General features: G+C 34.2%; 9 protein-coding genes and 2 non-coding genes across 23 annotated transcripts; 7 read left to right on the top strand and 4 right to left on the bottom strand.

Moving 5' to 3' along the window:
• Window positions 1-6,892: 6,892 nt before the first annotated feature.
• LOC118059824 (ACT domain-containing protein ACR10) lies at window positions 6,893-10,388 on the bottom strand. The gene is made up of 6 exons (XM_035072788.2): window positions 9,969-10,388; window positions 9,130-9,351; window positions 8,497-8,602; window positions 7,844-8,174; window positions 7,337-7,621; window positions 6,893-7,251 (listed from the first exon to the last, which is right to left on the bottom strand). Exons 1-6 carry the CDS (start codon window positions 10,120-10,122, stop codon window positions 7,114-7,116), a joined length of 1,236 nt encoding a protein of 411 aa, XP_034928679.1. The 5' UTR covers window positions 10,123-10,388; the 3' UTR covers window positions 6,893-7,113.
• A 9,030-nt stretch (window positions 10,389-19,418) lies between these two features.
• On the top strand, window positions 19,419-21,312 carry LOC118059823 (probable cysteine protease RD19D). Its single transcript, XM_035072787.2, has 4 exons — window positions 19,419-20,013; window positions 20,139-20,258; window positions 20,436-20,679; window positions 20,841-21,312. Exons 1-4 carry the CDS (start codon window positions 19,507-19,509, stop codon window positions 21,110-21,112), a joined length of 1,143 nt encoding a protein of 380 aa, XP_034928678.1. The 5' UTR covers window positions 19,419-19,506; the 3' UTR covers window positions 21,113-21,312.
• A 1,944-nt stretch (window positions 21,313-23,256) lies between these two features.
• Window positions 23,257-27,180, top strand: LOC118059822 (LRR receptor-like serine/threonine-protein kinase EFR). Of its 2 annotated transcripts, XM_035072786.2 has the most exons (3): window positions 23,257-26,054; window positions 26,293-26,709; window positions 26,817-27,180. In XM_035072786.2, the coding sequence occupies exons 1-2, from the start codon at window positions 23,387-23,389 to the stop codon at window positions 26,682-26,684; spliced, it is 3,060 nt and encodes a 1,019-aa protein (XP_034928677.1). In that variant the 5' UTR covers window positions 23,257-23,386; the 3' UTR covers window positions 26,685-26,709; window positions 26,817-27,180. The 2 variants fall into 2 exon arrangements, with proteins under 2 accessions (XP_034928677.1, XP_073267947.1); XM_073411846.1 differs by lacking the exon at window positions 26,817-27,180 and having other exon boundaries at window positions 26,339-26,541.
• A 1,232-nt stretch (window positions 27,181-28,412) lies between these two features.
• On the bottom strand, window positions 28,413-28,485 carry TRNAK-CUU (transfer RNA lysine (anticodon CUU)). The gene has a single exon. It is a non-coding gene; the product is annotated as a tRNA-Lys (tRNA).
• Window positions 28,486-32,313: 3,828 nt separating this feature from the next.
• On the top strand, window positions 32,314-37,583 carry LOC118059821 (uncharacterized). Of its 2 annotated transcripts, none has more exons than XM_073412187.1 (14): window positions 32,314-32,768; window positions 33,152-33,227; window positions 33,312-33,401; window positions 33,490-33,534; window positions 33,662-33,742; window positions 34,279-34,372; window positions 35,049-35,107; window positions 35,419-35,529; window positions 35,639-35,775; window positions 35,864-35,903; window positions 35,982-36,044; window positions 36,343-36,533; window positions 36,607-37,108; window positions 37,213-37,583. In XM_073412187.1, the coding sequence occupies exons 1-14, from the start codon at window positions 32,356-32,358 to the stop codon at window positions 37,258-37,260; spliced, it is 1,950 nt and encodes a 649-aa protein (XP_073268288.1). In that variant the 5' UTR covers window positions 32,314-32,355; the 3' UTR covers window positions 37,261-37,583. The 2 variants fall into 2 exon arrangements, with proteins under 2 accessions (XP_073268288.1, XP_034928676.1); XM_035072785.2 differs by having other exon boundaries at window positions 32,315-32,768; window positions 36,607-37,104; window positions 37,209-37,583.
• A 2,684-nt stretch (window positions 37,584-40,267) lies between these two features.
• TRNAY-GUA (transfer RNA tyrosine (anticodon GUA)) lies at window positions 40,268-40,351 on the bottom strand. The gene is given in 2 exon segments: window positions 40,268-40,303; window positions 40,315-40,351. It is a non-coding gene; the product is annotated as a tRNA-Tyr (tRNA).
• Window positions 40,352-41,947: 1,596 nt separating this feature from the next.
• On the top strand, window positions 41,948-45,480 carry LOC118060036 (uncharacterized). Of its 6 annotated transcripts, none has more exons than XM_073411752.1 (6): window positions 41,962-42,104; window positions 42,829-43,168; window positions 43,263-43,519; window positions 44,044-44,131; window positions 44,902-44,968; window positions 45,194-45,480. In XM_073411752.1, the coding sequence occupies exons 3-6, from the start codon at window positions 43,396-43,398 to the stop codon at window positions 45,245-45,247; spliced, it is 333 nt and encodes a 110-aa protein (XP_073267853.1). In that variant the 5' UTR covers window positions 41,962-42,104; window positions 42,829-43,168; window positions 43,263-43,395; the 3' UTR covers window positions 45,248-45,480. The 6 variants fall into 6 exon arrangements, with proteins under 6 accessions (XP_034929016.1, XP_073267853.1, XP_034929018.1 ...); XM_035073126.2 differs by having other exon boundaries at window positions 41,963-42,104; window positions 43,074-43,168; XM_073411751.1 differs by having other exon boundaries at window positions 41,963-42,104; window positions 42,582-43,168.
• Window positions 45,481-48,368: 2,888 nt separating this feature from the next.
• On the top strand, window positions 48,369-52,900 carry LOC118060035 (serine carboxypeptidase-like). Its single transcript, XM_035073124.2, has 9 exons — window positions 48,369-48,766; window positions 49,262-49,430; window positions 50,777-50,896; window positions 51,159-51,302; window positions 51,384-51,534; window positions 51,734-51,822; window positions 51,959-52,217; window positions 52,302-52,435; window positions 52,544-52,900. The coding sequence occupies exons 1-9, from the start codon at window positions 48,420-48,422 to the stop codon at window positions 52,670-52,672; spliced, it is 1,542 nt and encodes a 513-aa protein (XP_034929015.1). The 5' UTR covers window positions 48,369-48,419; the 3' UTR covers window positions 52,673-52,900.
• A 1,831-nt stretch (window positions 52,901-54,731) lies between these two features.
• LOC118060034 (U11/U12 small nuclear ribonucleoprotein 31 kDa protein) lies at window positions 54,732-61,493 on the bottom strand. Of its 5 annotated transcripts, none has more exons than XM_035073121.2 (3): window positions 61,165-61,493; window positions 57,176-58,073; window positions 54,732-55,044 (listed from the first exon to the last, which is right to left on the bottom strand). In XM_035073121.2, exon 2 carries the CDS (start codon window positions 57,914-57,916, stop codon window positions 57,197-57,199), a length of 720 nt encoding a protein of 239 aa, XP_034929012.1. In that variant the 5' UTR covers window positions 57,917-58,073; window positions 61,165-61,493; the 3' UTR covers window positions 54,732-55,044; window positions 57,176-57,196. The 5 variants fall into 5 exon arrangements, with proteins under 5 accessions (XP_034929012.1, XP_034929014.1, XP_034929010.1 ...); XM_035073123.2 differs by lacking the exon at window positions 61,165-61,493 and adding an exon at window positions 60,342-60,718 and having other exon boundaries at window positions 54,732-55,039; XM_035073119.2 differs by lacking the exon at window positions 61,165-61,493 and adding an exon at window positions 60,342-60,716.
• Window positions 61,494-61,597: 104 nt separating this feature from the next.
• LOC118060033 (uncharacterized) lies at window positions 61,598-62,653 on the top strand. Its single transcript, XM_035073118.2, has one exon. It carries the CDS (start codon window positions 61,718-61,720, stop codon window positions 62,522-62,524), a length of 807 nt encoding a protein of 268 aa, XP_034929009.1. The 5' UTR covers window positions 61,598-61,717; the 3' UTR covers window positions 62,525-62,653.
• Window positions 62,654-64,405: 1,752 nt separating this feature from the next.
• On the top strand, window positions 64,406-68,392 carry LOC118060031 (uncharacterized). 2 transcript variants are annotated; one of them, XM_035073117.2, is made up of 3 exons: window positions 64,406-64,676; window positions 66,369-66,498; window positions 67,420-68,392. In XM_035073117.2, the coding sequence occupies exons 2-3, from the start codon at window positions 66,457-66,459 to the stop codon at window positions 68,224-68,226; spliced, it is 849 nt and encodes a 282-aa protein (XP_034929008.1). In that variant the 5' UTR covers window positions 64,406-64,676; window positions 66,369-66,456; the 3' UTR covers window positions 68,227-68,392. The 2 variants fall into 2 exon arrangements, with proteins under 2 accessions (XP_034929008.1, XP_073268095.1); XM_073411994.1 differs by having other exon boundaries at window positions 64,408-64,676; window positions 67,392-68,392.
• The last annotated feature ends 404 nt before the right edge of the window (window positions 68,393-68,796 follow it).

Here is a 68,796-nt window from a genome sequence, read left to right as displayed (position 1 = left end):
AGCGGTCACGAGTTCGAATCCCACCATCCCTATTTATTTGATAAAAATCAAGCACAATATTAGAAAATAATATAAATCATATCTCAGGATCTTATCTAACAGTTTAAGTTGTTGGGTTAAGATGATTATGACATGATATCAGAGCCTTACCACCTCTATTTATTTATTTGATAAAAATTAAGCACAACATAATATAGGTATGTGCAAGTTTCAAACCCAAAATGTTTTCACTTAAGGGGATGTGTTAGAGAATAATATAAATCATATATTGGGACCTCACCTAATAGTTTAAACTTTAGGTTGAATTGGTTCTTTGATATGGTATCAAAGTCTTGATGACCAAGTAGTCGCGAGTTTGAATCTCACCATCCTCATTTATTTGATAAAAATTAAACACAAGGTAACCCTAAAAGGTGTAGCTGAACTGATCAGACACTGAGTTTACTCCTCAGAGGTCACCAGTTCGAGTGCCACAAATCTCAGAGCCACTAGAGACTTACATGGTCGTTAACTTCAGTGTCTTGGGGGATTAATCGAGTGCACGTAAGCTGGCCTGGACACCTACACGGCTACACCTTGTGCTTGATATTTTATCAAAGTAAATGGGGATGATGAAATTCAAACTTGTGATCACTTAGTCATCAAGGCTTTGACACCATGTCAAAGAACCGTCTTAACCCAAAAGCTTAAGTTTTTGACTTGAATTAGTTCTTTGACAGTATCAATAATTTTTTTAATAGTATTTATATTAATTAAAGGACGAAATCAACCCCTCCAGACTTATTTACTAAAAAAAAATAAAATAAAAAGATGAAAAAACTTGGATTAACAATTTTTTTTTAAAAAAAGTGATATATTTTCTACAAGTGCCTTTAAAATGTAAAAGAAAAACTGTATTGCCTCCATGCAACCATTTAAATTTTTTTTGCTTTTCAAAGCAATACACTTATTACACTCCGCATTTGAACAGTTAAAAAATCAAATTGCCATGATTAATTTTATAATAACTAGTGGATACTTATAAAAAAACCGTTCTACCCTCAACACTAAGAAGATTTTTTTTTAAGTGTAAAATGGTAATTACACTTTTATGGTGAACTCTCCGGTGTAATATCTTTGGAATCAAGGTCCAAAGCACTCATATAGTCTGGCGCCCTAAGTGAGTGGGGAAATTCTGGTCATTTAACAATTATGACTGAAGAACACCGATCGAGTTCGCCCTAAGTGCGCTAGCCACGTGAAGCAACTCCATGGGCTGGAAATTATATACTCGAGTTGATCTCGGAAAAAGAAAACAATAAGTAAGCTGCTTCTGAAAATTTTAGCCATGTTTAATTTTTTAATTTAAACGTCAATTTTAATTGGCACAATTATCACGGCAAAGAGAAATTGAAGGGACTGAATCACCGTTGTTACTATTACTACAATAATGGTATTTTTCAATTAGTTTGTGTTTTCACTAAAACAATTTTTTTCATTTTTTTTTATATAAGGATGGCATATTTAGAAAAATTAATAAATTTTTCTCAATATTAATTTAAAGTTTTAATCTAAAAGATCAAATAATAAAACAAACATTTTTAACCATTAAACTAACCTTTATATCTAATCCCCACCACTTAGTAGTGCGGATATCAAGAAAGCATGCATTGTATATTGCTTACCATGTGTCCCCATTTTCTAGTGGATTCCTTCCGTTGAAAAATTGTTTTTTTTTTTTAATAATTTTTTATTTGATATTTTTAGATTGTTTTGATATGAAAATAAATATTTTAAAATAAATAAATATTATTTTAATATATTTTAAAATAAAAAATATTTTAAAAAACAATCTCTATAATCGATTCAAATTATTGCATGCTAACATTCACCCTATTACCAAAACAATAATCACCCCATATTTTTTTTGTGGTGTTTGAGATTGTAATGTATAGTATTTTTTTTTTTAAAAAAAAATTCTAAATATATCAAAATAAATCTTTTTATATTTTTTTAATGTCTGCACATAAAAAACATTAATTTAATATTTAAAAAAATACTTTTAAAAAACATTTAAAAACATAAATAAGTTGTGTCAAGCTCTCTCTTAGTATGGTTCTTTTTTTTTAACATGTTTCATAAGCACCTTAGCATCTCTTTATTTTTTATTTTTGTCCTGATATTTTAATTGATATTTATTTTATTTTAAATAACTTATAAAAATTAAAATTTATTTCAATTTCATTCTCATTTGATTTTTTTTACTTCTCTTTGTTTTTAATTTAGTCCTTGAGTTTTTTGTTAATATTTCTTTCATTTGAAATAACTTATAAAAATTGATTTTTTTTTTCAATTTCATCCTCATTTGATTTTTAAAATTTATCTTATTTAGTCCTTTTAATTGTTATTTATGCTATTTGAGATAAATTTTTATAGCGTAATTTTTTTGGCAATTTCACCCTCTATTATTTTTTTTTCTATCAGATTTTATTCTTATTCTTTTGATTGTTTTTTTTTCTTTGCTAAATTTTCTAGTTTGTTTTTTTTTTACATTCAATTTCATCCTTCAACACTAAAAGATTTAGATTTGAGCTTCTTAATTTACTTTATTTTAGAATTTCATGAATTCCAATTTAAAAAATTAATCCACTTTAGGACATTCACTAGAGGTTACTTTTTTTTTTCAATTCTTTTAAGCTATATATTTTTTAGATTTATCCTTTGATTTTTATTTTATTAAAGATTAAGCTCATTTTTTTCATATGTTTTTCACATCTTTTGTTTTTCTTTTTATTTGGTTGGGTCTAGGGTCTTTTTATGTTTTTTCCTTAGATATATTTTTCTCAAAATATTTTTTTTTCTTTAATTAAATATAATTAATTGATTAAATATAGATGAATACTTAATTCATTGTGTTTTGTTTGGTTTGGTTTTATATATTATTACTCTAATGAACCTTGCGATTTTTTTTTGATGTCGTCTTGTATTTTTTTATAGTTAAATTTAAACTAATACAATTAGTTCTTTTGTTATGAGCAATGTTCATAGTCAAGTGGTGGTAGGACTCTAATGATTTTTTTTTTCCATGTATGATATTAATAGTTTATTTTTTTTATTTAGTGACCATTCCTTTTCTTTTAGCTAGTATAAATACACATCTGTTCCTTGGTTACGATCATAATAGATTGGCAGAGAGCCAACCCTAGTATTCATCTCCAGTGCCTCCCATCTTGCTACCTAGCTACCTCTTTACACAAACCTAAAACATTTTATTCCCTGAAAATCCCAGATTTTGTCTTGCCAGAAATGGGGACTCAAAGAAATAATCAATACATGACAATAATACTGTTGGTGGCAATTATTTTTGTATCATTTTCTAGACATGCTTTGGCAGCGAGGCCATTAGATCAAGGAGCTGAACAGTGGTTAGTGAAAAATCTTACACTTCAATCTCTTCAAAGGGGTCCAGTTCCACCTACAGGGGGTTCTCCATGCTCATATATTTCCGGCAGAGGGTGCTTAGGTCAACCCAGTGGCAGAGGTTGAAGATTTTTTTTTGGAGGTCTGCTCCTGTCAACAATTTCATCTACTAAATTTTCAAGTCAAAGTTAGAATAAGTAATCCAGCGAGTTCTGGGCTTTACGCTCGGGAGAATTTCCTTAATTTCACTGCTTTTGGTTTTGGAAATATATCTGTGTGCTTGAACATCTGTGAGCTGCAATAATATCTTACGTGATTATCAATCTAATATGTAGTTTTGAGCATTTTTATGAATTCTGGCGATTTCTGCAAATATCACTGATGAACTGAAGGAAATCCGATTGAAAATTAACATTTCCAATGCTTGATGCCTCGTCCATTGAGCATAGGAGATCAAGAATATTTCAACATTATTCGTTCACATATAAAATTGTTTGTTTTCAAGCTCCGTGCCTTTGATTTGGATTCTCTGCATTCAAACTTCTAATCTGCTCTTCAATTATCATTTATTTATTTATTTTGTAAGCAATAATTATTTGATTGGGATTCAAGAAAGCTGATAAATACTTTAAAATATCTAAAACATTTTATTCACTAGAATTGTCAGATTTTTTCTTGCCACAAATGGGATCTCAAAGAAACAATCAATACTTGACAATAATTCTTTTGGTTGCAATTATTTTTGTGTCGACTTCCAAGAACATATTGGCAGCACAACACAGTTGCAGTTGATCCGATCTCTAATTGATTCCCACATTTACACAGTTGCAGAGAAACGAATGTCTGTTACATCTGTAGGTCTCTTTCCTGTTATCATCTCCAACATCCCCGGAAGTTGACACCTCAGTTCCCGTACTATACTCTGCAGTTTGTCAGCGTGATCAATCACAGTTTTTTATGACATTTAAAATTAGTAGTAAACGGAAATAGAGTCGATCTTAAAAATATAAATTTAATCAGATGAAATTATTCAATATTGTAGTTTTACTACATTCATAGGTATTTCAGGACATGGATTTGTGCCTTTTGTTGGAAGCAACATTGATCAAGTGAATAAATATGTATGCAAGTTTTAAAAAATAATATAAATTATATTTTGAGTTTTATTATGAAAAAGTTTTTTTATATGGTATAAAAACTTTTAGAAACAAGGTATGTTATCATACTCAAATATATAGCTAGGAAATAGGGAAGGAATGGGTGGGCTTCAAAAATGAACGCAGACAAATTATACCATAAATGAAAAGCTAGTGTAAGTTTTGGCCCAGAAACTGTCAACTTTGCGTGAAAATAGAGGGCCCTTGAAGTCGTTTTCTTCAGTATGAACTAAACAAGACACCCTGCGTTTCCCTCATGGAAAGGGACCTCCTCAGAGTTGAGTTCAAAGTCCACGAGATTCCAAAATTCAATTAAGATTGTTGTTGGGATATTAAAAAAATATAAGTCTTAATTTCCAATTCTTCAATTCACTTATAGAATAGTTTTTTTAGAACTGGATTCTAGATCTTAATTTGTTTTTTTTTTTTAAAGATTCAACTTTGATCATACGAGAAAGACTTCTACATCTAAATTTAAAATAAATCAGAATATAATAAATATTTCATTATAAAAAGAATATTCACAAGCTTATAAACCATTGTTTTTATAATGAAAAAATGTCATCAGTGTTTTTTAAAGTGGATGACTGAGTTGATGATGCAGATGCTGATGAACAGGTGTATGAAGCGGGCCACGTCAATCTTCCTTTCGAAACATTGAAGAATATTTCTTATGATGCTGTCGATTTGCTTAAGCTACGGGAAGAACAGATTTGATTCCTATGAACTATGAAGCTGATTGCTGCTGGGATTCTGGAGAAGGAAATGGCAGAGGCTGGAGATTTGATTTTTTTATAATTACAGTCTTGTGTTTTCCCGGGCCATCTCTTGGTGTCTGGGTCCCTTCTTTTCTTCTGATGTATCTGTCTTTTGGTGGTCCTTTGGGCTGCTTGTTTTCCCGGGCCATCTCGTGATAAGATTAGCATTGTAAATAGAACCTGAAAGGAGCCGATCGCCGGTACTACTGCTGTCACTACCAGAAAGAAAATTGATAAATGAAAACAGAAATATCAACGCTATTGAGCACTTTCGCCATTTATCCTGTGATAGCGACGGTTGTGATGAACTGGTGATGACCGTAGTGTGACGGTGGCAATGATAACACTTCACGGCTTTTTATCGAAACAAAAACCAAGAACACGAAGTCGTAAAGAAGATCTTAGCTTTTTTGAACGGAAAAACAATGCACCTGCATTGTGTCCTTTTACATTTCGACAGAGAAGATGAGAGAATTTGTCGTTTCTCTTAAAGAAACTTCTTGATCTGAGTTTAGCATGCGGGTAGCGCCTAGCTGTACTAGAGAATCGGAAGGATAAGATATGCTGTCCAGAAATGGCGAGGGCCCTAGCTGAAGTTAGGATCTCAATCCATTCCAACTCGTCCATGTAATTTTAATCTCAAGAAGAATTCTAGCTAAATTAATTAGATTATAAATTTATTTTATATATATATATATAAAATATGTTTGATTTTTACGAAAATTAGTTAAAGTATATACAAGTTGACTACGAACGTCTATATTGATAAAAAAAAAAAAAAAACACTTAAAAAAGAGACCAAATTGAATCAATGTTAAAATAGTGGAGTAATAGAAAGCAGCACTTGAAAAGGTTAATCATATTTGAATTTAAGGACCAAAGATTACCTTCGTTAAGGAAACTTGGAAGAAGCGGGTCTTTAAGAGCAAATTTATTAAACCCGATTTGATCCATTTCTCAACTTAATCCCTGGTCATGGATGAGTGGGTGGATCCAGAGCAATTTAAAATAATTTCATTTCATTATTATTATTTTTTTTAAAAAAAAAGTTAAACCTTGTTTTAAAAAACTTGAATTAGATTTCACAAACAATTAGTTAACTCATGATCTTATTATCCAATATATATATATATATATATATAATTGTGTATTGATTACATGTATCCACGTTAAAATATTTATTTAAATTTAAATTTTTTAAAACTATAAAAATACATTAAAAAACTTATATATATATATATATATATATATATAATTTGTTATAAAAAATTAAAATATCTCATCCGCGGCTGTAATTTCTGGTGACCGGATCGCTGTAATATTACAGCGCACTGTGAGAATAACCTTGCTGGCATCATTATTCTGGGACACATTCTTGTCAACAACCGCCTAGCGTCATCAACAAGATTCCTAACATCAACCATTGGTCAGTGTCCTGAGAAATGGCAGTGTAATGTCATTTAGCATTTTCGTCAAAAATCTTGTGATAGTAATGGTTGTGGTGAGCTAGTGATGTCCGTACGGTAAAGGCGGCCATGATAGCATGGCTTTCATCAAACAAAGACCAAAAACAAGAAGTCATGAAAAAGATACTAGCTTTCTTAAAAGAAAAAATAATGCACCTGCATCATTTTTATTTTTTTTACATTTCAACAGAGATAAAAGAACTTGTCATTACTCCTGAGAAATTTCTTGATCTGTATTTAGCATGCGGTTAGCGGCTAGCTGTACTAGAGACTCGAAAGGATAAACTGTACGGAGACGGTGAGGGGCCCTAACTGAAGTTTTAACATCTCAATCTATTCCCAGCCCATCAATACTTTTCTAACACCCTCCTCGATCTTGTTCCGGGACACAGGTAAACCATCCCCTTCATCGAGTAGTATTCTGTAGACCTCCCATTCCCGATCGTGAATCATGTGTCTCCCTATCTCTACCTGAGAAAATAAAAGATTGCATAAACTGTGAGATAATCTTGGATAGAATCATGTGTGCACTCAAAGAAAGGAAGAAGAATGGTACCGAGAAGATGCGGGTGTTTAGGGTCTTCAGAGCCAGAGTAATGTCGTGGAAGACGAGAGGCCGGCCTCGGCCAGACAGCTCAACAGGGTTTGCAACGAGCAGCTCAGTATCAGGACCTCGACTAACCACAGCAAGTCTTACAGGACGCAGAAGCTCCATTCTCAGACGAGAACACAAGGCATTCTGTTTGTTGGGGTCAACTATCTTCTTGCCATCTGCTTGCATTAAGAACAAGTCCACCTCACAGTTTCCTTTTCGGTTCGCAAAGAAACGCCCATAAGAAATCTGAGATAAATTCATGTTTCACATATAAATATTATTGGTAACCAATGGGAGACTCACCAGGAAAGAGAAGCATTAGGGAACTTCCATTGCTCAATGAAACCCAGAACCTTTTTTAAGAGTTCTGCACCAGGTTCCATGAGCAAAACCATGATGATTTTTTAGTATAAATAAAGGCTATCATCATCAAGTACATATAAATAGTTCATGCTTCGAATTACTTACCTGGATATGATAATCCTTCAGTGTTCTCATTATATCGTAACTGAGACCCTTGTGATCCTTGCAGAGAAGTTGAATGAGAGTGTGCGCAGGGCTGAGGGTGTTGTCCACTGTAACAGAGACAGGATTGGGAACGAGAAAGCCACTCCGGTGTTTATTGGGAAGCTCCAAATTAAACATGTCTTCTGTGATTGCAGGAGGAAGAAATGATTGAGAACATGCAGTAACTTCTGCCCCAGCTAATTCGATCTCACAACTAATCAAGGCCTTCCCTAACACATTCTTCAGATAATGAATTGTTTCCTCCTGTCTCATTTTTGTGCGAAGAAGTTCCCTGATAACAAATGGTCAAATTCCATAGATTAGCAAGTGAAAAGAAAGAAAACCATCAGATTCTCTCTCTCCAAACACACAAATCCATTACTTATAAGTGCACATTCAGAGTGGATAGCATTTTTGCAGCTACCGAAGACAATTTCTGGACTCAGAAGTTATAGCAGTGTGGTTTTCATATTGCAAGTAGCCTTGTTTTTCCTTAGGGAAAGCATCCATAAGGACATATAATTACAATAATTACACTTTCAAAAGCAGATATGGAATAAAGAGAAACAGAAATGTATAACCATAGTTGAGTAAAGTTTCAGAGAATGACCAACCTATTATCTGTGATGAAAAAGAGGTCCAGCACTCTCCCATCTGGAGCAGTGGACACCTTCACTCTTTTTATAGTTAGCTCCAGCTCCCATAGAACCTCAGTTACATCTAAAAAGGGAAAAAAAATAAAAAACACACCTAGTTAGCAAAGATTAGTAAAAGGAGATTGTTCTACATCCTGTGATCCTATATTAAAACACAAATAATGGATAAGAATGCTCATTTATAGAAGATAGGGGTAAAAGGAACAAACATAATTACAGTACAGCGCAACGTCGACGTCATTTTCCTTTATAAGGCAAATTAAGAGAAAGATCAGTGCTTTCCTATATTTCCAATAGCAAAAAATTTCTGGCCGAAGGAATTCATTAAGTCATTCCCTTTCCATCCAATTCAAAGTCATCCTATCAGAACAGAGTAACTACGCTATGAATCTCAATGCTTCCCGGTGTCAATCAGGCATACATATAGAGAAACAATATACTTCACGTAGCAAGACTCCTTCTCCCAAGTTCTCAAAAGATTTCAACAGGCATACATTTTTAGAAATAATATACTCATAAAGCAAAGCTCCCATGTAGGCAGAGCCGATTTAAAAGTTGGCACAATTTCTCCAGAAAGAAATTTTGGGTTACCATGTAAAAGGCCCTCACGGTCATAAGAGCACCAGAACTTCAACAGAAATACATCCGGCGGCTTTGGCTGTTGGTTCTCAGGCTTGTAGTAGTCAAATTCTGAGGTTGAAAAATATGACGGGCACACCTCCAATAGCCTCTTCTTCAACAAATCCCACCTTGTGTTAGGCTTCCCCGCCACCCAAAACACTAAATAGCACCACTTCCCGTCCGTTTGTGCATCTTCACCATACAAAATCAATTCAAAAAAACTAATCAACTACGGATTAGGAGAGATTAAGGAAAAAGTGTACAAACAATAAAACTCCAGGAGCAATCTCATGTTTCATTAACTATCTCAAATAATGATATGAAATTGGAAAAACAGGAAGGAAAAAACAGTTAGATGCATGTATAATTTACCATGAACCTTATCTTTGATATCAGAGAAAACATCAGCAACCTAAATATGCACAATTTATGTTTCAGTATGACAGAAAATGTAAGATTAACTACCTACTTTTTCAACTGCAAATCCCAACTACCTCCTTCAAAGCAGAGATAAAGGGGCAGGGTGCCAACAAGAAATATATTATTTCCCTTTTATTTAGTTCTCCTTCAGATATTCGATCAAAACACCAAATTGATCATTCAGCTACAGAAAATTTACAAAAACATAAGAGCCATCGTTATTTATTTTCTCATTAATAATATTAGATCCCGACAGTAAAATAAATCCAACCAATAAAATCTAGAAAAAAAGAAAACACTCAGCAATCTTTTTCCTACAAATCACAGTCCCCAACTAAAGTAACTCAAAATTAATGATTTCAAAAACATTAAAAAAAAAAAAAACTTACCTTCTCTACAAATGCTTAGTCCAAAAAGCAAGATAACCCTGCACAAATCACAACCAAGTCCAGTTTTATCAGGACAGTTCACAGTAATCACAGCCGGCTCTCCAGGCTTCTCCGCTTGACTTATCACAACAACATCCTCGTGCAATATCCCCATTCTCACTACTTTCTCTCTCTATTCTCCCTCTCTTCTCTCTCTCTCTCTCTCTCTCTGCCTTCAAGGAAAAAAAAAGCAAGATTTAACAAGAAGGGTTGCTTTTGTTTTTGTTTTTTTTACATTTTGGAGTTTCCCTCATCCTTTTCGGTATTTGTTTCTAGATACTGTGTTTTCTCTTTTTTGCTGCGATAATTCAAGACTTTTGAGACCCAAAAAAGTTAGCAGAAACCAGAGTACTTTAACAACAAGAGAACTGATGAATGTATGTTGGTTTCTAGTGCGGAAACATAAATATATCAAAATAAATAAATATATATATATATAATAATAATTTAAAAAAAAATATTAAACTTTAGTCAATCTTGTTTAAACCGCAATTCAAAATAATATCTCAACTGTCTTTTCACAGGGTTTCAATTTCTCGTCCCTTTTCGTAACGTCGAATACAACGATATTATAACTTAACTCTATGTTTTTAGTCCTTGTACTTATCAAATATATTATTTCAGCTCTTATACTTTCACAATTTTCAATAATAACTATAATTTTTAGAAGTTTTTATTGTCACTCTCAAATCTGGCATCTATAAACTAATTGATGGCATTATTATTATTATTATTATTGAAGACTGAAGAGTTAATATTGAAAAACTTACTGTAGTCAGAGTTGGGTATTTCTGAACATTAGATACTGAAATAGAGTTTTTCTTTTTTTTTCATTTTATCTGCTGCTACCCGTTGAAACTGCGGATCTGTTTGAAAGTGTGGTTGTGATTGATTTTTAAAGTGTTTTTTACACTGAAATGCATTAAAATGATATTTAAAAAAAAAAAATTATTTTTAAAATCAACACATCAAAACAATCCAAAATATATAAAAATAAATAAATTTTTCATTAAACTAAATAATATTTTTTGAAAATATTGGTTGGCCCGCTTTTCCAAACATTTATTTAATGAAGATGCAGCCTATTTTTAGGGTTATAGCTAAATAGCGCTTAGTTAAAAAAAATAATTTTTTATATACTTTTGATAATTTTGAGCTACTCATATTTAAAATAATTTTTTAAAATAAAAAATATTATTTTAATATATTTATAAATAAAAAATATACCAGAACATTCTCAAATACCCCATCATATGTTGGAGATTATTATTATGTTTGCAACAGAAGAGTCAAACCCGCCAGTGACGTGTGGGTGTCCGAGAATTTCGATACCATTGGTAATTAGCGAGTTGCTTTGATTAGCATTGCCTAAAAAACGGAAATTTAAATTACATTGCTTAGAATATTCTTTTCTATATCTGAAAAACGATTCAGTCCGTTTTTTATTTTTTAAATAGAGAAAAACACTGTCCTTTTATATCTGGTTTAAATTTGCACGTTTTTTTTATTTCTTACCAACAAATTTATTAGGAAAATGAGAATTCAACACGTGTCCTGACAAATATTATCCAATTCAGGATGCCATTGAAATATTTCACAAGACTATGTCGTTTTAAAACCATGAAAATCCTTTTTTATGATCTTAAAATAAAAGAAAAAAAAAAGTTAAAAGGAGGGTATTTAACATTAAGGAATGTACTAATGTCCAATAAACGTGCCGATTCAAGCGGAGATTTTTTTTTTTGGATCCAGTTGAGATTTTTTGCCCTAATTTACCTCACTTATTGCACGTTCTTTATAGGTCTTGCTTGCAAAGTCTTCGAATTTTTTTCCAAATCTGCGTGTTTTGAGTAAGGTTGTCACTTACGTTTTGTTTCGTCTAAAATAGCTAAAATATTTTATATTTTTCAAAAAAATAAAACAAAATAAAATATGTTTTATTTTATTTTAAATCTCAATCTGTTTCGGATTTTTCGGTTAAATTTTAGCCGGGGCATTCCGATTTCATTATACATGTTCCGTTTCATTCTTAAAAAACCATTGAATTAAATTAAACCTTGTTCAATTTAATTAATTAAACCACCCAAATATAAAAAAATCTTTTTCATTACTATTTTCAATAATAATAATATTAATAATAATAATATGGAAAAATTATTATTAATATTTTCATTAATAATGATATTAATTTTTTAAAATTAGATTTATCACTGATATATATAATTTATATTCATGTTGTTTTTTCATGTTTATACTTTTTAGAATTTAAGCAAAATAAATGATGCTTTAGATTTCATTAGCCTTGATAATATTGACCTAACTTTATATTTAAAATATTTGTATTAAAACATTTTACTTTCATAATATTTTAATATTTTATTTAAGTTGAATTACTTTAAGTTAAATATTTATTTAATCTTGACTATTTAGAAATATTTTAAATTTTAAAATTATATTTGTTTGGCATTGTGTTTGTATTGCATAATTTATAATTAAAAAAAAAATTATACAATCTCAAAACGGTATGCCGAAACACTTAAAAACTAAAATAATTTTAATTGAAAAAATAAAATATGTATCAAAACGGAATTGACAGCATTTTGAGGTAATTGAATCTTTCCTCTTAATATCCACGAATCAACGTGTTTGTTTTGCTGGATTTAAAAGGCAGTAAAAAGTCTTTACAGGGTTATGTAGAGAGATTGAATTTAATTTATTGTTTGCTTGGTAGAAACTCAGCCCATCACGCTAGCATAATAGCATTGTTTGAATTTAATGCTGGGACTGTGGCGTTGATTGTTTTTACATTTTCTATAACGGGGATCGGTGCGAATAATATAATGATTTTACAGTTTTTTACTTTTTATGATGCATTTCACACGCACGAGTAAAGTAAGCAGTCATCTCATTCTTGAGCAGGTGCGCTGTTATTATTTCCATGGAATTTCAATGCTATAATAATAGTTTTTTAATCCCAAATAACTAAATTGTCGATATACTAGTTCACATGTTATTTTAAAAGCAATAGTTTTATATGTATATATATCCCTATTATTTAAATTTCCATTTTTTAGGCAATACTTGTCAAAGCAACTAACTAATTACCAATGGTCTCAGATTTCTCGAACAACTGCATTTTGGTGACTGGTCTGACTCTTTTATTGCAAACATAATACATATCCGGCACATGACCGGGTGTTTAAGAATGTTATAGTAATTTTTAAAAAGAAATATTTTTTATTTATAAATATATTTAAATAATATTTTTTATTTTATTTATTTAAGTTTAGAACTAACATCTTAAAATAATCTATATATATACATATATATATATTAATGTTAAGATTAAATTACATATTTCCCTGTGAATTTATATAACTATTCCTTTTTAAATAATATGTGAATTCACTATACTAACAATTTAGTTAATTGAACAGTTAAAAATATATTACTACAGCATTGAATTATATAAAACATACTGACAATCTTTTACCTTTCTTTTGGCGGTGGAGAGCTTTTTCCATTGAATTTATTAGTCATCGCAAAAATGAATGGGTTAAATAATTTTTTTATATTTTTATTTCACAGTGTAAGTTATTTTAATAATCTTAACAACAACAAAAGGAGACTTAAAATTTAGTCAAGGAACTTTTTATTCTTTAACTTGATTTTAAAACAATTAAATTATGTCATTACCATCGGAATTTAAAGAGTTTTGCATTTAATTTAGGGTTTCTTTTATCCTTTATATTTGATTTTTTTTTATATAGTTATTGGATGTCATTAGGACAACAGCAATATAATTTTTGCAAATAAAAAAATTTGAAAGCACACGAATCCACTAGGTTTGGACGGTGTGTGTTGCACCATCCAATAGCCAAAACCTTGCTTTTAATATGATGGTTGAAGCATCTCGGTATTCTCTCCATGTATAAGGGAGCACGCGTGTTTTAATTGTTAATGATTTGGTGTTTGTGATCTTTTTTTTTTTTTTTTCCATTTTCCATCTCTTGTACTCATGCTAAATTTTTTTTAAAAAAATGAATGAATCTAAAGTTTGTTGTCCTCAAGATTTTGTCTCTATTCTCTTTATTGTAATTTTTTTATTTATAATATTTTACGAGATTAATGGTTTTTTTCAATCTCATTCTTAATATATTTTTTAAAATGTCAAATTTATTTGTTTTATTTCATATGTTTTATGAAATTTCTTTTATATATATATAATTTCATCATTCTCAAGTTTTTTCTTTCCCAGACAAATCTTTTTTTTTACATGTATATTGCTTCTATTTTATTTTTTTTTACATTGTCAGATTTTTTTGGATTATTTTTTTTTATATTGTTTTCATCCACTAATATTTAATTGACGGGGTATTTAACTGCCTAGTCAAGTCCGATTCTAGAATTTAACAAGTTACAGATTTAAGAGATTAATTAAGATTTACAAAATTGACACGGGCTTTCTGGTTTTTTTTTTTCTTTTTTAAAGTTTTTTTTTCATCTTCCAGTATATATATTTTTTCATTTTCCACAGGATTCTTTAGTTGTTTTGAAAATAAAACAGATTATCTTTTTATGATTTTTGTTGAATTTAGTTTTTTTAAAGAATTTTTATTTTTAAATTAAATAAATCAATTAATTTAATCCTCAAGCATCTAATTCTTCAGAAGTTGAGCTTTTAGGTTGAGTCTGGGTCAAGAATTTAATTATTATTTTTTATCATTGTTAAATTTAGCTTTTTTAAAAAGGAATTTTGTTTTTAAATAAAATTAATTTTTTTGATTTCATCCCCTGGCATTTAATTTGATGAGTGTTGAGTTTCTTGAATTAACTTGGATCTATAATTTAACGAGTTATGAGTTTGATATATTAATCTAAGTTTATAAAGTTTCATCCAGACTTATTTGGTTTTTTTTCTCATTCCATTCACCTATATTTTCTTATTTTTTTATTAACTTCTTAAGAGATTTCTTGTGGTTTTGAAACTTATTATAGTTGACTCTAGTTTTTTAAAAAGGATATTTACTTTTTAATTAAATTAAGTCAACTGTGTGGAAGTAAACATGAGAAACTCGGCTCATTATATTTTATTTTACCTTGGTTACTATTTTATAGTGCAGGCTACCTCTTTAAATTATCAAATTCTTAGATTTTATTTATTTATTTTAAAATATTCATATCGCATGAATATAATTTTTTATGCTTACAAGCAAATTAACCTGCCCGTATTGTGACGCTGGCCAATTATCTATTTGTGTGCGTGGTCAGCAGGAAGAAGTGGTTGAACAACCAGTAGTAATTTCCTTTTTCTAGTTTTAATGCTTATTCTTGAATAAATTCACATGCAACTAAAAAAAATATTATGCTGGTTGAATTTTAAACAAATAAACTAAATTTAACAATAGCGAGTTTAAATATATCATTTATATCAAAATAGTATATTTGTAAAAAAGTTATCTCTTTACCAAATTATATCGACAATAAAAAATAAATTAAGGAAGTAAATGGTAATATCAGTAAGTATACGTGACTGGTACTGTGATGTAAAGTATTTTTTGAAAATATATGTTTGGTATTTTTTAAAAGTATATTGTACTTTAAAGTATATTAATATCTTTTTTAGATTTTTTTATTTTTAATATTAATATGTTAAAATCATAAAAATATATTTTTTTAAAAAAAATAAAATACACCCAATAAAAACAAAGGTTGTCATGCTTCCAAATACTCACTCACTATCAGAACAGAACCACCACCAGCAGACGAAGCTTAAAAAAACAAAGCTTTGTATTTTGATTTTTGACTCAAGTTTCTTTGCTGGAGCCCACTGGTTCCCGTAAGGCAATGCTCGGCCAGTTCTTGGCTTTATCTCCTTTAAAACCAATGTGAATATTCCAGGCAGATTCCAAAACTTCATTACATTCTCGTTTCCGGGGATCCTGGAACACGATATTTACAATCGAGAAACGAATCGTATCACGATATATTTGGTGGGTCTTTGGTCACCTACCACCCATCCGTTTTCTTACGCTACAAGGTTTCTGCCACGTGGATGCTTTCTGTATTGCCCACGCACGTGCTGGATTAAAATATCCTGTAACCTGTTAACTGCCCCCGTTTTGCTAGGTAATTGATTTACCAATCAGATAGCGACATGTCACTCCTTTCTTTGATTTTGGGGCAAAATAAAGCATGACCCCCACGGTCAACCTGTCGAGGAGGTTTCATCTGGTCCTTCGGCTGCTAATAGTTGATTCAATGTTACCCTATTTTTTCAAGCGAGCCTGAGTATTTTAAAAAATATACATGAATGACGTGTGAATTGACTTGCAATTAATGGAACAACTTTTTAGTTAATGGTATTTATCAGATTTAAAATTCTATTTTTTATTTTATAACCTATGATTTATAATGATTTAATTCAAACCGACCACATAAATAATCGTGAATTACGCAATTCCACAGCCTGACAAGTCATTTTGACTGATTTGCCATGTTGTTATTTTAAAATCGACCACGGTGGAACAAGTCCAAAGCACTCAATGAAATTGTTAGCTAGAATGACATCTTCAAGCTGTTAGCTATCTTTTGATTGGTTCCTAGAAGTCCAAATTAAAAGTAATTTCAACAGTTGTGTGATATATTTCTCATATTTTATTATAATAATAACAGTATTTTAATAAGTATTTCAAAAGCAAAGGAGAAGAAAATGAAAAAAAGAAAGAAGTCCGCATGCTTGCACACACAAGCATTTTTCAAGGAGCATGCTCTTGCATGCATGATTTAATTATATCCGTGTTTATAAGATTTGATTGGATTAAGGTTTCGAGTTGGCTTAGTAAAAAATAACATAGTATCAATATTTTTTTGATAAAAGAATAAAATTAACCTAGTTAAATATTATCCAAATCATTGATTTTGACTGGTCAATGTTTAAGATGGTTTGATAGAAAAAAAACCTAACGCGTACAAGGTTCTATATAAGTATATCACTGAATCCATTTATAGACCATGCTAGATGTAATAACTACGTCCATGCCATTTTCGTCGCAAGCTATTGAATGAAAAAAAACTATGACCTGGCAAAATAAAATTGTTTTGGAAATATTGAGGGTTCAGCTCATAAATTTATTATTTTTTTAGAAGATATTAGCTTAAATTCACAAATTTTAGTACCATTAAAAATTTATATAATAATTAATTTTATGACCTGTAGAATTAATTGAGATACGAGTAAGCTGGTTTGGATATCTATGTTAATAAAAAGAAAGTTATTTGAGATAAACTTTAAGAGGTAACTTAATTGATTAAATTTCAAATTTGTTTTTTAATAATTATGAGTTTGAGTGCTCTTAGTTTATTGAAAATTTATATAATTATTAATTTTAAAATTGATAAAGTTAATCTAGATATATACAAATTAATATGAATAACCACCTTAATAATAAAAATAAATGGCAAGAAAAGGCAAAATTAATTAAACCACATGATCCAACTTTCAGAAACCAAATCAACCGGCATTTGCGAGGGAATCTTGCGATCACCAAATTTCCATATACGTTTTTGTCTTTAAGCCTCGTTCCTGACATGGTGTGCAGCAATATCCCTTTAAATTAAATATTAACGATAATAAATCTACTAACAATTCGAGCCACACAACCGCTAGAGTGAGGTGCTAGGTTTACTGTTCATATGAACAGTAAACACGCACCTCATGTATTTCTGTTTTTAGTACAATAAAATAATGATCAAGCATAGATTTATAATCAAACATTCATTCATTGTTTTTTTTTTTTAAAAGGAGTATGTAGTCAAACAAATCCAGAAGGTGCTACTTTCAAAGGGGGACAATCAATCAGACAACCTTTTTTTTATGTATTAGCTTAACAGAGAGAGAGAGAGGAGTTGGTTGCCTGGTATCTTATAATATAAGCCGAACCTACGAGGTGGACCGTTGGATCATGGCTTCCTCACCAAGAACAGAAAACACACTCTAACAGTCAACGTCGGCAATATTATTTTTCTCACACGGAACGGGCTGCTACTCCTTGACCAGTTCAGGTTTCTTGCTGCAGAGGCAAGAATGATTCCCACCCCAACAAGTTGCTGACAAAAGCATCTCCTTAATTAGTCAACAGAGAAATTCCTAGTTGCTACTGCTGAAGTGAACAGCTTGACATCCTACCTTAACCGATCCACTCCTCGTACTGGGCTTTGAAACTTTCACAAAGCCGAGTCTACAGAGATGAACAGAAGAACTAAATAAGGCCCTTCTTTATTGATGGATCAGGCCAGAAGGCTGAATTTGCCTGCAGCCCATAATACCATGGATAGACCTTTTGTTTCAAAATATATTAATATTTAATTTATTTAAAAATATATTAAAATAATATAATTTTTATTTTTTAAAAATTATTTTTAAAATAACATATCAAAACAATCTAAATATAAAAAAAATTAAAATAATTTTTTAAAAAAATATAATTTCAATCATATTTCCAAACATTATAGAATTTCTTAATACGTGAGTGTTCTTTTTTTTTTTTTTTCCAAGTATGCTGTAATAAGTTAACATTGAAGATATTTTAATTAAAATTTATTTTTCTGAATTTCTTGACATTGAACTAGATAATCTGATTATTATTAACTTCAGATGGAATTCCGAGCGACAGTGAAACAACATATAAAACCAAATTTAACAGCGATCCTTAAAAGCGGGTGCACTTGTTCGAGATAAGCTCTCACTCGGCACCTCCAAGGTTCAGCGGCCATTCAAGCCACTGACGTAGCAAAGCTGATGCCATCCTAAATAGGACACGCGCCCCATTACGTGTCTTCCATCGAAAACATAACCTTTGCATGCACCAACGTTTTCACTTAATTCCTCAAACACCCTTGCTCCTTTCCCATTATTTCCATCAAGCCAGAATAAATTCACCACCTTATTTAGAAATTACCATCACATGGATCAAGTCATAAAAGCAAAAACGGGTTTCTGTTGATTCAAGTATTGGTATAATCTAACATAGTTAATCTTCAATTATAAATAATTAATTGTGAAAAACCCAATAAAAAAAACTCATAAATATATTATCTAAGAACTATTTTATATAAATCAAATTATAAAAATATGATGGAAATAAATTTATTGATTCAAAAATCAATATAAACCTGATATAATTAATCTTAAATTGTAAATAATTAGTTATACGAGAAATCAATACAATTCACAATCATTGATTGTAACAATGTACCTGAATGGATTACTTACTGAATTATTTGATTTATTTTTATTTTTAGATCTTATTGTACCTGTCATATTATTATTATTGGCTGCTCATTTATATCACATGATTAACTTCATTTCTCTATACAAGGATAAGACAGTAATTAGATTAGCCACATCTAGAAAACTGAAAAAGAAACGTCAAATTTCTTTGCACTGCCATTTCCCTTACACCAGAGCCCTCCAAGAGCAAGAAATCAACAAGAAGATATGATCCATAAAACCCCAGCTCTAACATGCACTGCAATCCTTGCAGTACTCCTAACCTTTTCACCAGTAACAGTTGCTGTAACTGATCTCTATGACAACCCACAGGACCCAACAATCCTCCAAGTCACAGGCAATCCTGCCCTTGACAACAGGAAGTTCATGAAAAATGGTCTTAACCTTCTGGGAACTGAAGAGAAGTTCAAGATGTTTATAAAAGAGCACAACAAAGAATATGCAACTAGAGAAGAGTACGTGCACCGCTTTGGGATCTTCGGCAAGAACTTGATCAGAGCTGTTGAGCACCAGGCACTGGACCCCACTGCAATTCATGGGGTCACTCCGTTTATGGACTTGACCGAGGAGGAATTCGAGAGAATGTATGCTGGTGTTTTGGGTGGTGGTACTTTACCAGTGGAGAAAGGTTCTGTTTCTTTCATGGATGCAAGTGGTTTGCCTGATAGTTTTGATTGGAGAGAGAAAGGAGCTGTCACTGATGTCGAGACTCAGGTACAGTTTCTACTATATTGGAGGGCTAATTTTCTAAATTTTATTCAGCAGCGCTGAAAAGGGCTGGGGAGATGTGCAAATTCATAGTTTCTACATTTGTTTATGTGCTTGTGGGTCTAATGCAGGGTTCCTGTGGATCATGCTGGGCTTTTAGTACCACTGGATCTGTTGAAGGAGCAAATTTTATTGCAACAGGGAAGCTTCTCAATCTCAGTGAACAACAGCTTGTTGATTGTGACAGGGTGGTTAGTTTCCGATTCGCCCTTTCAATCTCTTATTCTGATCACCTAGGTACCATCACAGCTAGCACCAATAATTTTGGTCTCCATACATCACCTCAATTTGGAGAGGTTTTATCATATAGATCAAGGCCTGAAAGCTCTATTATATATGTTTGGTCATTTCCTCGGATTTTTGCGCAGTGTGACAAGACAGACAAGGCTTCATGCGACGATGGTTGCGGCGGAGGACTCATGACCAATGCCTACAGGTATTTGATTGAAGCAGGGGGGTTACAAGAGGAGAGTTCATACCCTTATACAGGTAAAAGTGGCGAATGCAAGTTTGATCCTGAGAAGATAGCTGTAAAGGTTGCTAATTTCACCAATATCGCTGTTGACGAGAACCAAATTGCGGCAAATTTAGTTCACCATGGACCTCTTGCAAGTGAGTTGCCTTCTATCATGAAGAGTAGCATTTATGGATACATATGGTTTCGTCTTCCATTACATTATATCATCGGTTGCGATATTACATCGTATTTGTCATTTGCATGTCGTAGTCAGCGATAGCCGATACTGATAAACATTTTATCTGGGAAAATGCAGTTGGATTGAATGCAATATTCATGCAAACTTACATCGGAGGAGTCTCCTGCCCACTTATCTGCGGCAAGAAATTGCTCAACCATGGTGTTCTTCTTGTCGGGTATGGTGCAAGAGGGTACTCCATTCTTAGATTTGGATACAAGCCGTATTGGATCATCAAGAACTCATGGGGAAAGCATTGGGGAGAGAAGGGATATTACCGGCTTTGCAGGGGACATGGTGTGTGTGGCATGAACAAGATGGTCTCTGCAGTGGTAACCAAGGTTGCCTAAATATACCCATGCAAACCGAACCAAAGGGTCGAGAGAAGAAGAATAAAGATTAAACTTGGTGTGTCAAATCTAGTTAAAGTCTAGCTAGCTACTTGTTACTAATTTGCTCCTTAAAAAGGATAGCCATGAGTGTAAACAGGTTATGGATTATGCACTACGTAATCAAAATACCATGCTTTGCCCTTTGGTTTCCTCACCAAGCTTGAGTAGTTTTGGACCTACCAAGAAACTGTTGAAAAATATATTATTTCATTTCAGAAATGCAGAGGAAAGGTAAAGTTTGGATAAAAAACCCATTGTCTAAGCGCAGTTGCCAACATTTGTTCAGTAAACGTGATCCTGTGGGCAAATGGCCAAGCAATGAATTATCTCGCCATCAGCTTGAACTGAAAGCAATGTTATAAATTCATTTTGGGAAACAAAAGAGAATGTAGTTTACTGTAGAATAAAAGTAAGAAATTAATTAGTCAGATCCCTGTCCTATGGTTTTAGAGTGCAGGAGTATCTTGTTCCCTCTTTCTCTCTCTAGGTTTTTTACTTGCTCTTTTTTCACGCTTCTCCTTGTCCAGAACCATCTTCTTGGTGGCCAGACAGAGGATCATTTTCTTTGATTCAATCATAAAATTTGATCCTCTGAGACTTCAAGTTGTTTTCGATGTTTGACTACAAGGAAGAAAATATTACCCGTCATCTTCAAGTCTTTGCACCTTGGAAAAAAACGTCTTGGCCACCATCATTTCATGGAAACTGTACTATATATTACATCCTGGTGCCATTCAAATTGAGTACGACTTACAGCATTACGGGCTGAAACAACAAAACAACTTTACAGATTTAAAAATAACTTTAGTAAAAAGATTATTTAACTAATTTTATTTTTTAATATGATATATTTTTTAAAAAATATTAAAATAATAATATATTGGATTGACTTAGATTGATATGTTAAATCCATGACCCGAATTATAAAAATATGATAACTTTATAGAAAATAAATCAAAATAAATTATAAATTTTAATTTTCAACACTATAATATTAAAAAATAAAATTAAAAAAAATTAATTAAAAAAATAATTTGAATTCACATGTAACTCGAGTCATAAAAATTTCCTATCAGTTAAATATTCGTTATTCTAGATTTTTTTTTTAAAATGGGATATGCTGTAAGTTATACACGGAGCAAGAATCTAATCCAACATGCTGCTTCTATTTCTGTGGTCACATAATATCGCATTTCCAGTGCGGAAAACGTCTCCATGTTTCAATTTAATTTTTTGTGTATTTGGTGGTGGCTGCATCCGTCCCTGCTGCTGTGCCCCCGGTTCCCAGCTGCCTTGAACGTTGTTACTACGAGTCCGCTTACAAAACTTGATTATATTTTTTCATCAGCTTAAATTAAAGTTCGAAATGATTTAAAGTCAAATTTAAAACAAAAGAAGTAAATGATGACACCTGTCATTTTCCACACTAATCACTCTAGTAGTGGAGGACCTTGACCTGTGTTTTTTATTTTTGGTTTTGTGGGGGATTACCTAAACCTTTTCTTTTATTTGTAATCCACAAGTAACTATTAGAGTTAGTAAACGCATCCATCCTGGAGGGTCGAGCCCATGCAAGCCGAACCAAAGGGAAGGAAGAAGAAGAAAATAAAGATTAAACTTGGTCTGCTAAATTTGGTCAAGTCTAGCTAGCTATTAGAGTGTGGATTTACATCGTATGGTGTGTTTGGATGGAAGATGTGACGGTTTTTTTTAATAAATAATATGTATTTTTTGTTTTTAGAAGATATATTTTTTATTTTTAAAAAATGTAATATATACTTTTAAAAAATTATATCTTAAAAAAAAACCCACACACCTCCCATCCATCCAAACAGACATGTAGTGGTGCCAACTATGGAAGTTGCTTTAAAGTTGGTTCATGATCATAAATAGTGAGGTCCGTGCAATAATTTCTCCTTTATTATTATTATTATTTGACTAATACAATTGTCTTACTCAGTTTTCTAATTTATATTTACAATACAATCCATGTCTTACCATACAACACCTGTCACAAGTCACAAGACGAGTAACTTGCACTACTTTTGTTGACTCGTAAGTCTACTTGCTCATGACTTTGAACATTCGTAATTGAACAATGTTTTCTGTCTGAACAAACCCTAAGCCTCCATCTATCCTTTTTCCTACGTATTTGTATCAACAGAGGAGCTCTGCAAACCACATCCTCATCACTAAAATCTCTAGATCAAATTAAAATTGGAGTTACCAAGCATGAGTCCGTGCATGTTTTGGCTTCTTTTCCTGCAAATAATGCATCTGATCTCTTCTTCCTTCTCATTATCTGGAGGAGGAACAGACAAGCTCTCCCTGTTAGCTTTTAAGGCTCAAGTTACTGATGATCCCCTCGGTGCACTCAGCTCGTGGAACGAATCCTTGCATTTCTGTGAGTGGTCAGGCGCTAAATGTGGACGCCGGCATCAGAGAGTTGTAGAACTTGACCTCCACTCTTGCAAGCTGGCGGGTTCCCTCTCCCCTCACATTGGCAACCTGAGTTTTCTCAGGATACTAGACCTGAGCAACAACAGCTTCAGCCAAAATATTCCACAGGAGTTGGGTCGTCTGTTTCGTCTACAGCAGTTGAACCTCGAAACCAACACATTCAGCGGTGAAATCCCTGCCAATATCTCGAATTGCTCTAATCTTCAGTTGATTGATTTACAGGAAAACAACTTGATTGGCAAAATTCCTGCAGAACTGGGGTCGTTATTAAATCTGCAAGCATGCCTTTTAGCAACTAATCATCTAGTTGGCGAGATACCGCTTTCTTTCGAAAATCTCTCATCTGTTGAGATTATTGGCGTGGGGGACAATCATTTGCAAGGAAGCATTCCCTATGGTATCGGGAAATTGAAAAGGTTAAGAAAATTGTCTGTTCCCTTAAATAATCTGAGTGGTACAATTCCCCCGTCCATATACAATTCCTCTTCTCTTACACTTTTCTCTGTGGGGATTAACCAGTTTCATGGGAGTCTTCCTTCTGACTTAGGCCAAAAGCTTCCAAGCCTTGAAGTGCTTGTATTCTATGCCAACCGATTCAACGGACCGATACCCGTTACTATCTCCAATGCCTCAACTCTTTCTGTTATTGATTTCGGAAACAACAGCTTTACCGGGAAAGTTCCCCCATTTGCAAACCTGCCTAATCTACAGTATCTTGGTATTGATTCCAATGAACTTGGAAATGGGGAGGAAGGTGATCTCAGTTTTCTCCAGAGCCTTGCAAACTACACCAATTTGGAAGAATTGGGTATGGGTGATAACAATTTAGGAGGAATGTTGCCAGAAATAATCAGCAACTTCTCATCACAGATCACAACATTGTCCATGGGAAGAAATCAAGTGCGGGGAAGCATTCCAGTTGATATTGGAAACCTCATCAGCCTGGATACTTTGATGTTGGAAACAAATCAATTGACTGGCGTTATACCAACTTCCATTGGTAAATTAAAAAATTTGCACGGTCTAAAACTCATTGAAAACAAAATCTCTGGAGATATCCCTTCATCTTTGGGCAATGTTACTTCATTGTTCGAACTTTATTTATCTGCGAATAATTTGCAAGGAGGCATCCCATCAAGTCTTGCAAACTGCCATAATTTGATGTCTTTAAAGCTTGCTCAAAACAATTTGAGCGGTCCATTAACCAAAGAAGTAATTGGTATGGCTTCTTTATCCGTGAGCTTAGACCTATCTCATAATCAGTTGATAGGTCCCCTTCCCTCTGAAGTGGGCAGGTTAGTGAACCTAGGATATCTAGATGTTTCACATAACAGGTTATCAGGTGAAATTCCTGGAAGTCTTGGAAGCTGCATTATGCTAGAATATCTGCATCTGGAGGGGAACTTTTTGCGAGGGTCTATTCCGGAGCTTTTGAGTTCTTTGAGAGCACTTCAATATCTTAATCTCTCTTACAACAACTTGACTGGCCAAATTCCAAGGTTTTTGGCAGACTTCCAGTTGTTGCAGCGTTTGGATCTTTCATTTAATCACCTCGAAGGTGAGATGCCTACACAAAGAGTTTTCGGGAATGTAAGCGCAGTCTCAGTTTTGGGAAACGATAAGCTTTGTGGAGGAATATCTCAGTTGAATTTGTCCAGATGCACGTCCAATGAGTTGAGAAAACCAAAATTTTCTACCAAGTTGAAGCTGGTAATTTCAATTCCATGTGGCTTTATCATTGCACTCTTGCTGATCTCTTCTCTACTTATCTATTCCTGGAGAAAAACAAAAAATGAGCCTGCTTCTGGAGCTTCGTGGGAGGTCTCATTTCGGAGAGTGACTTATGAAGAACTCTATCAAGCAACTGGTGGCTTTTCCTCATCCAATTTTATTGGTCGAGGTAGTTTCGGGTCTGTGTACAAAGCAATTCTCGCACCTGATGGAATGATTGTCGCAGTGAAAGTATTCAACCTGCTACGTAAAGGAGCTTCCAAAAGCTATATGGCAGAGTGTGCTGCCTTGATAAACATCAGGCACCGAAACCTTGTCAAAGTTTTAACTGCATGTTCTAGCCTTGATTTTCAAGGCAATGATTTTAAAGCTCTGGTTTATGAATTCATGGTCAATGGGAGCCTGGAAGAGTGGCTGCATCCAGTCCATACATCAGACGAGGAACGCGAGCAAGGAAACCTGAATCTGATTCAGAGGTTAAACATTGCAATTGATGTAGCTAATGCCCTTGATTATTTGCACTACCACTGTCAAATGGCTGTTGTTCACTGTGATTTGAAGCCTAGCAATGTTCTTCTTGATGGTGATATGACTGCTCATGTTGGAGACTTTGGATTGGCAAGATTCCGTCCAGAAGCTTCAGTTCAATTGTCATCAAATCAGAACAGCTCTATTGGTTTAAAAGGCACTGTTGGCTATGCTGCCCCAGGTAATGCCAGACAGATTTTACATGATTTATTTTAGTTTCAAGTGATTAGAATAATATTCCATTGGCTTGCATTGACGAATTGATATAACTATTTTCCCCATGATAACAATTATTTCTTCCAAAGTCATAAACATCCCTGCACATTTCAGCGTCCTGAAATGCTTAAAGAAGCAATAAAATTAGTGTCGTTTTATTACTAGTTTCCAGGGTTGTTAACAACCATGCATATAAATTTTAGAGTACGGTATCGGAAACGAGGTGTCAACTTATGGGGATGTGTACAGCTACGGCATCCTGTTGCTGGAGATACTTACCGGAAAGACGCCAACTGATGGCTCGTTCAAAGAGGGGCTGAACCTGCACAAGTATGTTAAAATGGCGTTGCCTGACCGTGTGGTGGAGGTTGTTGATCCCATACTTCTGAGAGAAATCGAGCAAACAAGCGCTAATGCCTCTGATGGGATGAAGCGTATTGGAAATGACAAAGTTCTGGAGTGCTTGGTTTCAATTATGGAGGTAGGAGTTTCTTGCTCGGTAGATTTGCCAAGAGAGAGGACAAACATCAGCAATGCCGTGGCTGAACTGCACCGAATTAGGGGCATTCTCCTGGGAACCAGGAGGCATGGATAGAGTGATATCCTCGTCTCAGCAGATGGTAAAGCCTTATCATTGTATTGATATTCATTCTAAGATTATTCACAACCAGACTTACCAATGGTACATTAAATTGATTGCTACTTCACACTCTGTTTTTTGCTGTAGATGACCGAGGTGATCAAAGTGGAAAATGAGAGTTGTTCGAGAGGCCAGAGGGAGCAGAAGTGCCTGTTTCCTGGAGTCGAATAAAATTGCAACTGCACACTGGCCATCTATAAGCACTAGCCTTATTTTGTATGCTTCTATGTCTTTGTTTGCTCGGGGACTTTAATATTATGTGTAATAGAAGTCTGAACCTGCAGCTGTGAATTTACTGTCTGCAATGAACCGGTCGGTTTCTTCACCATTCTTACAATCCTTTCTTGCATTTCAATTTCTGTCAACGTGAGGAAGAAATTTATGTCGGAGTTGAGGATGAGCATGTTTCCATGTGCCTTTTCGTTCAAGGGCTTGCCCTCTCATTTCCTTATTTTTCTTGCTATTAGTTATATGTAATATATAATTAAACGATCAAAATGGAAGAAAGAAAAATTGACAGTAACGAAGCCACCTCTCTTTTTTGCTAAAGGTTTCGTTTGCATTCGAGCTCATTCAAACGTGTATTTAAATTAGATTTTAAATCATAAATTTATTGTATTACTTACCGAACGAACTAAGTTTAATAACTGGAAGATTATTTTTAGTTGCAGGATTTATAGGATTTAAATCTTCCAGACTTTGCGGAGGTTATTTAACCACTGCCACGAGCAAGCCAAACAAACTACGTGGAGGAATATCTCATCAGCTGAATCTGTTCAGGCGCACATCCAATTAACTATTAACTAAAAAACTAAATAACATGGTTGTTTTAGGGTCCCTTAATCCACAGTAAAATGAATTTCAGGTTATTAAAATTATTATTTTACTATTCAGCCTTCAATTTATAAGGTTTTATTTTATTAGTCAAAATCTCTTCACGCTATTAATTTAACATTTTTTATTTGTTTGGAGTAATAATATTTTTTTATTTTTTTAATAATATAATTATCATACTAATTTTAAAAATTTAACAATAAGAACTTTCGGTACATTTAATAAATAGATGAATTACTCCATTATACTTACTATATAAATTGATTTCAGGGCTTGATTATAACTCCATAATAGTTTTTTTTTTATTATTGTTATTGTTTAGTACTAGGAGCTTTTTTTTTTACAAATTAATGAACAGTGAAATTACTATATTACTCTTGTCATTTAAATTTTTTAACCCTAGCTTCAGTGGCTTAGTTGCAATTCCATAATAATATTTTTCGTTATTATTGTTTAGCATCAGGGGTATTTTTATTTTTGTACAAATACAAAAATAAAAAGTTATTGATGCGTGTAAAGTTCTTTTATTTTTTGACTGCTATTAAAGTTCTTGTGCTTCAACGAGTGACCTAGAAAAAAAAGTGGCTATTAAAGTTCATGAGCAAATCAACAAAGCTGAAAACTTCTACCAATATCATTTTTTGATAATTGTAATACCTTGTGGCGTTTCCTGGAGTAGCGTCAATGATCTCTTATCTACTTTTATTGTTTCTTGAGAAAAAAAAGAAAGATACGCGTATTTCTGGGGTCTTCATGGCAGATCTCATCTCGAAGAGTATCACACAAAAATCTTCTTCAAGCAACCAAAAAGAAGAGAAAAAAAAGGAAAAATAGGAACAAACAAACAAACGCCCACCGTGGGGCTCGAACCCACGACCACAAGGTTAAGAGCCTTGCGCTCTACCAACTGAGCTAGACGGGCTTTTATGTATATATTTTTTTATTGTTTTATTTATTTAATGTTTACAATTTCTCCCGCCTAAGGTATGTGATTTTTTCCAGTTAATTACTTGCTTAATAATGTAACCTGAAGCAATTGCTCTTATAGCTAGTTTCTTTTAAAAATCATAATGCTTTTTTTCATTTAAATTTATTTTATTAAATTTATTTTTTCTTTCATGTCTACAAAATTATTAAATTTATAAATAAAAAACAGGTTTGAATTATATAACAAAAATAAATTATACTTTTCTGAGTTTAGAAATATTAAATATGATCAAACACTCCCTTCGTAATAAAATCAAGTTTAAATGGATAAACCATAAAAAATAAAATAAGATCAAATAAGAGATTAAAAATATTTTTCATTAACAAAACAATTGAAATTCATGGTTTAAAATATGTTTTAACTTTCATTATTACAAAAAAAGTTCTTTAATAAAACCAGAATCGCTTAGAGATGTTAACTAATTAAGGAACATAGATAGGTTAGAGGGAAATAACTAATTAGAGCTAGCGTATATCTTTAACTTGTAACTTTTTGACTAATGATTAGTTATATAAATAAATATTTATGTAAGTTTCATGTGAAATATTTGTTCTGGGCAGTTGATTTTAGACTTGGTAGCTAGAAGCATTCACGATTTGTTTTAGGCATGGGATACAAACTATGGAAATTTATAAAAAAAAATCGTGATACTAAGAGGAGTATTTTGAGAATTACATATTTTTTTGGATTGAATTTAATTAATTAGCAAATAGTATTATTATTTTTTATTTCTTATTCTTCAGGATTTCGTTATGCAGTGTATTTTGGTCACATTCTACAGAAAATTTAAAACAATGCAAAAATCAAAAGAAATCAAAGGGGTAAGAGAGCCCGAGAAACAACGTTAAATTATTTTCATGGAATTTTTTATGCTGTTGGTTTTAAATTGGGGCTTCTTGACAATAATATTTTTCGTTGTATTGGAGATGCTTTCTAGGTGTTTGATGATTTGTCTGTAAAAAATACCATGTCTTTCACATACACAGCACCAAAAGAAAGTTAATCTTGTGTTTTCAACGGAGAGTGAAACTAGCAGAATTGCAAGCAACCCCTAATTTTCACACTTTAACTGAGAAATTTAAACGAATTCTTTCCCAGCATGAACTGCAGGGTGATCTGTGAAGATTGGGGAGGAGGCACTGTGGATATGATGATATTAATTGTTTTAATTATTGCAAGATGATGTCATTCACATAGCGTTTCATTATTATTTTCGGACATCAAAGATAGAAGTTGTATCTTTATTTTTTTTATTTTGAAAAAAATACATTTTATTCTTAAAATTATTTTAGAGATATATTTACTTCATATATATTTATATATATATATATGTCTCTTCCATTATGTTACACTAATCAAATTAATATAATTTAATTGGTTAATTACAATATTCATGTAAGCACTGGAAATTAATACTGAAGACAAGAATTAATAGTATTAAGGTATACAAAATTCAATTTTTATTAACTTTCTTGCTTAGATAAACAAAGAATTGCATGTAAAATAAATGAATCAAAGACTGTTATCCACTGCTCTTAGTTCATGCATAGTTGCAAAGGCCAAGAACACATAAGTTCCCATTGCCGCCGCAGCTATTGTTGCAAGCCCCGCAATGTCTCCTATTGAACGATGGATTCACACACTTTCCATTACAGCATGTTTCATTATACTTGCACTTCTTCCCACATAAGCCGCAATTTAGACGATCGGCTAACACATTAACACACTTCTTCTTGCAGCAGTGAGGTCCTGGGCTTCCCTTAGCGTGACAAATCCTAGGGAACTTGTTACAAGTTAGTCTTCGATCTTTCGGTTTCTTGTGATGAGCAAGAAAGCGGCTAACTCCTCTATTTTGGCGAGGAGAAAAGCTTTCAATCACTTCGTTGTCAATATTATAGTCATGAACTTGATCTTCCTCGAGTGGAAATGAAGCAATGTCGAGGACAAGAGATGTGATGATGATGATAAGAACAAAGAAAATGTGCAGGAACTTCATCTTGAGAGAGGAGACCAGGAGATGTTGATTGGGTTAGCGTTCGAATGGAAGAAGAACACTCGGATGAGGGATGAAGAAGGATGATAGGAGAGGCGGTATTTATAAGGGAGAGGCTTTGAATTCGGCATGTTTCATGTTACTTCGTAAGTGGAGCGGTCCAAATCCAACCCTATTAAACAATGAAAAGGTGGAAACACTTTATTCCATCAAGGCATGGTCTTCTTCCTGTTCATATATATATATATATATATATATATATAGAGAGAGAGAGAGAGAGAGAGAGAGAGAGAGTACATTGTTGAGGTACGGTGTTCAATAACTAGAGTAGTACAATAGTTAGGCAAAGCATGGTTCTCGTTCCTGAATTCACACGTATAGTACTAGTAAACAAGGAATGCTTTGTTTAATTAATATAATGAACCTTTATTACACGGTTTAAGTAGTCAACAATATGAAATATATTGTTAAAAATTAAGAGCACAAGTCAATCCCTGATAAAAAAAAAGAAAAAAGAAATAAAGCGCAGATTAATTAATGCTCGTTTTAAGAAATCAGAAAACGTGAGCAAAATATTTATTAAAGATATCATGGAGAAGAAACAGAGATTGTTAGTTTGCAAATGTGTAAAACTACGTACCTGTCTAAATAAACAAACAAATAAATAAATTATCTTTTGGACCAGATATATTATCTTGGGCAGATGAGCTGTAAATTCTGGAGTTGGGCCTTATGAGATGTGAACTCGCTTTGTTGTGGAAAAATAAAAGAAGTCCAAGAAATTCGGAAGCCCATTATGCTACCAGAACCCAGGCCATATAAGTTAGGACAAGCCAGCTAAGAGCTATCCATGTGGTTTATGACAATCTGATTTAGGAATGGCGATTATTACAATTTTATTCTGTTCGTGCACTACTACAGCGTTTGTGTATATTAATTTATTTTATGTTTAATTATAAATAATACGTGGATATTAAGTAATTGAATGAATATTCAAAATCATAAATAGAATATATATTTTTAATTCTTATTCAATAAATAATAAACATAATAGAAACTAAAATCATAAATATTCATTAACATTCTTAATTTTATAAGAAATTTTCTTCTCAAGCTAGAAAAATACCGGAGCGTGCAATTATCAGTTATGTTTTTTCTCCCTTTTTTTTTTTTTTTTCCCTGTTCTTGTTAATCCTAGCATAACAAAGTTTGTGATAAATTGGGGGCGTCTCCTTAATTGAATCCACAATCTCAATTGGATCCCTAATCTACAAAAGATTTCACAATTTGACCCTTCCACCAACAAATGTGCCTGAGCCTTTTCTCAATTTGGTACCCAGCCAGTAGGCAAATTTAGGCATATTGGTCGAGGGAAGGATCAAATTAAGGTTAAGATTGGGGACCAGATTACATAAAACACAGGTTGGGGATCAAATTCAAAAAAAGCTTTTAGATTGGATACTAATTTGAGGTCATCCCTAGTTTGAGTCTCAACATGACAAAGGCACCGGAATCCCACGACCTTTTCTTTTTCATTAATAAGTCGAACGCGAGGAAAACTACTGTACCCTTCAGCTCTTTACAGGTCACCCCACTTGTCAAAATCTAAACAGGCACCGTCAAATCTTAAGAACTTATGATGATCCAACGGTGAATAAATTCTCAGAAACCCGACTCAAGTTTGACCAATTGACAAACCCAGAGTCAAAGTTAAGTCAGGTAACTCGAGTCATATATAAGAAGAGCCTCTCTCCAATAAACATGTAAGGAAAAAAAACCACCCAAGTCCTGTCTCTCTTTCTTGTCTAGCCATGGCTGACAACGGCCATGGCAACAGTTACTTATCTTTTGGTTCAACAAACAGACAAGAAAACATCGGTACAATGTTAGCGTCCTTACGTATAGAAATTCGACCACAAGAACAAGGTGGAAGAGAAGTTCCATTTATGTTTCGTTCTTCCAGATCATCAACCACTTATGGTGATGGTGATCAGAGTACTCCGATGGTGATTGACAGTGAATCTGTAGAAGGAGGAGGAGAAAGAGGAAGCAATGAAAGAAGAATAGAAGAGGGAGATGGGTTTTCTTTAACAAGGAAAGAGAATGAGCGTACTGTTGAAGAAGCAAAGAGAAGAGAAGATATAGTGAAGGCATATGATTTGGATGGATTGAATTGTGCTATTTGTATGGAGCCTTGGAGGTCTGAAGGTGACCATCAAGTCAGGTTAGAAAAAGTAACTGATCATGATTTTACAAGGGTTGTTCTTTAAGCCTTTTATTAATGATTGGTGATCAAAATTTGTGAAGTCCCCCCCCCCCCGATAATAATGCACAAAGTAATCAGTGACCATGTTCTTGAATTTATGATTAATGATTGTCAACTGAAGATGATTAATTTCTGGGTTTTCTTGGAATGTGAACTTTGTTTCAAATATGTGGTATATAAAGCAATTAAACTGCAGATAATTGTGATGAATGCTAAATTATGTTGTTATCTTGAAAAATGGGTTCATATTTTTAGTTTTTCAACTTTATTTTATAGTTTATTTTGATTGTTGCTCAATGTATTTTGCCCAATCATCTAACTTAAATGATTAAATGTGGCAGCTGCCTTCCTTGTGGACATTTGTACGGTTTTTCTTGCATTAGTAAGTGGCTTCAACGACCGGTGCCTACTACGAAGGTATACTCCTGTCATCTACTGAAAAGTTTATAGAAGCTGTCATTTATCTCTTTCTTGATCCATTGGTGCATTTCTTCTTCGTAGTGTCCTCAATGCAATGCAAAGTGCGAATTCAAGGATATTAGAAAGCTATATACAACACCAGTGGTAGTTATTGATGAAGGGTTACAAAAGGTTGTACTCGGGCATTGTCTTTTGGGAATGACATTTTTTTCTGTGTAAATATGTAGAAATATAAACTAAATAAAGATTTATCTTGCAGAAAGTTGAATCTCTTGAGGATGAAATTGGCTCCCTTAAGACAGAGGTAAGATAATTAATGACGATAGTTATGATATACAAAATACTCTATTTTGTTTTTGGATGTTTGTTCTAGTTTGTCTGTTACAAGAACAGCAACTAATATTCTATAATTTCCCCTCTTTTATATGCAGAAATCTGATTTGCTTGATATACAAGATAACTTGCTCGAGATACAAGATAATTTGCTCAAGTTATTACGCAACCTCAAGGAAGTATGATCTACTTTGATGGCATACTGCTTAATCTTTTTAATCAGAATTTCAGAAATTGTAGAGATATTTCTAAAGAGTATGGGGTAGTTAGATAGTCGATAAAGAGTCAGTTATGGTTATGGGCCTCTAGTCATTGAGAGAATCTTGTTTTGTCTTCCAATTGAAATCTTTAACTGTGATTTTTAATTCCTGGATCTAATTCTCGTGGCTTAAGTCCTGAATGCTCCAATGTCTTAAAAATCAGTTACTTTTTATGATACTAAAAGTAATAACGCCGTGTTATCTCTTTCCTATCTTAATTTCCTGGGTGCATCACACTGTTGTTTCCTACTTATTATGGTATTGAGTTTCTTAATGATCTACTTTCTTTTAAAAGTATCAATAACTTTCTCCTAGCAGCCATGCTCTCTTGATGCATCAAACTTTTTCTGATTCGAGCATGCTGTATCCTTACATAGTAGCTTGTCTTGGTTTCTTATAAGGCTTTTCTCATTCTCCCCTTTTCTGTCCTAACTGGCTTGATTTTGGTTTTCCAGAAACCAGCTTGTACAGAGAACACATCATTTGAGCAGATGGGAAGTAAACCTCATCAATTCTTTAATGCAAAAGAAGCTCAGGGTGTACAATCTGGTAATCTCTCTGCATGATTAACTTAATGAATATGATTGCAGTTCATATATTTTTCATTTTCATCTCTGTTGGCTTCCTTGTTCAATCAAACTAAGATTTCATATCTTTTTGTGCAGTTCATCTTTATATTGAGTGTTTTGATTGACTAATCCATTGCCTGATAAGCACATTCATATGGAAGCTTGTTGCTAAGTAATAGGAGACACGGCTGAGTTATGTAGTTAAAATTGCATGACAATTCAAAAATATACATTAGGAGTTGTGAAAATGCAGATGATTATGTACAACCAGTAAAAGACTTACTAGTAAAACGTGGATTTAAAAAACTTAAAACGTGGATTACAAAAAGTAAAGATTCATTTTTCAGTCTAATTGTATGATTTCTCCCAAGCATTTTACAACTTGTTAGCCTCCAAAGCAGATACACATATATATTACCTTCTTGATATCTGGTTTTTACCATCTTTAGTTGTAGAAGGTTTCCTAAGCATTGTGAATTGAATCATTCTTGTGAAATAATGCAACCTTCCTATTCCTTAATATTTACAAACAAATTGTATGTGTGTTTTACTGATCTGGAAGAAATCTGCGATTCTTCAATGAATCTGATATTCTAGTGTGTGACAACATGACAGAATTAGAGGTTGATTTTAATTGCTGTTATTCGATAATGCAGGATTTTCCTTCGGCTCATATTTTTCCAAACAACTCCTCCATTGCAACTTTAAATTACAGGTCTGGAGTTAATTTTTTTCATTTGAGTGTTAGACTGTTAGTATGAAAGGCTAATTAAGAGTTTATAATGCAATGGTGATCGTGTGTTCCTAGATAATGTTTGAACATTATATATGACAAGAAAGAATTGGAATGTTGTCTGATAGACTTTTACAATATCAGCCCATCAAGTTTCCCCCCATTTTGTTGAATATGTTCACTTAATATGTTCTTTTCTCCCATACATGGTTGTGGTCTTTTAAATCCCATGGTTTCTCTTAGTGTTATGTTTCAAGTTGTTTCTTTTGTTGAATAGTTGCTAACCTTGACAGCATGAGCTGGCCATAGAAGGTGGAAGGCTGTTTGCCATGGACTTCTCTTATCAAAATCTGATTCTCGCTCGAAGAATTGCTGGGATGGGTGGGATGCATATGCTCAACAAGGTAAACTTCTTGGTTGAACAGGGAGAACAAACCTGAGTCTAGTAACATTCACACACATCTGATTTATACTGTTTGAGGTTTGATGGGTTCAAGGTTTTTTTTTTTACAGATTAACTTGATTAATCCTCGTGAAAATGAAGATATACAGCTTCCTCCTAGCACCAAAGCTGTCAAGGATATACAAATTTCTCGTTGTGGTAGACTCGCCCTTTTGGCTTCACTTGGGAAGAAATTATCAATACTTAGGTGAATTATTGTGTCCTTTTGTTCATTGAGTTCATTTTTTGGACTTCTTTATTGCAACTAATTGAACTCGAGCTCTTTTTTGTTTTAGCATGGAAAGCAACAATATTGTCGTGACCTATAATCTAAGGGTTTGGCTTCCTTGACTATTTAAATTTTCCCAATTTAACCTTTCTGGATATTCCTAACCCTACAAGTTGTCTTTCCAGGTCCCAGCTTGGTCATGTTCATGGGATCTAAACAGCCCTCATTACGTGTATGCTGGCTTACAGGTTTGATACCTAATTGTGTATAGCATTCCATATATTTTAGTGATGTAATTCACAATATTCGAAAGATTACCATATTCTTAGTTTTATTGCTTGATATTATTGAGAGAGTGAAAAGTTAGATGGCACCATGCTCCTCCACTTCTTAAATTTTGTTAGGATTCCAGCCTTGAGTCATCAGATGAAGCCCTTCTCTTCTCTCTGTTTTCTCTTCCACTTGGTAGCCGTCCATCAGATATTTCAGTTATTTGACGTTCTACAACTGCTTCAATGTTATCATTTTTTTATTTTTAATTTGCAGAATGGTATGCTTTTAGTATTTGACATGCGCGGGACCCTGAATCCTCTGCAGTCCATGGTTGGACCAGTGCCCGGGCCAATTCACACTATGTACCCCCTTGCACAAAACCCTGTTCTTGGTTCCAATTCTCAGAAACTGCTTACAGCTTCCTCTTTGGGACCATGCGTCTGGAACACTGATGCTGGAAAAAGGTAGTCAACTTGAACTTCATTTTCATAAATAATTTGGATGGCTATTCCTGACTTGCCTTTACTTTTGCTGAAGGCCATTTCTGGTTCCTGGATTTGAAAATCAAGGGATTTGCACTTCACTTGCTTATGGTCCATTAAGCGATGACATTGTTGCTTCATATCATCCCAAATCCAAGAAATCAAATGCCACGGTTAATTCCCAATGTATAGATCCAGATTCATCCCCTTTTCCAGGATCAGCCACGCTGTGTTCTCAACTTCTTGTAAAGAGAATAGCTGATAGCCATTATCGTAACTTGGGATCTACATCTGCCTATTTAAGCAATGGTCAAATGGCAAGGACTGCGATTATAAACATGCAGAATTGCTTCCCCTTGTTTGCCTATGGAGATGAAGCAACCCGAGGATTGAGGTTGAAGGAATTACCAAGTTTCAATGTGACCCAGAATCTTAAACCACATCATCACCCCATCCTTGATGTGAAGTATGCGCATAACCAGGACACAGGTATACTTGGCTCTGTGAGCGAAGACAAACTGCAACTTTTTTCTGCGGAACTGTTACAAAAGAGGTATGTTTATCTGATGGTAACCTACACAACTGCTGCAGCTTTGTAATCTGAGGGGCATAGTTCACGGACTCTGTTTATCTTATGCTACCTTTTTCAATGATCAGGTAGAGACTTTTGGAGCACTTTCGACGTCTCTGTTTACAATTTTCTCGATGAGTCACAAGATACAAGAGTAGTGAATCTAAGTATATTCAAGCATATGCGATGTTCTTGTAAATAGATAGCCAGTTAGATTGTACATGATGTGTATATTATACTAGAAGGGATACATACATCTTAGAAAAACATTTGGTGGGAGAGATTAGCAGAATTAGAACAAGTGCACATTGCAATTGTGCTTGAATGTATCCTGGGATTCAAGCAAGTGGCTTTTGGTTTTGTTTTGTGAAGGGACTACTTGTTTAGTATTTCAGGTGTTTCTAGCATATTTATAAAACTCGGTCCAATCCTGCTATGCAATCCATTGATTTATTTTTTTTTTAATTAAATTGATGTTATTTCATTTAAAAAATTAGAAATATTTGTTGGTTGATTTTTGTCCCGAGAGTTGACTCATCTAATTCACAATTCGAGTTTTGGATTGAATTTTATAACTATGATTCAGAGCTCATTTGCTTCTTCCCTTATGATTTTCTTCTTTTGTTTTTTTAAATGAATCTGGTATGGGATTTAACATGAAAAAACGATGCATTTCCATCTCACGGAGAAGTTTTAAAAATGGAAGGAGAGATGATGGGCAAATTTATCAATTGTATTCTTCTTCTTTCCCCTGTAGCACACGACTCTCTCTTTCTTATTCTTACATTAATTTAAATTAGGACATACGTAAATACTTTACTGAAATTCACTTGTTAAATGAGATAGTGCATTTATGGAAGCTAATTAATTTATAAACTCTCTCTCTTGCCCTCAAACTCTCACTGAAGTCCCCATTTCCTTTCCACTGAGATCCACTCAGCTATGAACTTTCTCTCTGTTAGAAATTAATTTTTTTGTTTTGTTTTTTTTAAGTCTTCCAAATTGTATGGAAAAGCAATTATTTCATTAACATTCATCATCCTTATCTTAATTACTTTCTCCCTCTTCATCGGAACCGTTGATACCAGATCATACTTTCCCCCCCCATCAGATGGAGCCCACCACTTCTCCTGTACACTCGCCCACACACAATCCTCTCCATTTGCTCCTCTCGAAGTCTACATGTACGATCTTCCACGTCGATTCAACATCTGAATGATGGAGAGGAGGGAGGAGGGAGGAGATGACTCGCCTGTCAATACAGCGGAGAGTAGTTGCCACTGTGGTCGGTGAATGCGGGGGGGTTAGCATAGTGTGGAATACTGGTTGATGGCTTCGCTTTTGGGTAGTGGTGGAGAGGGAGAGGAGAGGGAGGCGGTTAGGGTTTTGGATCCGGGGCTGACAAGTACCTTTTCCTTTCCCGTTACAATATGGTTCTCTTGACATTATGACGTGCTTTTGCAACTATTTATTGTCAGATGAAATTCAATCACCAGATTGAATGTGCCATGTTATATCATGTTTAATAGCCTCTGGCCCTTAATGAACAACAGAATCTCCCAATACATTTGGGCGTTTTAAATGGAAGATCATTCTCTAGAATCTCCTTTTAGAGAGAGTGCCATTGGTGTCATTTTCTCAATACAAGGTAGCCCCGAGTCATTTGATTTCTTATCCAAGTAATTTCTGTAATTTTTATTTCTCATTCATTTTCATTCATGAAATACCAGTCAACTAAAGGGATGCGTTCATCAAAGTTCTGTCTACACTCATTGCTGGAGAGACTCCTTCCTCGTTCATCCACTAAAGGCTTTTCGATGCTATTGTTAGCCACTGTGTTCCAATCATCATGGGTGATCAAATCGAGCTCCCCTGTAAGGATGAGATTGACTACAGCCAATTCTAAATTTTCTTCTCTATAAACGAGGCAATACAACCAGACTACATGGTTAATCAGCTCCGGCAATTTCCAAAGGACAGATGGATTAAAATGTGGAGGCAGTTTAAGAAGATCTCCCATCACTTTGAATTCCAGTACCCCCCTAATGAAAGAAGATGCAGTCAACATGTTATGGAAACAGGTAAAGCGCAAGCTTCCAGGGGTTCAACTTGCTGTACCTAGAAATAGGCGAATGAAAGTTCCAGACTGGTGGCGACGAAGAAGATGATTCCGGAGCTTTCTTACACAACACTGTACATTCACAATATTTTTTTCATCGCGCGCATTGATAACCCTTTACGGGAATAATCTGAGGCAGTTACAATCACCACCTGTCATCTGCCATTATACAGATCACGATATGTTCACTTTGACTAATCAGCATCATATCAAAGAAGGTTCTCTTTTGAAGATGAAGACGGGCAGCAATGCATCATTGCCTCTGTGATATTCTTTTATTCATTCCCAACAGTTCAAATGTGAGTTCTGAGTGTGAAATGACCTGCGGCTATAGACATTCAGAATTTAGCAGGCAACCGTTTTTGTTCTGGCGTACTTGTTCTTCTTGATGTTTGTAATTTATTTAATGGAAGAGATGAAACCTTCCATTCACGAGGAGTTATCTGGCAGAAATTTGTGTTTCTTTCTTTTCAAGTTTCATTTTGTTTTAATTCAATAGCTTTTTTCATTGCTTTGCGGTGTCAGGCTGCGTATTACTCTTGCAGTGAGCAGTGAAGTGATGGAGAATTGTTTCCTGTTGTTTGCCTGTAGAACCTGGAACCGCATCATCACTTGATCGTTGATGTTAAGCATCTTCTAACCAGGGCACATGAACATTTAGAAAGATAAAACTTGTACCTTTTCTGCAAAACCCGATACTAGATATGTATTGTTCATAAAACAAGATGTTGCTTATGGTCACGTGCCGAGGAGGGGTTCAGGACAGAGCAGGGGAAGAAAATGCATGCATGGTCTGGAAATGTCAGCATTTTAAGTTTTGGTCCTCCCATGAGTATCAGATATTCTCCTGGTAATCTATCCTTCATATCTAGCCAAATGTAATTTTTTCAAGGATTTTAATCTTTTGTAAAGTGTAATTTAAGGAATTTTCAAGGAAAATCGAAAAAAGAAAGAAAGGAAAATATTTTCAAATCGTCGAAATTTTGATGGGTCAAAAATGAGGGAAGTTTTTGAGGAGGAAAAAGATCCGACCTGCCGGATTCGAACCAGCGACCTAAGGATTACAGATACCACTACAGTCCTCCGCTCTACCAACTGAGCTAAGGTCGGTTTATTGGAAGTAGTTCCAGATAGAATTTATATACTAATTTCAAAAGAGTTTTGACCCCGTGGGATGGTGAGTGAATGTGGCATCAAAGCACTGTTACTTAGGGGTGATGGTTTGTTCAAGCAAAAGGAGAAATTAAGATAACCTTCTTTAGTCCTGGAAATCTAATAAACACAGTAACTCGATTCAATTTGATAGGGTTGCTTGTCGGTGAAGGTACTAATAAAGTGTACATTTTCAATTCATTGGTGGTGAGGGAATTTTACTTTTTTCTTTCTTGATTTTTTAATTTTAAATCTTAAAACTAATATTTAAGATAAATTTTGTATAGAAAAACTTAATTTTAATCAACAATTAAGTTAGATTCTAAAATACCCTTTCTTCAAATAAAAAAAAAATACTAATAAATGATATAGATAGTTAAAACTGCAACAAAAATTAAAATATAGTTAAATATAAAATAAGTTATACTTCAAACTCTACTTTTAAACCGGTTCGAGATTGTGATAACGGTAACGATTTAAAGTGTTTTTTTATCTAGAAATATATTTAAAATATATTATTTTTTTATAAAATTATTTTTAATATTAACACGCCAAAAATGATGTGAAAGTAAAAAAAAATTAAATTTTTTTAAAACATGGGTTGCACCATGTTCCCAAACATACCATATTCAAGTATTTGATATTATGTTGTAGAATACATTTTAAAAATTATTTTCAGTTAAAAATATATTAAAATAATTTTTTTAATTTAGTTTTTTTAATTTTAAGCATCAATACATTAAAATTAAAAAAATTATCTAAAAATACAAATTTAATATTTTTTATATGAAAATCAATTTAAAAACTACTTTAACAAACAAGCTGTTTCGAGGGAAAAACAAACACTCACTGAACATAATAAGTTTCGAGATCCAATTAATTTCTCATGCAATGAACTTTTTGCTGAAATTGCTTAGGTATTAATCCCCACTATACCGTGACTCCTCACCAAAAACTAGGTTTCAAGTTCAAACCTCCTTGTCCTAAATCTAGACGACAGATTTGCGAGCAAAGGGCAGATAGAGTAAAATACGGCATGGATGGGTACAAGTTTGAAATGACGAAGACACCCATTGATTATACACCTTTCATCGGATTGAGCAGTAGGTGAAGGGCATATCAGTCACTATGGTACAAAGACAATTTAGCTCATCCACTCCAAATATTCCAAATCAAATCCACGTCAGCTGGACAGAGATATTAAAAAGACATTTTTTACCCATCAGGGTTTAAAATTAAGGTAAGAATAAGATTGCATTAAATATTAAATAAAAAACTTTAATCGAGATATAGATAATCCAAGTCACATTTAGTCTTAAATTTTTAATAGGAAAGATGATCTGGAAATATTTATATTTGTTAGAAAAAAATTAAAGCAAAAGGATAATGTATACTAGAGAGAGAAATTTTAGTGTGTTTTAGGATTAATTACCAGTACGCGAGACGGATATAAAATGAAAAAAAATATATAAAAAAATATTTTTAAATATTATAGTTATTCCTCGAACAGTCTGAGCCGGAGAAAATGACTTCAACTTTTAATATAAAGATTATTATATTATTATTACCATACCATGAGCCAACAACTATCAGAAGTCAAAACCGAGCGTTCTCCTAATTTCCTCCCCCCTCTCTTTCTCCCTCTCTAAAATAAACACTTTAGATTCAACACTAAAAGAATCCAATGCGTTTGTAAAGAATCTGCAGCGAGGTATGGCCCAACCTTTTCTTTCTTTCTTTCTTGGTGCAATTCTTTTTTGGGTTTTCGATTTCTTTTTGCTCAAGATTACGTTTTTAAACCATAATGGGTTTGTTATTTCTAACAAAAAAAGAAAAAAAGAATGGCTAAATGCATGCTTTGTTAAATCTGGGACATGTTTTTGGGTTCTGGATATGGTTTTGAGCTCATGGGGTTTGTTTTTTCAAGTCTTGTGTCTGTTTTGTACGGTCTGCTTGATTTGTTTTCACATTTTGAGCACCTATTGGATACAGTATCTTTGCTTTTTTTTTTTAAAAAAAAAAAAAAAAAAAAAAAAAACAAGAAGAAAACAGGAAGAGCAGTGTAAAAGTAGGGAAACTGTGGCTAATGTGATGAGCAAAAGAAGACTGGCTTTAAGAATGCGAAAGTTAGTTAATTGAATGATGCGGTTCTTGTAATCTATTGTGTTAAAGATTATTTGATTTGTAGAACGAGGAATTGCATAGTAGCATGGTGGAATTTGAGTTGAATATTTGGCGCCCAACTTAGTGAATTGTGCTGTGGAAAGGTTGGTCTTTTGTCTTGTTTTTTCGTAGTGGCTTGGTGGGGATGTGAAGAGCTAAATGTAAATATATGGTGATTCCATTTTGTGGGTTTATATTTGGAAAAGCTGATACTTTTGCAACAGATCTGAATTTGTGTTGACTGTGAGAATAAAATTTTGTTGTGAATTTAGATGAAAAGAACATCTCTAATGATGCCTGACAAACAATGATGTCTTTGGTTTAAGCAACGCTTTACATGTTATGTGCCCGCAAGGAATCTTATGTTAGAAAGAAGGATAGAGGATGGATATGGATACTGATTAGACCAAGGCATCTGCTTTTCTACGGTGGGACTTCTGTTGTGTTAACATGAGTGGACTCTGGAACTTTTATTGATTAATTTAAAGAAAAATTTAACAGATTATTGATTTTGCAGAAAGAAGAGAAATATGATTAATGGAAAAATTGGCTGTAGTTTAATATTTAGTCCAGCGTGAAGAATGTGGTTACTTTTTTCCAGCATGCCACATGGTATTCAAGTGACATTCTGACTCGTATTTCCTTACTGTTTCCTTTCTTTTTTGATTTGCCAATCACACAGAAGGACTTTTTTTATGCTAAGCAGTTGTTCTGGAAGCCGTGCATCATTCCAAGTAGCTATATCTTCTGATAAATCCCTGAAGGAATTTTTTAAAGGGACTACTAGTCAACAGTTGTTCTGTTAGTGCTGTAGGGAATGCTCATTCAGTTTAAATCCAATGGACGTAAATCCTGTACGCTCCCATTCAAATGAGAAGCAACCGTTAGAGCATTCTACATCTACCAATGGAGAACATGAGCACACAGAAAAAGAGAAGAGTGCTTCTGTGTTCATCAATCATGGTGAGTCTCTTGCCTTAGTAATAAATGTCAGCAATTTCACTAGATTCATCTCCTGCCTAGCATATCTTCATCAAAACAACTCACTTGGTGATTTTGCTTGACACAAGTTTTTTATATAGTCTTACATCTGCAGGTTTTTAGGGTTCTTGTATATGTGAGTTTTTATACTTCCTTTTTTCAGAGTTGGGAATCACTTTTGCATGGTAACATATTTTTAATTAGAAGTGGTGTTGGAGATTTCTTTTGCTATGTAAACTATACACATGATGCCAATTGAGAATCTGTGCTTCTTAAGGAGAACGACTAAAGAAGTTTATTTCTCCAACCTTGACTATCACGGAGTAATCTGAGTAAATACTATTGACTATGTTCTGCGCAACATAATGCCTGGAAACTTTTGGTATTCCCTTCTAAATCGATGTGTCATATAGGTTTCTTTGTCTATTCATATTTGTCCTTACCTGTTTCTTTCATTGCATAATATTCTTTTCTATGAGCATAACCTGTCCAAATTAACTGTCTAGCTGCAATTGCATGGCATGAGAGCAGAAGAAAGTGGACTGGAGATCAATCTCAACAGCCAGAAAGAATGATTAAGGACCCAATTATAAGGTAATCATTAAAGCTTCTTGAATGCTATGGGCTCTATTCATGCGGCCAAGAGATTTTAACATCTATAAGCCTTGAAGCTCTTTAGTCTGAATAATTTCATATATGGTGTTTTCATAGGTGCATGAAGTAAAACTTTTCTCGTCATTTAATAGGGAAAGAATAAGAATAACAATTGCACTTCCCTACCAGGGTTAATGGAGACTACTAAAAGGTTTGGAGAGTGTGATGAATTGTTGGACATGCATTTTGCTGGCTGCTGCCCTCAGCCAAGAATAAATGCATGTACCAACTTAGTTAAGTAGGGAGTTGATGGATTATTTTGATCCTTCCTAAACCTATATGAAAAAGAAAAGAAAAGAATTTTTAGTAAGTGGCTTCATAAGTAGGACTAACAACATTACACTGGCCACACCGCCAAGAGAAAGTTCAGGCTTCCTAGTTAGTTTGTGTATTCTGATGACTCATGTTATCATGTGTGGTCTCTGTTGTTATTTTTCCCCTTAACTACTGCGCTAATGTCTTCCCAATTTGTTTGTATATTATGTTGGTTCATGACATTATGATATTGTTTATTAATTTTTTTTCTTGTACCTACTCAAATTAGTGATCATTACCGCTTATGGTCCTACCTAAGTGTGAACCAATATGAGAGAATATAAGAAATACTATCCTTGAGCATTTTTCACATGAGATGGTGGATCAAACATTGCATCCTTGGAGCCACACATGCTGGTAGATGAAACATAACAGCAGAATTTTTTTTCTGGCAGCTGGTCAACAACCTATGAAGATTTGCTCTCAACTCACGAGCCCTTCTCTGAGCCAATCCCTTTACCAGTAAGCTCTCTTCTGACAAACATACTTACACTAGATGAGTTTTGTTGTTTATAGGTTTTGAATCTTCTTTTAGTCATGGTGTGCATGAGCATGTGCAGGAAAGATCATGGTTAGAGATTTTGGACTGGTGATTCTTTGAGATCATTCAGAACATTCCACTTAGTTTTACGCTTATTTTCTCAAGCAGTTGTTGATCACAATTCAATTGATTGTTGAATTTTGCAGGAGATGGTAGATTTTTTAGTTGATATATGGCATGATGAAGGCCTCTTTGATTAAATAATCGATGACAGTGTTTTAATTCTACTGTAACGGAGCCTATAGAAGGTTAAGAATACAAAGATTTTTGACAACCCTAAAAGGCAGCCTGATTTCTTGAAACTGATTCTTCCATGTAGAATCTGATATGGAAAGCCATGTACCTGAAATTGATTTCAAATTAGACTAGCAAGGAATTTTCATTTCCTGCTTATCCTCACCTGGATTACAGATCCCAGATGTAATTTTACTTTCGTTGGTAGCAAACATCTCGCGTATTTAGAGCATATTAAAACAATAAAAAAAAAATTAATTTGAAGCTTTTTAAAAAGAAAAAAAACAAATATTTTAAAAGAGTTGTTCGACTACAATGCTAAAATGATGCATATTCACTGTGAAAGCCATTCATTCAGTTCTTGATAGCATTGGCATCGCATGGAGAATGATGCACACCTTTGCAAGTTAGGCAATTCCTTCCAAATTTTTCATGATACTATATAAAATTGCTAGTGATTCAGAGATATATAGCTGCAATTTTCTTTGCTGATATTAATATAAAACTAGTTCACGACAATGTAATGGCATTGATATTGTCTACAAAGTGTTGCAATGTCGACAATGAACATCCATAAACATCTCTGATCTTGCTGTTTTTTTTTAAAACCCACATGGTAGAATCAAAATTTGTCGCTGATTCTTAAAAAATATTTGTTTTTTTTTTTCTCTTCAACTTCTCTGTTGCCTCTAGGAGATTAGCACTGTGGGATGGTAAACAGATTTGTTTCTTATTTTATTATCTCAAGTTCGAATCCAAGAGAAAACCTTTTTATGAATATACTAATATGAAGAATAAATGATTTGTCTGAAATGAATTAATAAATGACTTTGATTTATGGATAACCAAAGTTAAATTCACCTTCCTTGTTAAGGTAAAGAAGAAGATCCATCTTACAAATAAAAAAAAAAAAATACAAGAGGGAAGATCTCTTATGAAAAGGGCAACATGGTTTCTTTGTCGGTGATGATTTAGTATTATATTTTAAATAGAAGTTGGGAAAGTTTAATTTTTATTTATTTAAACTTATTTTTTTTTATTTTTGAATATATATCTATATTAAAAACAATATATTTTTTAAAAATATATTATTTTAATATATTTTTAATACTCTTTTAATACATCTGAAAAATCCTTGAAAAAGGAGTCAAGAATTATCTTCAAGATGTACCACGATGTTATTTCACATCTTCCATGATTTTCTTCCATCGTTCCGGTAGCAAGGTCCTAAAATCTAATGTAGTTGAGGTTTTTTAGAGAGTAACCTTGGAAAAGATTTAGCGTGTTTGACAGTGTGGTAGCGGTTGTTTTTCAAATAACTTTTCGTATTGAAATACATGACAATGATGTTTTTTTCATTTTTTTAAAAATTATTTTTGACATCAGCACATCAAAACAATTTAAAAAATACAAACCGCACTTAATTTTTAAAAAAAAAATAATTTAAAATTTGATGAAATACAGATACAAACACAATGTCAAACGGTGTATTTAAGCTAAATATAGCATTACTAGCACGAATTTGATGTTCCTCCCCAACAAAATATCTCTACCCCTTCCACTTCTTTATTCAAGCCCACTTTCTTCTGTTCCAAGTATAACTTGGATTGTCGCACCCGGAATGATCTTCACCATTCATAACCTTGACTTCAAGAATTCCAATAAACTAACGATCATGATCTCCCATCTAAAAGTACTTGATCAGTATACACTATGACCCACATTTCTTGGTCAAAACTCAAAAGACTAAAGTCTTGAGACTCTTGACCATCATTCGAGACCTAACAAATTCATCAAACAAAACAATCAAGTTCTTCGCTAGTTGTTAGATTTGCAAAACCCTCAAAATGAATCCATAAAGTCAACAGATAATTTCAGAACACACACACACAGAATAGTCCCTTGTGTATACAATCAACTTGCGTGCACATTTCTAACAGTGGACCCTTTCTCGCGTAATCAAAACCCCTTCTATGATTCTATCTTACCGCCCGTAATCCAAAGCAAAAGAGACACCGCATCATCGTCAACACCAACACGTCGTCTCCCTGACGTTTCCCTTGCTCCCTAACACAGGGTGAAATTGCAATTTAGTCCTTGTATTTATCCAGATATTCCACTTATATTCCCATAGTTAAATGTTCTCGTTGTGAGTTCTAGATTCTCCAATTTGTCGGATTGTGCAAACATTATTGAATGCTAAAAACATCTAATGAGAGACTGTTTTCTCAATTCTTCTCCACCTTCTAAGACCACCTCGTAATTTATGATTGTTTCTGAACATTATTGATACGGACATAATTTTGATACATGGTACAAATGTAATATTTTATGCAAGATTATCCCATAAAAAAGAGATCAGGCATGAATTTGGTCATATAAACGGTTTTTTTTTTTAATCTTGTCTAATAAATGCATCGAACACAGATACAGATAAATTTATTCTTGCGTTTCCTTGCTTTAAACTATACTAATGTACTTTCCTCGATGAGGGACCACCTAGGTAGTTTTTCATTTCACAACTAAATATAATAAAAATAAATTAAAATGAATAGATGAGACCTAAGAAAATTAAAAACTATAAAATTATATATTTTAGAGAGTTTAATAACTAAAAAATAAAATTTAGCTCGAAAAATTGTTTGAAGCTTATCATGATAAAGCTAAACATAAAAAGAAAATTTATTTTTTTGAAAATCATTTTTCTTGGAACATTTCTCAGAAACAATTCACTTTTAAATAAATAAACAAGGCATCAAAGGAATTTTTAAACGTGAGATCCAAACGGAATATGAAAAAGTAATAAGGATTAAAATGTACTTTAACCTACTAACAACTAATATTTCTTGAAACGATGGCCTTTAAAATGGTGTTTTGGGTATGAGTGTATGACCGTTATTTTTAAAATATAATTTTTTTTAAAAAATATTATTTTTAACATTATTAAATCAAAATATTTTTTAAATAAATAAAAAATTTGAAATAAATAAATAAATTTAATTTTTAGAAAACGCCACGCGTTCCCAAAGCCTCTGATAAGACTGCTAGTTTTGCCACGTATAACCAACTAAAGTACACTTCCTCTACATAAAGATCCTGCCTTTGTATCTGTCACTCCATTCCTCGAGAACCTGAAAAATGGAGAACCTGAATTTTCTTTCTGTTATTCTCTCCTCACTCATCGTGATATCGCACGCGAGAATACCAGAAAATCCTTATCTCAATCTCGAGAGGTCGAATCTCCCGTCTGTACAAGCAGGGAAGATGATAAGGGAGCTGAATTTGTTTCCAAAATCTGAAGTCAACGTGATCGACGGTGGTGATGATGGTGTTGGTGCTATTAGCGAGTCACGGTATAATAAGAGGATTGTAGAGAGGAAATTTAGGTTTCCTAATGTAGTAGGTGACGAGGAAGAAAGCTTTACCGTTGATGATTTGGGACATCATGCTGGCTATTACAATATTGAGCATTCTCATGATGCTAGGTATTTGATTTTAAAAACCCTAGGTTTTTTTTTATTTGGTTGTGTTTGGGGAGATGGGTTATGTTGGTTTTTGTGTTTGCTTGTTTTGGTTAAAGTTTTGTCTTTTTGGGTAAAGGTTGAATATTTGAGGTTGGTGTTTAAGTGGATTGGTGATTATTTGAGATTTTTTTATGTGTTATGTAATTGAATGTTTGATTTTGCTTGAAGTTTTGTGTTTTGGGTAAAGGTTGAATTTTTGAGGTTGGAGATTAAGTGGATTAGTGATTATTTGAAATTTTTTCTAACGTTTCGTGTAATTGGATTTTTTATTTTGTTGAAAGTTGAGAGAGTGGAATATTTTATTTAGTTGGTTTCCGATGTTGATGATGATGTAATGAATGTCTGATTAGGTTTTCATTTTGTGTGGAGTATAATATTTCGGAGGTTTTTCTTTTAAAAAGTTTGTTTGTTGGTTTCTAATTACTGGTGACTTATTGGTGTAATTGTGGTTTGTAGGATGTTCTACTTTTTCTTTGAATCAAGGACCAGCAAGAAGGATCCTGTGGTCATTTGGTTGACAGGAGGACCAGGGTGTAGCAGTGAATTGGCTATGTTTTATGAAAATGGTCCTTACACTATTGCAAATAACCTGTCACTTGTGCGAAATGAGTATGGTTGGGACAAGGTAAGATGCTGTTAAATCTTCTTAAGCCGATGCCATAATTAATATTGGACTATAGTTTCTTAGTCTTTTCCTTCTTGTTCCTAACCTTTTTTAAAGTTTGCCATAGTTTAGCAAATATGATTTGTGAAAAATCATATCATGTTATGCCAAATGAAGCAAATATCCAATTTCTTACCCAATATTATTAAAAGTGTGTTTCATATTGTGTATCATTTAACAAACTTTGGCCAGTAATTGACCTAGGGTAACAATCCATTGATATGTCCTGTAGTTATGTGCCCTTGAGATCAAAAAAGTTAATCTTCGATAAGTCATATCCAGTTCGTTCAAGAACTGAAGACTGCAAGAATCACTCTCACACGTTAAAACTGAAAAGTTCAGCATAATAATCATCAAAAGCTCCGAAATTGTGGCTTACATGAGTTTAAATAGTTCTTGAAAAATTAACCCTAATGGACCTCTTATGTGGACTTATATGAAGTCCACTCAAAACTGGCCCAAAACCCTAAATTAAAAAGCCCATGACCTGATCCAAACAAGCCTTGGATCCTAGCTGAAAACAAACTATTAATTAAGCCCAAACATTAAAGAAAATAATAAAAATAAGTAACTTGTCATTAAATACCACCAGCCTTTCTTTCCTTGTGTAGCTAGGATGAATAAGGAATCCTTATAAGAAAAGGATTCTGAAACATTAATGAATCCTTGCCACACTAGGAGATTATATTGCACCTCATTAAAGATCCTTGTGGAACTAGGAAATTCCCAAAACCAGCTCCCACATCCTTGGAGGAAAAGAATCCTAATCAAATAGGAAGTCCACAAGTCAAATGGAAGTAAATAACAAAATCCGTACAGCCTCTGTTGACCAGTATTGGGGTGCCTTCCCGAACTCTGATTGACCTGCAATTTTAACCCAAGGTAGTAAGATATGTCTGGAGAGTCCACATAAAATATTAGCCCGATCCAATGGTCGGATTGAGAATTATGACTGTTGCCGTAAACCTGGACTGTTGCGCTTTTTACGCCAAAATCCAAATCTGACCTTACTTGGGTCGTATCACAGGGCTGAACCGTATCACCTAGGCTCCCAGTTGCACTTTCTGTGTCCTGGATCACTGTAACTTGGTTCTTAGTGCATTGGTTTGGTCGTGATGGTTTATTAGCATATACACGAGGCACAAATAAAAATAACGCTGCTTTCTGGGGAAAAAAAAAATGGTTTGTCACTAGCACTATTAACTCCACTGCTGTTCTCTATTCCTTTTCATTAACGAGGTTGGAAAAACTGCAACTTGCCTGCTTGCTGACAAGAGAATTAACATTTTGCTATGATGATTTTGCAGGTGTCAAATCTTCTATATGTTGACCAACCCACTGGTACTGGATACAGTTATAGTAGTGATAGGCGTGACATCCGTCACAATGAAGGCGGAGTGAGTAATGATCTATATGACTTCTTACAGGTTAGTTATCCTGTATTTCCCTGTGATAAGAAATGAGATAAAGCATGATAATCTGGTATCCCATGAACTTCTAATATATTAATAGCTTGAGGAAAGAACTGTAATTGCTAAAGTTTTACTATACTGAATGCTAGTCTTAGTTTGGGACACTAAACATACACTGTGAAACGTGAAAGGATTGGTGAGTGGTTGTTTTGAAATGATTGAGATTTGTTAACGCATGATATTGAAAGGACTAAGTGCATTCTTTGTATGGCACCAGGCCTTCTTCGAGGAGCATCCTGAATTGGCAGAGAATGACTTCTACATAACTGGAGAATCATATGCTGGACACTATATTCCTGCTTTTGCAGCTCGGGTCCACAAAGGAAACAAAGCTAAAGAAGGAATTCATGTAAACCTCAAGGTATATAAATGATTTTGCCTAATACTGACTTTTGATGGATTTGTATAACTTTTATTAATTGCAATTCAAAATTTTGAGCAGGGATTTGCCATTGGTAATGGGCTTACTGATCCTGCAATCCAATATAAAGCATACACAGATTATGCACTGGATATGGGAATAATTAAACAAGCTGAGCATGATCGCATCAACAAGATAGTTCCAGTCTGTGAAGTGGCAATAAAGCTTTGTGGTAATGTTGCATCTCGATTTGCTCCAATTCCTTTCAGAGATCAATTTCCTTCTTGATTGTTTAATTGTTTTTAGATCACATATTTTTGTATCAATCAAATTAGTTGTTTCAAACTTCGAAGTTTTCTCAGTGCATGAGGTCCTATTTTGTTGATTTTAGCTCCGTGGTTCCTTGCTTGAACATGTGCTTTCTGTCTCAGGCACTGATGGTACAGTCTCTTGCTTGGCCTCCTATTTAGTTTGCAATACCATATTCAGCAGCATCTTATCAGTTGCTGGTAATATAAATGTAAGACCTCATAAACCCTCCTGTTTGAGGGAAGTTAATCAGAGTCACTTTCATAGACATGAAAATAATGTGTGTACTGAATACATGTGTAACAAACAACCAAAAAATTACAAGCATTGATATATTCTCGCTGCAGTATTATGATGTTAGAAAGAAATGCGAGGGGAGCCTCTGCTATGACTTCTCAAATATGGAGAAATTTCTGGGTCAGAAATCTGTTAAGGAGGCACTTGGTGTCGGGGATATAGACTTTGTCTCCTGTAGCACTACAGTCTATATGGCGATGCTTACAGACTGGATGAGGAATCTCGAAGTGGGTATTCCTGCTCTCCTTGAGGATGGAGTCAAGTTGCTTGTGTATGCTGGAGAATATGATCTCATCTGCAACTGGCTCGGTAAGTAATACCAACTACTAGGGTATAGCGAGTTTCATTTATTTAACCTTTATCCAAGGCTAAGGTTAAATATTATATGAGCAGGTAATTCCAGATGGGTTCATGCCATGGAGTGGTATGGTCAGAAAGAGTTTGTGGCATCTCCTGAAGTTCCTTTTGAAGTTAGTGGTTCAGAAGCTGGAGTGCTGAAAAGTTATGGGCCTCTCGCATTCCTTAAGGTCACTCTCTTTCTCTCGAAACAATTAGCTTCTGACTTTTTTGCCAAAAATGATAGCTTCTATTTTATAATCAGTGCTAATCTAGTTGCACAATGCATCTGCCAACAGGTCCACAATGCAGGGCACATGGTTCCCATGGACCAGCCTGAGGCTTCATTAGAGATGCTGAAGAGGTGGACTCAAGGCAAATTGTCGGAAGTCACACAGGAGCCCCAACAACTGGTTGCTGAGATGTGATTGCCTTTTGTCTAGCTTTAGTAAGAGTGACCGTAATATGTGGTTTCCCTTTACGCTTGTAAATATTATTTTTCTCACCGATCAAACAGAATCCTAGACAATGTGGTATCTTGGCTTTTGATTCTCTGAAGGTTATAGACTCGTAGAATCGGAGAGTTTTATGGATGCATGTCTTCTTACCTGACTGTAATATGGTTTATGCATTGTGCTGAAATCTTACATTGCAAATATCTGTTTGTTTAATTTTAGCATCTAACAGCATGCTATCCGGATATATCAACATGAGACTGCAGCATTTGTCCACAACTACCTACAGAGGCGCACACTTTTGGCCAGCTTGTACTTGACAGTTTTCCTTCAGTCCGATATTTAGAGGACAAAGATGCCAGTTTTTGCAGATTACCACCTTACCATATGGGTCCATGTGGTTGTTCACTGCAGTTACGAGATTATTGCCATGCAAAGCATGAAAAACCTCTTTTTTAAGGTAACATAATGAATTTTTTAGGACAAAAATCGATCCTTGTACTGAATGTCGGGCCATCGTTTTCTTGTTATTTGAGGATAAGATTTAACTTGACTGAACCATGTAATTTCACAGTAACATTTTTTATTCACTCTAATCTAAGTTGTTTCAATACTGGTCAGATTAGTTTTTTGGTCATTGAGTTAATTCAAGTTTATTTCAAAACAAAGTTGTTTGTGTTTTTTTTAATGAAATAATATTGTTTTAAACATTTTTTTTTTAAATATATATCTGAGTTATATTAGTAATAGTGAATTTGTTTAATGTCTTGGAGTTAAAATAGTTAGGTTTTATCTGGAACTGAATCAAATTATAAATTAGTGGGCATTGGATTGACTCATCAAATTGGGGCGAATTTAATAATGACGTTTATGAAGCACATATTTACATATCAATTAAATTAGAACTAGGTCTCCAATGGCGTCCACAAAAATCTTTTAGAACCCCGCATCATAAACCTATTTGCATAATTTGAAGTGGCAAGTTACTGTTGGACACGTTGGAAGATACTGGGAACAGTAACACTGGAAAAGATGCAAACCTTCGTTAGCTACTTTTTTCAAGAACATAGAGCAACGGAGTATGTGAACAGTTAACTCCCAAAAGACCAGGAAAAGAAGTGCTTGCTCTCGTGGCTTTTGCTGTTAAATTCTCAACCAACCATTGTTTAAACTCTCATGATCTTTTGCTTCCTTCGGTTTCATCAAACCCAACCTCAAAGATATCACCAGTTTCTTCTCTATCAACAAGAGATGCTGGCCATCACATGAAGCTTAAGCACCCATCAAGAGCATCTGCTGAAGGTTTCCTTGGCTCCCTTTCAAAGTTTACTAATTAGTATTGCTTCAGTTCAGTTTTTCACTTGTCACTTGCAGGAATTCCTAGTTAGTTAATTGATGAAAATTTTAAGTTTACTAATTATTCAACAAGCGTAGACCTGTCCTTTTGGATATATGCAGGACTAGAACCAGCTGTATTTGCAGCTCTTGTTCCAAACAGTGCTGAAGAACCATTGCAAGAATTAATAGAAAGAATTCTGGCTGGTAAGCTGATCTTGCTGATTTCAGTAAACTCCTAAGCAAACAATCTGCATCTTCTCAGTTCGCACCAACGAATATAATATAATTTCCTGTGCAGACGGCAGATCAACCTATCTCAACATAAGCAAAAGGAAAACAGATAATTGAAGGCTTGTGGTTACTTTCTCAATGAGACTGTAGTTTTTGGAGTTTCGAGGACAATCTAGTTCTCATTGATTGTGATTTATTAGAAAAGTAGTCACAGCTGCCTGCATCAGTTGGAAGAATTCTTTTTTTCTCAGAATATTTATTACTGTATTGAAACCTGCTATCTACATCACTTCATATATTACAGAATGGATAATGTTTTTTTCAGGGTGAAAGAGAAATATCATTATCAACAAGTAAAAGAGGCACGAGCCGAACCCTGCTTCCAAAGCTTTATCATAGCAAATCCCGTTACTGCACAAACCATGGAAGCGAGGCTGAGTACTAGCAAGATGACACACAAAACTGAAATCTAAAAGTTTATACTGATCTTTCTATTCAAAGCATTACAGATACATATTTCACAGTACATTCTCATATATCATGTCTGTATCAATATTGCTGATAAATCAGACATACAGAATTCAACTATATGTGTGATCATCGACAAGACTCCAACAGGAAGTAAATTTGCAATTCTCCCCTCCGATGGAAGAAATTCAACACAAGAGCCCTTTGAGCTTCGACAAGATATACACTCTTCACAATTCTGGCTGCAGCCAAGGTGGCTCCTCTCGGAATGCTAACGGCTATTGATCTGAAAAATGATCGCCTCTGACCTGCCAAATAAGAGAGTTGGTCAAAAGCTTTGATAAAAAAAAAAGTATTCTAAACGAGTCTCAGCTACCATAAATCCCAAAGTCTTTGCAACCTAGGTTGTGCATGAGGCAGGGTAGGAAATTTTTTATGAAACCAAACAAAAAGCATGGAACAATTTTAATCTGTTCAGTTTAATCCAATCCTCACACACGGAAAAAGAAACAAGATCGCATCCAAGAACCATAGATGAAAACATATCCGAGAATTATAAATGAAGAGGTGGTCAGACATGAGATATTGAAGGAAATTAAACAGTAAGAAGAGAACAAAGCAATCTTGTTTAATTCCCTCCAATCCTCACATTCGGCCAAGACATGATATTCGTTTAGTTGCATGTTGGAGAAGAATCAAGTAAAAGAAACTAAACAAAAATCGACACCAAAACAAACAGTGACATCTCTTTAGTTCCCTCCAATTTTCACACACAACATACACTCTTGACTTTGAGGCTTCAACAGGCTTTGCCTTTACCACAGGCTTTGTCTCGAACCAACCACAGGATATTTATAGACTCTCTAAACTCCAAAGGAACAAGACAAACTAACTTCACAATTTTCACACAAGAGCATGATTCGCATGCTCAAAAGCAGTTACAAATACTGTGTGCATGTTTGTACGGTTCAGAGCATTTGAATTCTCCCTGTATATGTGTGGCCCGCTCACCAGGAACACAGCCCATATTAGAGCCCAGATAAATGACTACAAAGGCCAGCCCAAGATACCTTCTCAGCTCTTTAAATCTTCATAGAAGATTATTGATATCTCGAATATGCGAAGGCATCTTGTGCATATCATACAAACCCAACACAGTTCAGGTTTACATCTTCATGAGTAACGTTTGAATGAAAGTTCTTCGCTTGTCCCTCGCAGGAATTCCCAGCGAGTTAAATGACGAAGATTCAAAGTTTGTTCCTCTAAATGCAAATGCTAATGACTCAACAAACGATACATATTTATTTCACTTCCAAAGGAATATTTTCCTGAACCATGTAAGCAGCTGCAATTGCTATAAAATATTTTCAAGCTCTGTACAAGCAACAAAAGTTCGTGGGCACTGGTGAAAAAATCTAGGAAGTCTTTATACTGATCTTCGCACTCCATGTGTTACAAATACATATTTCTTGACAAAAATAAAGAGAGTAAATAAACAAATTTACTTCTATCTCGCAGTAAATTCTCATGTTTAACGTGACAAGTACATATTTCTTGGTTTCCTCTCTAGGCTTCAGCTCTTCTAACTTTGCAGCAAGAACGAACCACCCCCAACCTCTTGCCAGACAAGAAAGTTGGTAGAAAGCTCTAAGCAAAGAGCAGAAACCATCAATTCTCATGTATTTAATAGCAGTCACAAAAAAAGGGGGAAACTTTTTCTCCCCGCTTGCTAAATGTCTTGGAAACTAATGTTATCAAAATGAACATCTATCCATGAATATCAGGCGAGCAAATGTCTCAGCTGATTCACCAGCATTTCCCTCACAATCCAAGAACATCAATCTCAAAACTAGTTTCAGTAACACTGACCAGCATAAAGATGCTCCTCCATCAAAAAAACCGAACACAACTGTAATCCACAAGTCATAACAAAAAAACCTAAGACGCAACACATGCCATATCAATCACAGATGAACAAATCGAATCCTCTGTTTTTCAATAACACTAGCCAGTGTTCTTTTTAAACTCTGAGAAGATAATCTCCAGTATCAGTAATAACATGCTATAACCTCCCTCCCTCCCTCACCAAAACACAGTAACTGAAACAAAAAAACAGGAAGATTACATATTAATCAAACATCAAATCAATTACACAATCCAACAAGCACCCAATCTTCTATTAAAACAAATTAACATAACCGAAAAACCCAAACTCAAACAAAGCAAAACATGCCAATCATCATAGGAACTGTACAACCAACTTAAATGCAAACTCAAGCAAACCAATACAAGCCCTAATGACCAGAAGGAAGAGCAACACATTCACTAAACATCACATCAAAAATATATAGACAAATCTTAGAAACTCAAAACTTATTCCAAATTTTTTCACCAACATGATCAAAACTCATACTTTAATAACAAGAAAATCAACATTACCTCCAAAAAGAATCCCAGAAATCACTCCTCTTCATCACTCTCATCACTGAAGTAACTAGCTTTCTTAACCTTCACCTTCTTTTTCTCAACCTCTCCTGCCTTCAACAACCTCTCCTCCACCCCTCCATCCACCGCCGCAGCCCACTTCTCCTCCTCAAACTCACCCTCTTCTTCCTCCTCCTCCCAATCTCCCCTGCCCCTTCCGCCGCCTCCCCTCCCTCTCTTCACCACAGGCCTCTCTCTAATCCCCAATCGATTCCTTGGACACTCATAACTCAAATGTCCATCTTCTCCACACTCATAACACTTACTCTTATCCTTATAAACCCTCTTCTTAATAAACTCCGCCGCTCTACCATTATCTGCCGCAATCGACGCCGACAGAGTTCTACCATTGAGAATCTTCTTGTCCATCTGTTCAACGGCGGTGACCGCATCGCTGCGAGATACGAATTGGATGAATGCGACGCCGCGCGATTTCCGTGTCGTTCGGTCTTTTAAGACGGTTACACGTGCTACTTTGCCGAAGGTGGAGAAGAGTGTGTGGAGGTCTGAGTTTGTAAGGGAGAAGTCCAAATTGGATACGTACAGGGTTGATTTTGATGGTGCTAAACCGCCGGATCCGCCATGGGGTTTGGTGGAGGAAGGTGGGTATTGTGATGACGTGGTGGCGGATGAGTAGCGGTGGTAAAATATTTCGTCTTCGTCACTGTCACTGTTGTGTTTTTGCTTCTTCCCCATTTTTTTGACTTCCTAGCTGTTGATAGTTTTTTCTCTTTTCTTTTTTCTTTTTTTGCTTTTGCCCTGTTGGTCTCGAGAAATATATATATGTATATATACGTGGGTGTCCGGGCCAGCTTGAGCGCACCACAACTAATCCCACGGCTCACTGAACATCCTGTAAACCCAATGAGCATGTAAGGCACCGCAAGGATGACAGGCGTGCACGGTGAAATTTAAACCCAGAATACAAAGGAAATAAACAAATCTCTTCAACCACTGAACCAAGACCTCAAGTGCATGTCAAGAAATATATACTGGAAATATATACTTTGCCTGGAGTGGGCTTTTTCTTGGATTGTAAATATGAAATCTACCCTACAAACTAAACTTCAACCGAAAAAAAATTGTCAATGCATATTATAAAACACTTGTATTATACTTACTTCTACAAAAACACCACAAAATAAATAAATAAATGATTTACTACTTTGTTTAGAGAAATGGGCAACCCATCAAAAATTCCAATCTTATCCTTTTTGCTTTAACAACAATTCTACACCTTACTCATACCAGCAAGGCCCTTTGTTTTACTTTTGACTTTTGATAAAGACTCAATCCCTAAACCAGATAGATATTAATAAAAAAAAAAAAAAAAATATATTCAGCTATCATGCAATTTTCTCTGACACAGTCAAAATCTAATACTGATATTATTTCTTAACCCGTAGATGCAATAACTTGTACAATAATTAATTTGAAACATTACACACTCGTGTATGTATGTGTATAGCATTTGTTGATTATTATTACTTCGTTTCTAAGGATTGGTATGTTAAAGTCAAAGTTAAAGACTCGCCGACAGCATAATTTAACTCTTATTATTAGCTAAAAATAAACTAAAACAAATAAAATTTTAACAGAAAGTTCTACCCTAAGAGAGATTTCCAGAATTCACTTTTTCACTATATTCTTCGCAACTCAAAGGCTGATCTTTATAATGAGTATCTATTAATACAAATTATACAATAATAGCAATTTTTTCTCTAACATGTTCTTTGACCATCGAAGATCAATTTTCCAATTACTTTTCCCCTCATTTCACTTAATTTTTTTCCATCCAATCTAACAACTACTTTATCAAATAATTTACTTATTTCAATAGAATTGATGTTTTCCTAGCATTCAATTGCATGTTACAATTCATTCTTAATTGAGAAAATAAAATCACATAATTATCTCACTAAACAGTTCCCAGACAACATTTTCTAGAAAACAGTGCACAAATAATAAGAAAATCAAAATTAAACCAAATATCAGACATTTAAATCCTAGTTTACTTTAAAAAATCACAAAAGAAGCAAAACTCAGTTTTTATAACATCGAATTATAACACATCACAAAAAAAAAAAAAAAGGAAGAAGGAAAATCACTTACATGAAGACCCAGAAAGCGAAAAACAATTACAATTCCAGGTACTTGTTAGGTGAAGCTCAATCTTTCCAACTTTTCTTGTAGATTTAAAGATGATCCAGGCTAGATGGCAGCTTTGCTTAAAATATGCAGAAGATTTGAACCTTTTGGAGTTTTATTTCTTGTAAGGCGTAGGTAAAAATGAAAACAGATAATCAATTTTTCTGTTTATTACCACTGCTAACGGCATGTTTTATGTTTCTTTGACATGCAATTGAATGCTAGGAAAACATCAATTCTATAAGTATATTTTTGCTGTGCTGTGCTATGTTATCCAGTTATCCTAGTGATCATCTTATCAGTGTCAGCTATAAAAAGGGATCCATGCATCCAGCTGCTAAAAGCTTATTTTGGAATCTTTCTACCTTTCTGCTAGATTACATAACCCTGATTAAGAAGGTATATACTAATTAATTAGATAGCCATGTCAGCTGGACTAGTTTCATATGAGATTGTATTTTGTAATTAAATATTTCATGCAAGATTTATAAAAACTGTTGTTGAATATATGTGATTGCAGGGATGATCAAGGCTTTTGTAGCATAGAGTGCAGAAATAGGCAGATGGTTTTGGATGAACTGAGAGAACTTGAAGCGTCTAGCAATAAAATATTAAAATCTTATGAGCACTGCAGTGCCACTGCTAAATTACATAACTTTTTCATATTCCTAATTTTCCTCCTTTGTACAAACTTTGTGCTAAACAGATAATTCAATGGGAAGGGATAATGTAATATAGCAGAACGCAAGTTACTAATGGGATTTTTTAAAGATTATCTGTCATATAAAACAACAGATAGAGGCGATTAACAACAGCAACAACACTGTATTTGCCAGAGATGCTGGCGTGATGTTTTACAAATGATAGGAGTCATATGACCATTAACAACAACACTGTATACAGCCAGAAAAAAGACATGCCCTCTTCTGCATAATAAAACATGACAGAAAAGATGAGAATCTAACAAGCAAACCTGGTTATATATTTGCGCTGCTGGTGAGTGGAGAGTCGAGACTTGAGATTCTACGCTCCTGAATGTGCTGAATGCTGATATTAATTTGTTAGGGCTGAGACTTGAGATTTTGAGAATTTGAGATTTGGGGAAACCAGGAAAGGGGAAAGGGGAAAGGGAAAAGGGGAAAAGGGTGGGTGGAGTGTCGGTGTCGGGCGCAATGAAATCAGGAGATGGAGCGGAGTCAGCAGACTTTCAAATTTTTAAGCAAACTCGTGCAATCGGTCCGGTTTTACAGATTTTAACGAGTTGGACCAATTTTATACAAATTTAACCTAATTTGATCTGATTTTATTGGTTTTTAAGTTTTTAACCTGATTTTATATGTTTTATATGTTTTAACTTGTAAAATTATATAATTTTACGAGGTAAAAACACATTTTTAATAACCTTGAGCAGAATTAACAATTCTAAGAGGTATTGTTTTATATATATAAAAAAAATAATAAAAGTGAATTAATTACTTTTACATTTTCAAACCTTAAAAAATTTAATTTAATTTACTAGCACCCATCTAAACCCCAACACAAAAAAATTATAAGATATAATTCATAAACACGATGAATAAGAAATATCTTAAATTATTGTTTGGTTTTGTAATTACATATAACAATAGCAGTTTCTAGGAAACAGTGCACAAACAATAAGAAAATCAAAATTAAACCAAATATCAAGCATTTAAATCCTAGCCCACTTAAGAAAATCACAAAAGATGCAAAACTCAGTTCTCATAACATCGAATTATAACACATCGCAACAAAAAGGAAGAAGGAAAATCACTTACATGAAGACCCAGAAAGCGAAAAACAATTACAATTTCAGGTACTTGCTAGGTGAAGCTCAATCTTTCCAACTTTTCTTGTAGCTTCAAAGATGATCCAGACCAGATGGCAGCTTTGCTTAAAATATGCAGAAGATTTGAACCTTTTGGGGTTTTATTTCTTGCAAGGCGTAGGTAAAAATGGAAACAGATAATCAATCTTTCTGTTTATTACCACTGCTAACAGCATAAAGGAGCAAGAGTTTTATTTTCTCAACTAAGATGAACTGTAATATGCAATTAAATGCAGGGAAAGCATCAACTCTGCTGAAATAAGTAAATTATTTGATAAAGTAGTTGTTAGATGGGATGGAAAAAAATTAAGTGAAGCGAGGGGGAAAGCAATTGGGAAATTGATCTTCGATGGTCAAAGAATATGTTAGAGAACGATTTGCTATTATTGTATAATTTGTATTAGTAGATCCCACTCGAATTCTTTGTTTCTCCACATTGAATAGCACTTGGATTTGTAATTTTTGACAAAACCAGTGATGAGCTGCCATTGGCCTTTGACAAGATGCATGGATTCTCCACGGTCGATGGCTTTGTGGAGATAACTGAAAGCTTGGCTGAGATGATTAAGTACGTGGCAAATGAACCCTCAGTAGGGCTCTTCTATGTTCAGCAGCATGCTCAAAATGCAATTCCGAATGTCATTAGGCTCAAGAATAATGTTGTGGAGAAGTCACGTGCAACAAATCTGCACACTGAAGACTTGGAGGATTGTATCACCATGGTGAAGTCAATGAAAGAATGTGGTTTCCCTGTTGCTGATGAGATGATTAGAGACATCAGGAAATCTTTAGCAACAATGTCAGCTAAACAACCAAGAAGAGGATTAATTAATAGCCCAGTTTCAGGTTTTCAGATGGGAAGAACCAGCTCACGGGGACCAGGCACTTGGGGTCGTAATGGAGATGATGCCGAGAAGGATGGCAAAAGGACGAGCAATTACTTTTCAACTGTATTTAAGACTGCCAAAGAAAAGGCAAGCAATTTCAAGTGGCCACCACTTGATTCCAAAGAATCAACCACAAACCAGGCAGAAAAACTACTGTCTTGTCCTACTTCATCACAATCGGTCACTAGCACTGGCTCGTCTCTGCCTGATGTGGAAGCTGATGAATTGCCCTTGTCAGGTCCGACTGCTGGTGGACAACAATTAGATGAAGAAGAGGATCAATCTGTTGTGAACTTGCCACGTCATAATATATTGTTGTTAACAGAGAACTTCGATGACTTCAAGGCTGATAAGGAAGCCAAGCTAGAGGAGTGGTTGGGAGGGACTGCTGACAACCTAGATAAACTGCAGGAGGGCAAATGATGCTGGCGGATTTCCCTCTTTTTTTCCTTCGTCTTCTTCTAACATGATGTTCGATGCCATTGCTTCCCAAAAAATCTGTTGCTTTTGCTCTACTGATCTCTGAAATGATCTTATGCAGTATGAGAGAAGAGAGTGCAAGAAGAGAAAAGAAAGATAGGAGAGCATAACATAGGGGAGACAAGACATAGAAGGGGAAAGAAAACGGGGGGGAGTGGAACAGAAGGAGCCAGAAAAAGGTGACGGGCATGAGAAAAAAGAGAGTAGGAGAGAATCAGATGCAGAGAGAGGAGAAGAGACGGACACGAGGAGAAGATAGAACGGAAAGGAAGCCAGACGCAGGGAGTGGCATCATAGCTTCTTCCCAGAATCCCAGCGACAAGCTCAGGAGGTATTTCTCCCAGCAGCGGCTGTGAACTAGGTAAGCTTTTCATTCCTTCTCCTTCCGTTTATAATTGCACAAACACTGTGCAGGTGCAATTTAATTAAATTGTGGCTGTAGCAGGCGTGCGTGAGTTGTGCACTTAAAAGCCAGTTGGGTCAGTTGCTCGGGCTAGTGACTCGATTAGGCATGTTGGGTATAAACTAATTACATGTATCAAGCTGGATTCAGTTTAAAAAAAAAATTAAAAATCTTTTCAAAAAAATTTATGATTTTCTCGTATATTTTTTACTGCATTTTGATCGATATTGGTTTGTATTTTTATACTGTAAAAATACAAATCTGGTATTAAAATACATGGTTTTTTTCAAAAAAATAAAATGTTTTGCTTTCATGCATATGGTCAAGTCTCTCAAAAATAATAAAAAAAATCATATTGTATTTTCATACAACAAAGAAATTTTTAAAAAAAATATGCATTAGCATGCATTTTGGCTTTAATAACTAATTTATTAAAATCACGAGAACTAGGCCAATATGTCAAAAATTCTAAAAATTTATTTTTTTTCTTTTAATATTTGGGGTTATGACCATATATGTAAGACGTATTTCAAATATTAAATTATTTTGTTGACGTCAGAACAATTAGATTTTACCTGATAAGATAAAAATCTCTTTATTGAGGAAGATTTTTCTTAAATAATAGATGGATTAACAATTAGAAAACATGACAAGATATTAGGTTTTACTAGACAATAAAACAATGAAACTTACCTTAGGTATGGCGTATTGGGGGTGGTATCTTCCTTTACACAATAGTGAGATTTCTGAGACCAGAAATTCTTGTCTAGTGACCAAAATATTGTGGTGACTCCCATTCCAAGTATTTTTCACTAAAAGACAAGAATTCCTTGTCCCTCATATTTGTACATTAGAAATCTTGAGGGACTGAATTGTTTTCGCCACGACACCTTACACATACAACAACCAACATTTTTCTTCACTTTATCTCCTCTATTCCTTCCAAAATTTGATTAGACCTCCTATCAGTCAATCATCAATCGTGGAGAATTAACCTCCCTTGATCATTTTAAGCACTTAAAATTAAACAATCACTAGTATATAAATATATGATTTTATTAAATATATGAACAAGTACAATTTTTATCTAAAATATTCTTTCAAAAGAATAAAACAATAATCTAATTCTTTCCTTGTATTTGATGTATGGTACAATCTCTATCTAAAATATTCTTTCAAAAGAATAAGATTTATGCTTTGCAAAAATGCGAATTTGAACATGTATTGCGAAGTGAGATTTAGCCCTCATAAGAAAAACTCTTTAAAATTTAAATGCATAACAAAAAAATATATATGTCATTTAAAGGAGGTTTTTTAAATAAAAGGAAAGAGAAAATGAGTATTAATCTACATATAAATTAGGTTAAATTTGTATAAAATTGGTCCAACTCGTTAAAATCTGTAAAACCGGACCGATTGCACGAGTTTGCTTAAAAAATTGAAAGTCTGCTGACTCGGCTCCCTGCTGACTCCACTCCATCTCCTGATTTCATTGCGCCCGACACCGACACTCCACCCGCCCTTTTACCCTTTTCCCTTTCCCCTTTCCCCTTTCCTGGTTTCCCCAAATCTCAAATTCTCAAAATCTCAAGTCTCAGCCCTAACAAATTAATATCAGCATTCAGCACATTCAGGAGCGTAGAATCTCAAGTCTCGACTCTCCACTCACCAGCAGCGCAAATATATAACCAGGTTTGCTTGTTAGATTCTCATCTTTTCTGTCATGTTTTATTATGCAGAAGAGGGCATGTCTTTTTTTCTGGCTGTATACAGTGTTGTTGTTGTTAATGGTCATATGACTCCTATCATTTGTAAAACATCACGCCAGCATCTCTGGCAAATACAGTGTTGTTGTTGTTGTTAATCGTCTCTAGCTGTTGTTTTATATGACAAATAATCTTTAAAAAATCCCATTAGTAACTTGCGTTCTGCTATATTACATTATCCCTTTCCATTGAATTATCTGTTTAGCACAGAGTTTGTACAAAGGAGGAAAATTAGGAATATGAAAAAGTTATGTAATTTAGCAGTGGCACTGCAGTGCTCATAAGATTTTAATCTTTCATTGCTAGACGCTTCAAGTTCTCTCAGTTCATCCAAAACCATCTGCCTATTTCTGCACTCTATGCTACAAAAGCCTTGATCATCCCTGCAATCACATATATTCAACAACAGTTTTTAGAAATCTTGCATGAAAGATTTAATTACAAAATACAATCTCATATGAAACTAGTCCAGCTGACATGGCTATCTAATTAATTAGTATATACCTTCTTAATCAGGGTTATGTAATTTAGCAGAAAGGTAGAAAGATTCAAAAATAAGCTTTTAGCAGCTGGATGCATGGATCCCTTTTTATAGCTGACACTGATAAGATGATCACTAGGATAACTGGATAACATAGCATAGCATAGCATAGCAAAAGCAATAGCTTTTAGTTTGCGTGTTCAAGTTAAGCTCCTGCTGCTGCTGACCTAGAATCAAACCCAGTGTGTGTGTGTGTTTTGACTAGCTAGGGTTGTCTTCTCTATAAGCATATAAGCATATTTTCCCCCCAGATTAGAACACCCTTCCATCTTAAGGCTTCTTAGGCAATGTTTATTAGCAACAAAACGACCCAGTTCATCACTGCATAGAAAAATCAGAAATTTGATCCAATTAGCAGTCATCTCTCAACAGTCTTTCATCACATAAAATTTAATTGGGCGAGGTGAGGAACTAGAAATTATATGATGCAGACCCTAGCCAGCAAATATGCTATTTGAAAAACTGGGAAACAGAACAAAGATACTGATTATATTCCTAAACAATCAGAGGGTCCCATTTTATCAGTTGTTTCATGCTTATATTTCTTTGTTGTTTAGCTATGTGTTTCATGCAAAACCCTCACACACTTTCAGGACTAAACTTCGATTGAAAATTACTGAACAATTAGAACGATGATGTTAGGCAGTTTGTGATGTGCAGCTTTACATAATTATATCAACAGGTAAAACAAAATGTTATTAATTAAGAGCATCTTTCTATCCAATCCACTTGGACTTGTTCATCTTTAGAATCTGAATAAAGACCGGTGACCTAGAAAGAAACGAAACAATTTTAACCCACATGACTGGATCTTGCAATTTAGTTAAATTTCACTTTTATTTTAATTGTGTTATATTATTATTTATTACTTGATTGGATCTTGCAAATTAGATAAAATATTTTACTTGCGATTTTACGATTCAAGTTTATATTGTATGTTCCGTGTTGTGTCAAAAAAACGTTTTTGACAACCTTGTAGGAAATAATAGCAGTGTTTGATTTTGACTGTGTCAAAGAAAATTGCATGATAGCTGAATGATTTTTTTTTTTCCTTTTATTAATATCTATTTGTTTTAGGGATTGAGTCTTTATCAAGAGCCAAAAGAAAAACAAAGGGCCTTGCTGGACGAGCTAGGAAAACTGTTGTTAAAGCAAAAGGATTAAGATGAGAATTTTTGATGGGTTGCCCGTTCCTCCTGACAAAGCAGTAAGTCGTTTATTTATTTATTTTGTGATGTTTGTAGCAGTATAATGCAAGTGTTTTACCATGTGCATTGACAACTGTTGTTCAGTTGGAGCTTTGGTTTGTAGAATAGATTTCATATTTATAATTCAACATCTTGAGTAGAATTATTAGATCGGAAGTTGACGGAGTTATGTTGCCATGAAACTTCCATGTAATTATAAAATAAAGATGATATGAGCCTTTGATGAAAAAAAAAAACAGTAAGATTACATATTAATCAAACATCAAATCAATTACACAATCTAACAAACACCCAATCTTCCATTAAAACAAATTAACATAACCAAAAAACCCAAACTCAAACAAAGCAAAACATGGCAATCATCATCAGAACTGTACAACCACCTTAAATGCAATCTCAAGCAAACCAAAACAAGCCCTAATGACCAGAAGGAAGAGCAACACATTCACTAAACATCACATAAAAAATATAGAGACAAATCTTAGAACTCAAGTGGGCTAGGATTTAAATGCCTGGTATTTGGTTTAATTTCGATTTTCTTATTGTTTGTGCACTGTTTCCTAGAAAATGTTGTCTGGAAACTGTTCAGTGAGATAATCATGGGATTTTATTTTCTCAACTGAGAATGAACTATAATATGCAATTAAATGCAGGGAAAACATCAACTCTGCTGAAATAAGTAAATTATCTGATAAAGTAGTTGTTAGATGGGATGGAAAAAAATTAAGTGAAGCGAGGGGGAAAGCAATTGGGAAATTGATCTTCGATGGTCAAAGAATATGTTAGAGAATGATTTGCTATTATTGTATAATTTGTATTAGTAGATCCCACTCGAATTCTTTGTTTCTCCACATTGAATAGCACTTGGATTTGTAATTTTTGACAAAACCAGTGATGAGCTGCCATTGGCCTTTGACAAGATGCATGGATTCTCCACGGTCGATGGCTTTGTGGAGATAACTGAAAGCTTGGCTGAGATGATTAAGTACGTGGCAAATGAACCCTCAGTAGGGCTCTTCTATGTTCAGCAGCATGCTCAAAATGCAATTCCGAATGTCATTAGGCTCAAGAATAATGTTGTGGAGAAGTCACGTGCAACAAATCTGCACACTGAAGACTTGGAGGATTGTATCACCATGGTGAAGTCAATGAAAGAATGTGGTTTCCCTGTTGCTGATGAGATGATTAGAGACATCAGGAAATCTTTAGCAACAATGTCAGCTAAACAACCAAGAAGAGGATTAATTAATAGCCCAGTTTCAGGTTTTCAGATGGGAAGAACCAGTTCACGGGGACCAGGCACTTGGGGTCGTAATGGAGATGATGCCGAGAAGGATGGCAAAAGGACGAGCAATTACTTTTCAACTGTATTTAAGACTGCCAAAGAAAAGGCAAGCAATTTCAAGTGGCCACCACTTGATTCCAAAGAATCAACCACAAACCAGGCAGAAAAACTACTGTCTTGTCCTACTTCATCACAATCGGTCACTAGCACTGGCTCGTCTCTGCCTGATGTGGAAGCTGATGAATTGCCCTTGTCACGTCCGACTGCTGGTGGACAACAATTAGATGAAGAAGAGGATCAATCTGTTGTGAACTTGCCACGTCATAATATATTGTTGTTAACAGAGAACTTCGATGACTTCAAGGCTGATAAGGAAGCCAAGCTAGAGGAGTGGTTGGGAGGGACTGCTGACAACCTAGATAAACTGCAGGAGGGCAAATGATGCTGGCGGATTTCCCTCTTTTTTTCCTTCGTCTTCTTCTAACATGATGTTCGATGCCATTGCTTCCCAAAAAATCTGTTGCTTTTGCTCTACTGATCTCTGAAATGATCTTATGCAGTAGGTTGATCTTATTAAAAAATTTCTGATATTTTGTTGGTTTCGCATAGCTTTTGCGTTTCTGGTTCCAGCAACCCATGGCACAAACTAACATTTCCAAAATTGTAAATATTTTGGACATTAGCCCGTAGGTACTCTCCAGCTCTCATTTATTCCAAATAGGATCTTGGTCATTGATCAAGCCTAGCAGTCTTGAAAGCACCCTTGAGATGTTGATGTTCAGCATTGATGTCCAGATTTGGCGCTTCAGTTGTGTGGCTTTACAAGTGTCAGGCCTGAGTCATAAGTTTGCAAATTTAAGGTTTTAGAACAAATATTTCATGCAAAACTGGAGCTGCTTGTCGTTTGGCCAAAGGAGGGGGGTGGGGGAATCTTGAGACGTTCTTCCCATTTGTTCTATACATTTGAATCAACGCTTTTCTCCCTTCTTACCTGATCTTGAAAGTAAGACCA

This window comes from Populus alba, chromosome 10 (genome assembly GCF_005239225.2).
Source record: "Populus alba chromosome 10, ASM523922v2, whole genome shotgun sequence".
Taxonomy (NCBI): domain Eukaryota; kingdom Viridiplantae; phylum Streptophyta; class Magnoliopsida; order Malpighiales; family Salicaceae; genus Populus; species Populus alba.
This window is presented reverse-complemented; position numbering and strand designations above follow the sequence as displayed.

Excerpts from the sequence above, each read along its gene's own strand:
- LOC118060036 (XM_035073125.2), top strand. The coding sequence starts at position 43,396 with ATGGACGTAAATCCTGTACGCTCCCATTCAAATGAGAAGCAACCGTTA. Across the intron at positions 43,520-44,043 it reads TTCTGTGTTCATCAATCATG|CTGCAATTGCATGGCATGAG; the intron begins GTGAGTCTCTTG and ends TTAACTGTCTAG. Across the intron at positions 44,132-44,901 it reads ATTAAGGACCCAATTATAAG|CTGGTCAACAACCTATGAAG; the intron begins GTAATCATTAAA and ends TTTTTCTGGCAG.
- LOC118059823 (XM_035072787.2), top strand. The coding sequence starts at position 19,507 with ATGATCCATAAAACCCCAGCTCTAACATGCACTGCAATCCTTGCAGTA. Across the intron at positions 20,014-20,138 it reads TCACTGATGTCGAGACTCAG|GGTTCCTGTGGATCATGCTG; the intron begins GTACAGTTTCTA and ends GGTCTAATGCAG. Across the intron at positions 20,680-20,840 it reads TCACCATGGACCTCTTGCAA|TTGGATTGAATGCAATATTC; the intron begins GTGAGTTGCCTT and ends GGGAAAATGCAG.
- LOC118059824 (XM_035072788.2), bottom strand. The coding sequence starts at position 10,122 with ATGGGGATATTGCACGAGGATGTTGTTGTGATAAGTCAAGCGGAGAAG. Across the intron at positions 7,622-7,843 it reads TGAAGGATTATCATATCCAG|ATTTCTTATGGGCGTTTCTT; the intron begins GTAAGTAATTCG and ends AATTTATCTCAG. Across the intron at positions 7,252-7,336 it reads TAAACACCCGCATCTTCTCG|GTAGAGATAGGGAGACACAT; the intron begins GTACCATTCTTC and ends TTATTTTCTCAG.
- LOC118060031 (XM_073411994.1), top strand. The coding sequence starts at position 66,470 with ATGGGTTGCCCGTTCCTCCTGACAAAGCA. Across the intron at positions 66,499-67,391 it reads CCGTTCCTCCTGACAAAGCA|TGATGAGCTGCCATTGGCCT; the intron begins GTAAGTCGTTTA and ends TGACAAAACCAG.
- LOC118059821 (XM_073412187.1), top strand. The coding sequence starts at position 32,356 with ATGGCTGACAACGGCCATGGCAACAGTTACTTATCTTTTGGTTCAACA. Across the intron at positions 33,535-33,661 it reads TTGGCTCCCTTAAGACAGAG|AAATCTGATTTGCTTGATAT; the intron begins GTAAGATAATTA and ends TTTTATATGCAG. Across the intron at positions 36,045-36,342 it reads ACGTGTATGCTGGCTTACAG|AATGGTATGCTTTTAGTATT; the intron begins GTTTGATACCTA and ends TTTAATTTGCAG.
- LOC118059822 (XM_035072786.2), top strand. The coding sequence starts at position 23,387 with ATGAGTCCGTGCATGTTTTGGCTTCTTTTCCTGCAAATAATGCATCTG. Across the intron at positions 26,055-26,292 it reads TGTTGGCTATGCTGCCCCAG|AGTACGGTATCGGAAACGAG; the intron begins GTAATGCCAGAC and ends TATAAATTTTAG.
- LOC118060034 (XM_035073121.2), bottom strand. The coding sequence starts at position 57,916 with ATGGGGAAGAAGCAAAAACACAACAGTGACAGTGACGAAGACGAAATA.
- LOC118060035 (XM_035073124.2), top strand. The coding sequence starts at position 48,420 with ATGGAGAACCTGAATTTTCTTTCTGTTATTCTCTCCTCACTCATCGTG. Across the intron at positions 49,431-50,776 it reads ATGAGTATGGTTGGGACAAG|GTGTCAAATCTTCTATATGT; the intron begins GTAAGATGCTGT and ends ATGATTTTGCAG. Across the intron at positions 52,436-52,543 it reads GGCCTCTCGCATTCCTTAAG|GTCCACAATGCAGGGCACAT; the intron begins GTCACTCTCTTT and ends ATCTGCCAACAG.
- LOC118060033 (XM_035073118.2), top strand. The coding sequence starts at position 61,718 with ATGCATGGATTCTCCACGGTCGATGGCTTTGTGGAGATAACTGAAAGC.